We start from the raw sequence: 72,089 nt of genomic DNA, 5'->3' as shown, positions 1-72,089 counted from the left end.
ATGGTGACGTCTTGTAATGATAGTGGTGGTGACTTGTGCAATCCCTTTATTTCCATCTAATAGGCTTCTCTTTGTCAGTCAGAAATCTGTGAATATGAGGCTCATTGTGCTTCCATGCTGTATAGAAGACTGAATGTGTTTGCCTAGCACTGAAGACATGCTGGAAAATCACCAGTTTGCAATTCAATGGCATTGTGAAGACCAGAACCCAGAGTTATTTTTTCAAAGACCAAAAAACCCCAAAACAAAACAACAAACAAACAAACGAAAAACTCAACCAAAAACCCATAACCAAACCCAGGCTTAGACAGGTGGGGACAATGTTTAAGAAATACACTTTTTATAGTGAGTGGAGAGGAAAATAGGTCTAAAAGGAAAAAGTTTTCTAATGTCATTTTTAGCTTCCTCTAAGGATAGAGAGAATTGCTATTCCAAAATTACTATTTCTTTTGAAAAGATTTTGAACTATGCATGTGGAGTATTTTCAAATGGTGAAGAAACATAAAAAGCCAGCCAAAAATATGTACACTTTTTATCTTCTTTAGGTATTTTTATACAATCTAAAATAAAGCATGTTTGTTCTTTCATGAGATGTAGATTGTTCTGCTTATCTGAACTGGAAATCCCAGTCTCTGCAATGCATAAGCATGATGAGAAAAGCATTTGTGCTGTAAATATACCTTTGTTAAGTCACAAAAATAATTTCAAAATTGGGGATTTCTAATTCTCTATGAATGTGTGAGAATCTCTGGAAAACTATGTCTCTAGTAGTCTACCTCTTCATGTAATCTGCCTCTTCATCTGTTGAAATGAAGAGAATCCATAAAGAAAGCAGTTTGTTTCAATGTTTCCCGGCCATTGGAGAAGACAATCTCATGCTACTGTCCTCCCCCACTTCCTTTCCATTCTTGCTCATTTTGTCTGTGTGTTGCATCATTTTACAATCCTTAGTGGATCAATAGAGCTAACTGCATTGTTAATAAAGTGGGCTTTTTTATCTTTGTCTTCGTCTTTATATTTTCCTTTCCACTGTTTGCCTCTTCTTCCTTCCTTCCTTCCCTTCCTTCCTTCTTTCCTCACTTTCTCTCATTTTAATTTTTCTTAGGGCTAACAAGGGATTAGCTGCCATAGCTAATGCTGAGGATTATATAGGAATCTCTCTGATAAAGATTACCACTGCATCAAAGGACCAAAAAGCAGGATATTTGACTGACTGCTCAGTCTCAGCAGCACTTGCCCTGACCAATGCAGTTGTAGGGGCCACAGCTGTAGCCTGTGGACATCTAGAACGTGTTGGTCTTGAAATGACCCAGAGGAACACTTGTCATCCCTGTAGAAAACTTGTAAGATGAAAGCAAGCAGTGGGAAGTCACTGCTGGAAAGGGTATGTGAAACCTACTCTTAATCGCTTTTTCATCACTGGGGAATCTGTAGATTGTAGCTGAACAACTCTGTAGGGAGAAGAGGCATAGCACTTTAGGTCAAAAGTGAAATGCCAGCTGGATGGAGGAAATTAAGATGTTGTATACCAGCTACTTTGTCTGCCTATTTTTATCCAAGCTCCATCAATCTCTTCCAAGTGCCTCTAAAAATGGATAGCTAGAAACTTCCAGGCTTCAGGACTCTACTCTTAATTATAAGTAAATTTGGCTGATGAAGGAAGGTGGAGTTAAATAGTGTCTTGTGAGTAATTTCATCATAAACAGAGAATTAGAAAGCTGTTCCAAATAGCATTAAAACCAGCCAAGATATGAAAATTCCAATTTTTTTTTCAGCTGTCTTAGGTAAATTATCATGCATTTTATAAGCCAGCATTTTTTGGGAGAAAGGACTGCGCTTTCTTCACAAATTAATTATGAAAAGGGGCTTAGACAGAAGCACTTCAATTTCACTGACAGAATATTTGTTTTGTCTCCTCTAAGTATGAACAATAAAAATTACAGGGTCCATTCTCTAACAACAATTTGTACCATTGTTTTTCATATTTTTGACACTAACAAATTTAAATAATTTTCTCATTTCAGTTTTTTTAATAGCTTCTGCTTCAGTTTTGAAACCAAAATGGAAATTAAAGGAAATGAAAGGAAATATCATTGCAAAAGCTGATTACATCTTGTATAAGGGACTTCACCAAAAGAAAATTAATGTAAAAGAAGCTTTTAGGTTGTCAGACCTGATACAGACAAATAGCAGGGAGATATTTTGGACCTATATAGATCCTTTTCTACTCAAAAGAAGAAACTGCTGTAGTCTTGAATATCACTGAATGACATCTGTTGAAACTTATAACTAAGAGTACATGTTTTCTTTGCAATAGAAAGAGAAGGGCAGCAGTTTAAAAAGAATACTGGTAACTTTTACCACCAGCTATTTTCATACAGCATAACAACAATAATGAGTAGGACTATATAATACAAGAATACTAGTATATCCAATTTCAGGAAATTAACTTTGAGTGAATTAAAAAAGCCTATGAGCAAAGTATGATGCAATAAAACAAATTGGAAGAACTTTGGAAAATATTCAAAACCACGCCTTGAAGTCTGAAGAAAACACATTAAGAGGCAATACAAAACTAGAAGAGATTCCATTAATTATTAAGGATGGAAAAGAAAGTGAAGATGGAGGAAAAAACCTAAAAAAAGAAAAGAGGCATATTCAGGATTAATGAACATAGCTTGATAAGAAGAACTATGTTGATAAGGGCTTACAAATTTAAAAGCCAGTCATAATTATCCTTACTTAAAATCTGTTAAATTTCTGTAGCTATTGTTTGATCTGAAATTCAATGTGGCTAGCTTAATTTTTATAATATTTTGAGTAGGTTGATGACAGAGAGACAGAAATTTTTCTTTCTTGTTTATCGTCAAGGGTATTTAACACTTCAACAGCCCTTGTGAAACAGAGGTTAGAACAAAATATTCTTCTGACTGGTTTCAAGCCTATTCCTTCTCAAAAGTGACAATGAGATTCAAGTTTTCTCAAAATAAGTGAGCGTCTGTGCTTTTGTAGATGATAGAATCATACAAGTTATGTAAAATGATTTTAAAATAATTCCAAAAACTAGCCCCAAAACCAGAAAAAACATGTTAAAATTATTCTTGTAACATTCTGTGCTGGTCAAGTAAATTGTGGGCTGTAGAAACAAGATATAGTTGGAAGAATTGCAACTCTAGTAAGACCCTATATTATGGATTAAGGGATAGGTTTAAATTGAGTCTTTCAATGGTACAAATGTTTTTGATGGATAACAGTTTCTGGTGTACCATTAGGGATTGATTTTTTTTTTTTAAATAAAATCAGAGCTGTTTTAAATAAGACAACCCTGAGAAAGAGCTTTTCCAAGGGGTGAAGCTGACCATGACAAAGAATTGTCCCACAGGGAAGGCAAGAGAGACCAAGCCCTCTCCCAAGGGGATAATGGCAATGAAAATAAGCTTTTAAAAGGGGAAGATGAACACGACCAAGATCTATCCTAATGGTAAGGATACAACATCCAAGAGCTGGCCCAAGGGGGAGAGGAGACCTCAGCCACATCTGGGGCACTCCCTTGGGTATGGTGAATTATGAGGATCCCCAAATTGGCACCAAGGAGGCGCCCAGATGTCCTGAGCAGCTACAGAGGCAGCAGAAGAGGCAGTCAGTGACCTGCACAGCACATCTCCTGCCCCAGCAGGTGCCACAGACACCAAACCAGCAGCTGCTACCCTGGCTGGAGGTCCTGAGGAAGAGGAGCTACCAAGGGGGCAAAGACAGCAGCTTCTTCTGCCTTTAGCAAACAGACACAGCAGCAGGGGCAGAGAGCCATCTTGCTGCCCTGCCCACGCAGCCCATCATCTCCCCAGCTGGAAACCCAAGTCCTCAGCAAGCAGTGGGCTTTCTACAAGAAATGGCCCTTCCACTTCAGGAGGAAGCTCTGGGCTCTGCACGAGTCCCTTCAGTGGCTCTGCATGGTGGGATGGCTGGAGGATTAGTGCCCCTCTGTACACACCAGACAGGTCCCCAGGGATGGCTGCTGGCCCAGAGCCTTCATGGCACCCTGATGGAGCAACACTCAGTAGGTTTGCTGTGAGCATGTTAATAAAAGATGCTGATTTTCCAAATGTGCTCGTCTGTGCCTGGCTCATCTCAGGAGCAGGACAGGTGCAGGCCTAGCACCAGAGATTTGAAACTCAATAGCTATATGGTTGCTGTGGCCGAGATGGACGCCAGTTGCCATGTCAGCCATGACACCCAGTTGTGAGAGTCTGTCCGAAATATCCTTCACCTGCCTCATGATCGTCACTGAGGGACCACTGAAGAAAAGCCCCCCCCCACCCCATCCAAAGATCTCTGGCTCTGTAGGGGAAAGTTACACGCCAAGCGCCCGAAGACCTGAGAGCATTGCTAAGCTGCTGTTGTCACAGGTGCATTTGCTGCATGCTACACTGAGCTCAATGAGAAGAAAAAGGACATTCTCACCTTTCTGCAACAATAGCTCTGGGATTTTTCCCCCTTTCTTGGCCTGGCTGGACTTCTCCTGTTTTGGGGGTGGTCCCTCAAAGAAGACCCCTCTCGCTTGTTTGCAACCACCGTGGCAGACAAACTGAGATGTAAGAAGCCTCCTCACCAGAGAAAAAGCCAAGACATGAAATCCCCATGTGGGAAGGCCCTTCTCACACTTTCCAAGGACTGGGACTGAAACCCCCAGCTCTAGGGAGGTGTGTAGGGGGAGGAGAGCTGACCAAAGCAAGATGGGTGTTGCAGGTGCGGGCATTGAACCATGAAAGCAATGGCCCTCACCCGCTGAGAATATGGACTGTGTGTACCCTTTTACAAACACCATTCTTTCCCCCCTGAAGATACAATAGATTCGGTTTCAAGATTCATCCCCTTCCCCCATCGAAAAAGAGTATAATGCTGCATTCCTGACATCTCCCTGGACGTGAACTGGTGAACCTCCTTGGCTAGACACCGAAGGACCTTTGCCATTTCCACGTTTGGTAGCTATATACCCTTTTCTTTTCCCTCCCTCTTTTCCTTATCTTTCCCTTTTTCCCCAATTCCTCCCCAGTGCATTTCTGCTGTGGTTATTTCAATAAAAGTGCATTTGTTTTGATTATCACTGCAAACCCCTTGTACTGTGTTGGTTTTTTGCACCCTGGGATCCCCTACGAACCATCACGAAACCCGTTGGCAAGGACGGCTCGTGACACCAGTTTACACTGCGCAAGTGAATTCCACTGCAAGGACAAAGGTGGTTGATTTGGAAGTGTCCTTGGGTTCCATGTTCTTTGAAATAAAAAACAACTTTTTCTCTTATTTGGCTAGATCCATTTTTATAATGCCTTTGTAATTTTTAGGGTCACATAAATTTAACAGACAGTAAAATACTTACCTTTTTAAGAGAAAGAGTTAAAAAAAAGGAAATTAATTGATACCATTTTTTTGGCAGTGAAAAGTGCACTAAACAATAACATCAGCACCAGTGGGGAGGGGAATCCACCAGTTCTAAATATAAGCATTAAAAAAATAAAACTATATTTTTTATTACCAACTGACCACCATGAAGCATAAATTCCTTCTCAGCAACTTGGAGATTGGAATAGGGGAATTCTGCTCAGCTGCTCAGCTGTTGCCAACATCAAAGTTTTCCTTGAAAACTTGCCTCATGGCAGGGCTTTGCCTTGTGTCCGTGGGGCAGGGTTTGTCTCACCAGAGTGGGAGCTGCAGCTGCAGCTCACTGTGGGCGTCACCTGAGTGGAATGGATGCACGCAGTGTGGGGATTGCACTTCACTCTGGCATGACCTGTCAGATGACAGGTGTTGCCTGGTAACCCCAAAAGCAGCTCATCCTGGGGAGTGTGTGGGGAACAAACCTGGAGAGCCCTAAAGTCATGTTGAGATGAGGCAAGAGGGAGCAGGAGGGAGCATTGCCAGATCAGAGTGGGGTGAGTCTCTGGCACAGGTTGCCCAGAGAAGCTGTGGCAGTCTCATCCCTGGAACTATTCAAAGCTAGGTTGAACAGAAGTGATCTAGGGGAAGGTGCCCTGTCCATGGCATGGGGTAGGATGAAATGACCTTTAGGATCCCCTCCAACTCAAACCATCCTGTGAGACTATGAAGAGCAGGGAGCGCAAGTTGGCCAAGCCCTCAGACTTGCTCTTCTTCTCCTCTGTTATGCCACAAGACCCTTCCCATGGAGCAGCCCTCACAGCTGGGAGCTGTGTTAGCCCACTGAATGGATGTCATTGTTTTGTTCCACTGACTATCTTGATCCATTATTTATACATAGCTTAAAATATTTCTGAGGGTGGCTGAAACTTCTGACCACTTGAAAGGGAAAGAACAATGAGATTTGAAATTGTTTGTTCATACAAAGCATAGGAAAACTTGACCTTTTGGTAGCAGGGGCACTGCAGTGGTGGCCTCTATGAGAAGAGATTAGGGGCTGCCCCTCTGTTGGACAAAGCCAGTCTCAACCAGCTCTAAAAAAAGTGAAACTGGTGGTTGCCTCTGTGACAACATATTTATGAAGCTGTAAAAAAAAACCCCAAAAACATACAAAACCCCACACCTACACAGCAGCTGTGAGAAAGGAGTGAAAAAATGTCAGAAAAGCATTCTTGCAGACACCAAGGTTGGAGAAGGATGAGGTGACCCCCAACGTGTCAGAGCAGATTCTCCTGCAGCATGAAGGTAAGGCAAGTTGTCTCCCTGCAGCCCTGAGGATCACATCAGAGCAGATAAATCCTGCAGCCCATGCAGGATTCCATGCCAGAGGAGGTAGATACACCTTGTGTTATAATCCAGTTATTAAGGGATGCCTCTGCCTGATTTAAGGTACAAACAAGATCATAATTAAATGTATCTATTTTATTTAACAGTAAACATGAGGAAGAGAGAGAGAGAAATGGGAAAAAGGGTCAGGGAGGAAGAGAGAGTAAAAGAGAGAGACATTAAGCAAAAGACACCACCCGTACATGAACTCCAGCTGGTCCTGCTGGTCCTTCTTCACTCTGGTCTGATTACTGGTGGGGGTCCCAGAGTGTTCAACTGGAAGTGCTTCTTTTATACTGTCCAAGTCCCACGCATAGGTGCTGTTCCCATAAGTGAGGAGGGCATGTGTGTAAGCAGCGGCTTCCTTTCTCAGTTTGCCATGTCCACTTTATGTCCAGCGAGGTCACTCAGATCTGCCTCACCAAGCTTTGAATCTTCCTGGTCCTGCCAGCTGTCCTTATCAATCACAAGTTTTGAAGTCTGCACAGTGGAATTTTGTCTGGTGTGCTAATTCCAAACCTTTACCCCCATTTAGATTTAGTATTAACACCTTCCCATTTGCCATATGTGCTTAAACTCCTGTTGTGGTAGATTATCTTATGGCTATTTCCTTCTTTGACAGTGTTTGTGAGAGTTTGATGCACTCTTAAAGTCCTTACACTTTGACAGAAACTGCAGTCCATAAAGACCCAACGATGGAGCTTGCTTCTGGCAGGAGCTTCAGCCTTTGGAAAGGAATACTTACACAACCAGGCTTTTTGGCAGAAGCTGCGACCCTGTAGGAGACCCACACTGATCAGTCTGTTCCAGAAAGACTGTACCCAGTGGAAAGGGCCCACACTGGGACAGTTCATAGCAAGAGAGGGAGTGTGTGAGGAGGAAGAAGCAGCAGATGTGAACTGGCAGTTGCTCTTATTCCTTGATTCTCTGTGTTGCTCATGGGGATTAAGATAGAAGAGACGACAATGAAGGAGCAAAGTTGAGCCTTGGAATAAGGAGAGGTGGGGGAAAGCTGGCTTTAATTTTGGTTTCATTTCTCATATACTGCTCTATTTTTAATTGACAATTAATTAAATTTATTTTCCCAAATTTGAATCTCTCATGTCTGTGAGAAACTTCCCTGTCCTTTATGTCTTATTTTCTTCCCCGGTCCTAGTGAGAAGAACTGAGAGAACAGCTTGGTGGGCATTTGGCAGCCAGTCAAGGTTAACCCATCACAGTGTCCATGAGGTAAAGCAGCAAGGGCAATAGTCAGATGTCCAGAGAAGCAGCATGCAAGACGTGACTCCCCTGCCAGCAGCAAGCCTACCTAACAGTGGGTCGGGTCAGTAGATGGAGGCCTTTCCACAGCAGGGAGTCACCCACTGCCACACTGATGTTTCCTCCTAACATCATCTATCTCCCTGTCTCTGCTGCCACAGAGGTGTCCACTTGCAACCCAGGGAATACAGTCTTTGCCTGGCCTCCCTGGAGGTTTGAGCACTCCTGTTTGCATGGTCTCAGAGAAGATCCTGTACATTTTGTTTACATATCCCTCAGTGCTGTGCCATCTGCTCTTTGCACAGCTGCTTTCCCTGGTGGCAGACCCAGCTCCCAGAGTCAGGGACAGCACCTCAAGAGCCCCAGCTCTGTGAGATGCATCAAGCAGCCCTGCAGCCCCATGTCTGGGTAGCCCTGTCCTCTCTCTTACACAGCTATGCCGTGCCTGGTGTATTTGCAGCAGTCAGTGGGTATTGTGCACATTGACACATCAGCCCTGTTACTGCTCAGTCCTGTGCTGCCTTCACCAGGATCTCCAGCTCTTTTCAATGCCCATAGTGATATGTCTGTTAGCTGCCTCTGTTTGTTTTATCGCCTTTTTAATCTTAAAGGACTTTCCAAGGCAGACCCGTAAATCTCAAATCTTTGCTACAATCTGTGAAAGAAACTATCTTTTACTTTATTACTGAATTCAAGATTCCTTCTCCTACCTCTTTTTGCACATATAAGAACGTAAAATGCTTCACTTTGAATGATTGCACGGTATTGAATTTGGGTTCAGGTTTTCCTGGAACAATACATCCCCACTTATTAAAATCCATGAGACCCAGTTCATTCTGTATTTAATTCCAGTTTCTGTCTTCAAAATATAGTTCCCTACATTTTCAGAAATCACTGTTTTAGTCCATTATAATTTAGATGTGGATATATGGTTTTGTCCCTTGTCTGTACAAGTTCTGAAATAAATCAGGAGATATACAGCCAATATAAAAGAATTTTACTCTTTTGAAAAGAAATTAAAATTATTCTTGTAGCACCATGAATAGTATAACTAGCTTTTTATTGCTTGTATTATCATTACTTCATCATTATTTCTATTATTATTCCTTTTAGTTGCACAATGAATGAGAGGAAAATGATACAGAATCTCTTATAACCTTATGGCATAATAGTGATTCTTTTAACAACTAATAAACAGTCTCTTAGCTCTGTCAATCTCATAGATTTGATATCTATTAAATATGCTGACTGGTATTATTACATATACATTTCACTTTTTTTCTACATATATTTAGTAATTTTTCCTAACTGGTAAATTAAGCCGAATGAAATTTTTTCACACCTATAGAAGTATACTAATCCCACATTTAAAAAAATATTTAATGGAAATGTAGTCAAGATTTACTAAGGTAACATTTCCAAATAGTTTTTCCAATAAAATTTAAACAAATATATAATGTAAAGGTAAAGTAGGCAATTTGGAAGTATTTTGTTGGGGACTAACCCTTTTCTCCTCTGTGCATTATAAACCTTTCATCCTGGATTTTACCCAAGCAATATTTTAAAACGGTGATCCTCAGAAGGAAACATTATCTATTTCCATCAGTTTTATCTTTTTTAAAAACATGCAGCAGGTTAAAAAAAAAAGAAATAGGGAAGACTCCCAAAACTTGGGTATTTGTCTTCCTAATTTTACATACATTTTAAGATAAATTTAGGAGTGAGAAACCTGTTTACACACAATGAAGCACATAAAAGCAGTGTAATCTAAATGGAAGAAATTGATTTTAGGTATTGAATGAGCACATTGATTTTCACCCTGACAAAAGAAAATAGCCTCACTGGATACAGTCAACAGGAAATGAGGTGTCTTCTTTGAAGTATATAATACAATGATCTGATAAACACATAATCCCCTCAACAAGCAGATGCCAACACCTATACTACAAAAAGAAAGCCAATAATTTCAACATATACAATGTGCTTCATTATTCACTGCCACCATCATCACTGCACCTTTTTATTGAGAAGAGAGATAAAGATGATTGAAGTGAAGAGCACTTCGTATCACAGTGAGGAAATAGTATGGTTTTCGTTTATAATATAGTCAATGATTTATTGGTTGAAGCTTCTGTTGAGTTTTTTTAATTATTAATTTTAATTTTTTAGTTCTGCCAGGTGAGAAGACTTTCCAGAAGACTGTAACATAAGTTTTGAAGCAGCAAATGCATCTGACAAATTTAGGAGCAGTGTAAGGTAGCTAACACCATTAAAGACTAATTCTGTCACAAAAAAAACCCCATCAACTTTTAGAAGACCTATGAAAGGCAGGAAAATGTTATTGTTATGCTGCCCTATTGTTGTCTTAGTGTTTATATTTTTTTACCAATATGTAGATGCCAATTTTGTCCTTTATTGGAATTGGAGATGGTGGTCCTTCTTTTATTCTTTTGCTTTATAGCCCCCTTGTTACAGCACTTGTGTGTTGGTTTGATGATTACTGCACTGTGTTAAGAACCTCAGGAGAAAAAGAACTGCTAAACAGGTAAACTGGTAAATATCTTTGAGGATTATTTGAGGAAGTAGCATTGCTTTGTCTAAATATTCTGTTATTCTTTTAATGAAAAGCTCAAGGTGGCAGTCATACTCTGAAGCAGTCCTTGTCAACCCATTTCTATGCCATGGTAAAAAAAAAAATTTCCTTTTAACATTTCTTTCTTCTGAAATATATAAAAAAAGATCTAATGTCCCTGTTAGATTTCTGCTTGAAATCTAACCTTGTTAACAGCACTCTTCAGGAGTAAAAAGACACACTTCATAAGTAAAAAATAAGCTCTCTTTGGAGATGCCCTAGCTGTCATTAGGCTTAGTATGCAACAGCAGTAAAAAAAAATCAACTAACAAACCATAAAAAGAAAAGAAACATCACTCCTCAATAGAAAACACAGAACCAGAACATAGTGTGATCCATCTACCAAAATACATACTATTTCCATGGCTACCAACTGAGATGGAAACTTTGGGGGTTTTATCACGACTTGAGGTATTTTAACTGTACACATGGTAGATTTTTAGTTGTTTTTGTTTACTTTAGTATAGTCAGCAATATGCATCTTGTTAAATTTAAATACAGGTTAGAATCACAGGGGCTTTTTTCACATTGCATATTTTAGGAAGATTTGTTATCTTTTTTCTTTATGTAGACATATGATCTTTCACAAGCATGAAATTATACCTAATGATATTTTTACATATCAAAATCTCCATTTTCTCCCCCCGGTTGAGCAGAACACAGAAAAAAAGTCAAACAAGTTTCCAGATGTCTAATTAAAAATAAACTGAAGTCCAGTTCCTTAATAACTAAGTAGGGAAGATGCAGTACCAAAAAGGATATGCTGGGCTTTTTAATATATATGCATTCAAACACAGATTAAATAACTGTAAAATATTAAAGTTAGGGATGCAGAAAATGAGCACTAATTGAGCAAGACTAACACACGTTCTTTAAACAGAATGATTTTGTCAGCTTTTTGTTATCTGACCAGGAATCAGTGAAATGGTCTCAGACTGTGACCTACACATTTTATGGATATTTAGTGAAATAACTGTATTTTAAAGTTAAACAAGCAAACATATCCTGCCACTGCCCTCTCCCCTACTACCAACCCTGAATCGAGTGGATTTCTTTTCAAGTTGGAGTCATTCCCTCCAGAGTATTGAATGTCAGAGGTTTTTTCTAGAACTGACCTAAAAAGATAGCAAGGTTTCTAGTGTCTATTCCACTACTTTTAGTCCCTTCCACAAATAATCCTGGGTTCAATTTCATTTAAATTAGGTCACAGTTTCTCTAATAGTCTTGTCTTCTATTTTAATTTTAAATAATTTGAATATTAAGCTCATAATACCCTCAAATAGATAACGAGATACCATTAGAGAAATGGTCAAGGCCCAATGCATATTTTATGAATGAAGGATTACTTCTCCTAGTCTGTGATCATTAAAGGAATATGCATGCAGTTTTAGGTGTGACCCTTCAACACCCACATAAAAAGTAACAGAACTGTTACAGTAAAAATTTTGTACCAATTTCATTATAAATTTTAAATTATTATCAGATTACTGTTACCACTAATGGATTTACATTATCCACTTCCAAGTTTTAGCCCAAATACGAAGTAAGTGCTGCGCAAAATATCTAATTGCTACTAAGTACAAAAATAAACACATAAAATTAGAAATGCAATATATTGAAACAGATACTTTTTAGACATTTGGAGGGAAATTGTGTTGGTTTTGATGGCATGACATTCTCCATTGCACCAGGTAGGAAGGCAAGTCATTGCTGCTGCAGAATTGTCTCCACTTCAAGATCAGCTAAAATCAAAAAGACTGGCAACGTTTTCAGTATTCTTTATTTTCCATGGATGCTTAGGAAAACCCTTTCCTTATTTTGGGATTTTTTTTAAATCCCTATTTATAATTTCCTTTATATTATTGCCTGGGTTTGAAATGAATTAATTTCCAGTGGACTGTTTGACATCAGTGTTCTAAAGGGCTCTGGATCAAAAACTTTGATTCAAAATGCAGAATTGGCCTCCATTAAAATATGTTGTGTTTAGTTCTTTGCTTTCTTGTAAGGATAGGGATCAGATATTCAAGATTACTTTCATGTTCAGATTTTTCAGTATCAAATAGGAAATCAGAAAATATATACAGTAATAGATTTCAACATATAAGATTAAACATAGACTCTAACAGATTTATGTTAAATAGATATAAATTTCAGCTGAACAAAGGAACTAAGGAGACTAACAACTAACTCCTGTTGAGTGCAAGTTCATGCCAAGGGGGGAAGGGGAAGGGAAGACTTGAACTTAATTTGAATATAAACTAATGTCCTTGTTCAGCTTCATTTAAAATCCATTAGCATTTCCAGCTCCCAACTTTATTAGAATGTCAATAATTCATTAAAATTAAATTACAAGCACAATATTTTAATTTAGGTGAAGTAAGGGAATAAACACACAATCTGTTAATCAAAACTAATGTCACTCTCCTCTCCTTTGCAAAATGCTCCACATAACCAAAATTAAAAAAAAAATGTAATATGCATAAGAATTTTGGAAACTTTACAAATACTGGCAGTTCATGGTATATTTACCAGTTTCAGATATCACAAGTGGCAACAATATCTTACTAGACTTTTCAAATAATTATTCAACTATAAAATTGATCTGATTTCTATTAGGTTAATCTCCCATTTTACTCATAGTTATGTGGGTGTATCTGAAACCCACATAACAGAGGTTAAATATTCATTCTTCCTAATGAAATTCCAGTTGTTCTGTATAATATATTGTCTATACACTTTTTTTTTTCCAGTGAAGAAGTCTTAGAGGGTTTTGTTTGACTGCATGTTTGTTTATCTATTTTTTCAGATACTTTTTACAAAGAACCAAAGAGAGTAGTTGATCCACACTGCAGAATTCTGCAGATGCATAATACAGAGTTCTACATTAATGTGAATTTATCATTACACTGTATCATCCAATTAAATTATTATTATATGCTGTAAAATAAACCCCACAAATAAAACACAAAACTTAGAGGTAAAAAACATGTGATCCTGGAACTGTGCAACTTCTCATCTGAAGGCTCCAAATATCTATTGTGAAGTCACTGAGACTTCTCTGCAGTCACTAGAGTATGAAGGCATGTGCTATGTGGACTTTCTGTCCAAGCCAGCAATAAACCCACCATTCATAAATCATTCCAGGCAGCAGAATTTTTCCTGTTACTTAAAAAAGTTCCATTATTTCTTCAAAGGGTTTTCATTTTTGAAAGGAAGAGGTTTAAAAATAATATCAGTTGACAGCACAAAAGAACCCCTGCATTCCATTAAAAACAAACAAACTAACAGAAACAACAAACAAAAAGAAAGAAAAAACATTGAGCCTATCTTATGCACTGCTGTGGGAAACAGTCACAATTAAACTACAGGGCAATTGTTTTACGTATGAAACTATTAACCTGACTTATTTTTTATTGTGATTCAGTCTGTTAGAAAGGAAGTTCTTAAATGTAAAATATTCATTTAGGAGGAGAGGAGAGGAGAGGAGAGGAGAGGAGAGGGGAGGGGAGGGGAGGGGAGGGGAGGGGAGGGGAGGGGAGGGGAGGGGAGGGGAGGGGAGGGGAGGGGAGGGGAGGGGAGGGGAGGGGAGGGGAGGGGAGGGGAGGGGAGGGGAGGGGAGGGGAGGGGAGGGGAGGGGAGGGGAGGGGAGGGGAGGGGAGGAGAGGAGAGGAGAGGAGAGGAGAGGAGAGGAGAGGAGAGGAGAGGAGAGGAGAGGAGAGGAGAGGAGAGGAGAGGAGAGGAGAGGAGAGGAGAGGAGAGGAGAGGAGAGGAGAGGAGAGGAGAGGAGAGGAGAGGAGAGGAGAGGAGAGGAGAGGAGAGGAGAGGAGAGGAGAGGAGAGGAGAGGAGAGGAGAGGAGAGGAGAGGAGAGGAGAGGAGAGGAGAGGAGAGGAGAGGAGAGGAGAGGAGAGGAGAGGAGAGGAGAGGAGAGGAGAGGAGAGGAGAGGAGAGGAGAGGAGAGGAGAGGAGAGGAGAGGAGAGGAGAGGAGAGGAGAGGAGAGGAGAGGAGAGGAGAGGAGAGGAGAGGAGAGGAGAGGAGAGGAGAGGAGAGGAGAGGAGAGGAGAGGAGAGGAGAGAGGAGAGGAGAGGAGAGGAGAGGAGAGGAGAGGAGAGGAGAGGAGAGGAGAGGAGAGGAGAGGAGAGGAGAGGAGAGGAGAGGAGAGGAGAGGAGAGGAGAATGAGAAGTCTATCCATTTTGAAGAAAGGAGATATATTTCAGATGCTCCCGACTAAGTGAAATTCATTCACAAAAATATATTCTGTGGGGCTTAAATATGTGAACTGGTTTGATCTCTCCTGAAAGAATGATCATCAGACATGTAGAGATGGCCTTGATCTCATGAGACTGTGGACTCCTTTGAGGTTTCCATTGCTGCTAAAGATTAACAATTTGAGCCACCAGGGAACCAAAATATGTGAGTGCAGATCTGCTTACATGCACATACCTTCATTTGATTTCAGGGGCTTGAGCCTGTAAGTATAAATTCCAGAGAAAACTTTAATGGCTCGTGAGGCTGACCATAATTTTTCTCTGTTGAGGAGCTAACAGTGCTACTTGACTTCTGTCAAATAACTTGATTGCAGAATTGTTCTCAAAAATGATTAAATGTTTTAGGAAAGGCAAGGTCTATGAGCTAAAATAAAGTTGATTCTTCTTTTCTTCTGAGACACAGTTTAGAGAGGGATTATTGTGAAAAAAGATTGAGACATAGGTTAAGAGAAAAAGAAAGATTAGGCATTTTTTTTATATGGCATATATAATATAAATCTGCAGCACTAGGACAGTGCTAGCAGCTAATTTATTCCATAGTTGAGTACATTAAGATGTACCAATTTATCTGAAAAAAATCTCCCAAATTCTTTTTGCCTGGTTCTTAGTTTTTTTGTTGTATGGAATAAATTTGGATTTGAATTAAGAACAGACAAGACCAATGCAGAAATGTAGAAAATGTACCAAAGATATAAAGTATTTTATGACATACTTAAAAAGCTATCTAGTGCATTTGTGTATTATAAGTTAATAATTCAATTTATGGTCCTTATTGAAGCTAATAAGCTATTATTTGTCACCTTTGGGTAATGCACTTTAAGTTGGAACAGTCATAAAAGACTTCTCACTATTAACATGTGACTTTTACATTACTAATATAAGACAGGGGCTGCAGAGTGGGGGAAGGGACACAGTTATTTTATCTGGGGTTTCATGTTTTTTCAGTTTCTTTTGATTTGGGTTTTCTCTATTTTCCATGGAAATAGCAGATCTTAAATTATAACTTTTTTCTTGATGATATTATGATGACCCATAATTTGATATTATTTGACATTATTTTGCATATTGAATATCCTCCCCAATGCCCTTTAGAGAAAACCCATCACTTGGAAAAATCAAGATACCTAAATCTCAGGATAGGACAGTTTCATGCTGCTACGTCAAGTTATAACATAGAATCATAGAATCATATAATAGGGTGGCTTGGAAGGGACCCTGGAGTTTCAACCCCCCTGCCAGGGAAAAGGACACAATCACAACCTACATCTCAACCTAAATCACAACATTCTTGAGGGAAACCATGAAGGAATATATCTAACATATGCCATGCCATCTCAATAATTATAAAAGATAAGCACAAATTTTGCAATAATATCTTTTTAAAAAGCAGATCGAATTTAAAAATACTTTCTTTTTTCCCCACTTTAAAAGTATATTTAAGCAGTAGAATTGCACATGTCTGTGCCATTGATGGTTTAGTGCACTAGCTGCAATAATTTACGTAAATATGGTTAGATATGAAAGCAGCATGCTTGCACTCTTGCATCCACATCATGTATTCTGCTGGTGTCAGCCTCTTGGTTCTCATTGCCAAGAGCTATTCTTTTTCTTATTTCTTTCCTTTTTTTCCCTTTGGTTTAAGAACATGGGAAGTACAAACTACCAATTCTTCACAGATACTGAGCAAACTGCCTCTAAAATATTCTTTTAATAACTTCTTCAGGGAAAATAGCCTTTCAGTCAAGGATACCTCTAATTGTGTTGGATTTACTTGACATTTTCCTAGGATCTTAAGAAGTGATGAGAAAACTGAATTTGACAGTAAAGGGAAATTTTTGACATTCACTTGGTCTCTAGTGAAGTTAAAATACTGCTATTAAAGAACTACTACCTCTCAGGATCCTGCAATTATTTTTCTCAACATTTTTTTATTTGCTGAATAAGAGATGCAGACATCCTTTTTTTACAAAGCTTCTAGCAACAAATTGTTTCTTTTTATTATACAGAGGAATCATAAGTAATACAGACCAGACAATGGGAAGATGAGACATCGCTGAACTGCTGAAGCAGATGAATAGAATTAATCTTTAAATTATTCTCTGAAGAGAACAATCAAGTAACTTTTAAATAAGCATCTGTTTCACAGTATGCAGTTTCTAGTGAAATTGTGTAATTTATGCAGCATTCCAAATTGCTTTTTCCAGTCTACTTTAAAGTTCAAGGTTGCAGGACTAATATACAAGGAGAAATTCTTGTCACTGCTTGGCTTGAGACTCATTCTGTAGCACACAAGCACAGATTTAAGACAGCGTAAATTCAGGTCACTTTTATTCAAAGTTATCAAACCAGTTGCTATCACTATTTTCATTTTCAATAAAGTCTAATGAGCAATTCCTCATATATTTTATTTCTCCAATTATGACCATTCCTACTGATTTTCTTCCATTTCTCCTCATTGTCTCAGGGGTATGAGAAAATATTCATATAGATGTCTCATAGACCTAACATTGCCCAGACTATTTTTACCATGTAGCTGTGTAAGATGTTTCCTCAAAAGTATGTTTATGCACAAACCACATGTCAAAGGAGTTACATTTACAGGGCTTCTTCCCACTGTGCAGGTTCAGATGGTCCTGTAAGGCATGTTTCTGAGGGAATTTTTTCCCACAGATCTTATACTGGAATGGTTTGATGTCTGCATGCACTTTAATGCCAAATTACACTTCTTTTTTTGCATAAATGTCCCAGAGTTGACACATGAACTATTTTGTGTATCTTTCAGTGATTGGCATAGTTTCCTAGATGCTGAAATACTGTCATATGATCTACATTTCATAAGTGTACAGATGTTTACATCTAACATCACCATTTATATACATTAGCAATTAATGGAGAAACCTAAGGTTATAAATCAGCGCTTCCTAAAGTGAATACCCTGTAACATCAAATGTCCAGGCTCTGCTATCCTTATGCATGGAAGGTAGCTACATAGTGAGACCTGAATACTCAGTTATCATTCAGAATGTCCAAGGGTTTAAAGATTTACTTATATATTTATTTATTTATTAAAAATCTCTAGATTTTTTTCAATTTTTTTTTGTAACGAAGACTGAACAAAATGTTTCCTTTGCCAACATATTTGTTGGATAAACAGGAGTTCTATTTTCAACATGAAGGCACACTTTTAAAAGATTAAGAATGGTGGAAAAGACACATTTTCTTATTCAGAAGACAATAGGCCAAATTGCTATTTGCGATGAGCACGTCCAGCTCCAGAGACAGCAATGTGGCTATTTCCCCTTACTTCTGCTGAATATGGATCTCTTCTTGCCACTAATATCAGTGATACTGAACACATATGGAGGAGGAAAACTCATACCCATATTGCTTATTCATAATATTTTCTTTTATTTATATTTAAAATATGCATCTTCACTTTGGAAAATATGATTATATGCTTCATGAATGATAAAATGCCTGAAGGGAAAATCAGAGTAGTTCTTATTAGTACATTTCACCACCTGAAAGGGTTGTTTTTCTAAATGCATTGAAAATGTTCCCAGTGACAGTTCTAATAATTAAAGCAATAGGTATCAAAGATGGTAGGATAATGTTAAAGTAAGAAATATTTTTGAATATTGATATGTTCTGACAATGTGAAGAGAAAAACATTGAAAAAGTTGGCCAGGTTTTTGTGCAAGCTCCATCACAAAACATGTTTCTAATACATCAGGCAAACACCTGCTAAGAACGACACGGTGTTTTCTTTGGATAGAGAGATGAACTAGATACCATCTGAAGGTCTCAAGGTAACTGCAAATGTAAATTTAGAAGCAATTCTCTTGTCACATTTTAAATAATGTAAATTTAGAAGCAATTCTCTTGTCACATTTTAAATAATTTTATTAGTTATAGATCATTTCAACGTATTTTTAAAAAGTCATATGCCTTTAAAGATCAAACTGGAAAAAAATCTTATGTAACACTTTTGAAAATACTCTTAGATTTATCATGTAATCTTTGTTTAAAAATTAAACTCTTAAATGAAACAGTGTTTTGTGTTTATGAAGAATAGATTTTAATTTGAAAATAAATAGCAATCTCATGTAATTAAAAATAGTTGATCTACCTTTTTAAAAAGCAGGCAAAGATGAATATACAGTATGAATTTAATTTAGTTTTAAAACCAATCATTTGGTAATAAAGTTCCACAGCTTCCTGTCTGGTTCAGGTTTTTGGAATTGCGACAATGTGATGGTTGAGGTTTTTGAGATGGAAAAAACAACTGTATGGTTGCTGCTGCCACCGTTTCCTCAGACACCTGCACTGAGTGTCTAACCTAAGAGACTGCAATCTGCTGAAGAAAGGCTACTACCATGCATCAGTTCTTATTCTAAAGCATGGCACTTCATACAGAGTTGTATCCATCACTACCTCTGAAACTTAAAAGTATCAGAAACAAGATGAAAAACATTAACTGCGTCTCCATAGTTTCCAAATGGAGTAGATATCCCAAAAATACTTTCCATTTATATATTGCAAACCTGACACCCTCTACCATTCAACTTTTTTCCTATCAGACTGGAGGGGACCATTCCTAAATATCGCAGTCAAAGGAGAAACATATGTTCTACGTCACTTAAAAAAAAAAAGCGCAATTTGCCCTTGGTGGTGTATTATTCTTGTTGCCAACATTTCACACCTGTTTTCTTCATTTCTATGGTTTTGTGCTTTGCTGAGATATATGCTTTACTCTTTCTTATTTTTTTTTATTACCCTATCCATCTTCAATATGAAGTACCATAATTTACTACTAGATATGCAAAGACAGAATGTCATTTGCTCCTGACAGAACTCTAGTTGCTGGGCATGAATAAACCACTGGTGTGGGATTCTATCAAACAATAAAATTTAATAGGAAGAACATTATGGCACTGTAGTGGCTCCCTGCAGCTTCAACCAATTCATGTCCACTTGGAAAAAAACCATTCAAGAATAATTGTACATTGCAATTTTTTTGCAATGTACAGAACTGCATGTGCACAGAATTCTTCATGACTACCAGAGGACTACATCTTATACCTAGAGGCGGACTACATCTTATACCTAGAGGCATCTGGTATCAGCAACCAGTATGAAACAGTTGGAAGAAACCAACATAACAGTGTCTTTCTCATGACAATGCCTTAGTGCAAAGCAAACTGTGCATGTCGTACCTATAGAGTAAAAAAGGGCTTAATTGCACAGATATTTACTTCCCTTATTTCTTTTATGAAAATATGTCTCAGCAGATGCAAAATCTGCTGTAAAAAAATAAACAGTGGTTAGCCTGGTGGGCTGCTTTTGCATAATTGTATGGAATTTTCAAGCGTCCATAATTTTATATTTTTTTCTAATAAGTAAAATTGTTACTTTTTTTTTCAGGAGGCAGAAATACACAAGGTACTGAAGACACTCTTATCTAGCAGCTGTTGGTATTGCTCTTGTAAGTAAGAAAGATACGGCAGGTTTTCTGTTTCTTTTTTCCTAATTCTCCTGATTTAGAGACTTCAGGTTGAATTTTCATGTCAGAACTGTGAAGGAGAAAAGGCTTCAAGCTTAAGGAGAGGATTATAGTTTTCTCCAAAATCTCTCATGGTAAAAGTCTTCAGTCAGATTTTCTTCTGTGCAAAATATGGCCTCATTGCCATTGTAAACTTTGGTCAATCTAAGCCTCTTGTCTTATGCAACTTTAAAAGAGAGTCTGTATATGAAAAATTGAGAAGAAAGAAGAAAAAAAGCCAAACCAAAGAATAAGGAATCTTAGCAGTATCAATGTATTAAATAAATTCTTTTTAAGCATTTATCGATAAGATTTTATTATACTTTCATTATAAACGTTATTTTCAAATCTTAATACAAATTTTCACCCCAGAATTCCAGTTTTTCATCTACTTAATTATTTTCAAGGAAAAAAATAACTGATTATTTGGAGATTTATTTGCTGTGCAGAATCATTTATTCTAATTTATACCAGTACATGGTTTGATCACAAAGTGCTCACTGTGTGAGCACTTTTGCCATGAGATTCATGTTTAACCATTTGAGCCTGTAATTTGCCACCTGGATCACATGCTTTGCAATCGTTGCTTGGATGACCCCAACTTCTGTGGGGGAATTTCACTTAACCATCTGGAAAAAGTAATAGTGTGATTAAATTATTAACACCTATAGGCCTGAGTTTCATCTCCTGAAAACACAGAAAAAAAGCCCTTTCCTTTTGTGGTATAAAAGGAATATTGATATGGAATTTCATTTCATTAAATCAGTCTATTTGCATCAGAAAGATTTTGCTTATTTTAAAACTATACTTTTAATATAACCTCTGACAAAACATTTTTCTATGACTATTTTAAAAATAAGAGTCAGTTTGATAAAGAAAATATAGTTTCTGACCTTCCAATAAAACTGCAATTAGCACATAACCTTAAGAGCATATATTCTATGTTTCTATGAAACTTTGAGATATGAGCTTAAAATTTGCCCTTATAGACTACCTTAACACAGATATGTATATGTACTTTAAAAATATATATTCCATATTTGCATCTTAACAAACTGATTTCCAATTTTAATCAGACCTATGTTTTTTTTCAATCAGGCTGAAGTGACTATTAAATTAGAACTAACAGTCATATCATACTGCTTTTTGTTTTCTTTGTACTAATGTATAGGCTAAAGCTCATTAAAAAAAAAAAAATCACTGCTTGGTTGCACACCAACAGCAGAATTTCAGAGAGTGCCTAAAGTGTCTGTCTTCCACACTTAACAAAATATAATTTGTTCTGCATTAAAGATCACTTGTTTGCTTGTCTTAGTATTCTATTCTAACCTAATTTTCCTACTTCACTGACCAGAGAGGATTTTCCTACTATATTTCCCAGTAGCAAGTACTAACTTCAGCTGTTAAAAGTCCTTATTTTAGATCCTTTCACAAAAAGTTACAGACTTATCGAGGATTCAATAGTTTGGTCTGTAGACATCCTTATAATCTTTTACTGTAAGAGAATATATAGATATTGAAATCAAAGTTTTAATACCGTAAAATAGAAGGATGTCAGTACAAAAATTGCAATAGTTACATAGAGACAATTGCAGATGACCAAATACAGATTTCCCAAACAAAATATGTCTGGTTTGCTGCATTTTCTTATAGTTCTGAGATATAACATTTTCATTTATGATAGTGTTTGGTAGAGCCTTCTGGCCATTGCTGCCTACCCGAACACAGGAGGAATACAGCTAATAGAAACTGCTGGCAAGTGTGTAAAAATAATGAAGAGGCTTCAGACATTGCATTTTCCATAAATTAATTCCCTGTAATCCATATGTGTTTTCTACAGTTCAACAAATCCTTTAAAGATGAAAGCTTTAATTTAAAATCAAATAATATAACAATTGCACATTTTCTTGTTGCCCAGAAATCTCTATTGATTTTTTTCCCTTCAGCAGTTATTTTCTTCAAAATAAAATAATAACTTATATTTGTTGAATTTAAATTAGATCCAAGAAAGAGAATTTACTAGGGGAGATATCTGAGAAACCCCATGCATCTTTGTGATACAGACTTGTTTGAATACTTCTGTTTGTATTGTCTGCCTACATTAAATCTGCCCTCTGGGTAAGATGAAAATAAGTAAGAAATGCAAATATGCATTAAGTTTTGTATCACTGCCTTACTTTTTTATTATTTCAATAGACATTTTATGCAATTTTACCCAATGGAAAAAGACGTCTTACAGTCAGGTGTTAGAAATTCCATGTTTCAAAGGAATGCATGGACTATACAGGGATTTGTGTTCAGTTTGAGAAATTTTTTCTTCTGATAAGACTTATAAACACTGCATGTCTTCTTACATAAGCCTGTTTTTTGCCAAAATTCAAAGCATTCAAACCTTTGCTCTTTCTCTTTTGCATTTATGATCATGAGGAGGTTTTGGTAAGACCTTCTGCGGATTTTAAGCAACAGTTAGCAGTGGTACAAATGAATTCAAGCCCAGGCTTTCCCATTTTCATCTTCACTCTACCTTGATCTTGCACCAGCCAAGTATGCTGACATGTATATTAACTCCAATACAGAAAAATTGACTTGGTGTCCCACAATTTCTATTCACAAACATCTACACACATAATTAATCTCTTGGGGTTTTATGATACCTTTGCATACTACTGAAGGAAAAAAATATGTGCTGTCTGATTTGATTACAAAACTTGAACATTTGAGGCCCCCAAAGAAATTAAGTTTTGCTGATAAATAATATCATTGCAGACACCTTGCTATTTCTTCTAAATTTTTATGCAACTTATTTGAACTGGAAGTAGTGGAGCATTTTCCCTCTAAACAAGCCTATACCAAAAATAGCTTGTTTAGGCCCCACATTCAGCACCAAAGAGAAGACTCCAGCTCTCGTATGAGCATCTGAAGGAGGACAGGTGTTGTCGTTTAGGCATGGTATTCCCTGGCTTAGTGTTCCCTCCGAAACACCCCAGTGCTACACTGCATGCTTACTTCTCCTCATCCTCCCTCCCAACAGCAGGATAGAGAGGAGAGGCCCTTACTATGGTTCCTATTGGTGCTTTACTCCCAAATTCCTCTGCTGTTGATTTTGATTTTCACAAAATTTGACAAGCATGCAAACTTACTGCATTATAGAGACAGTGAGAGGAAGGACCCTGTAGGATTGGAGCCCCATTGGATAAGGTCGTTCTATAGTCTATTAATAGTGTTAGCAAAAAAAAAAGGTAAAACCCAAGTAACTCAATTTCACTCTTCTTGTGGATTCACTGAAAGCTCTGTGATTGATCAGAAGGATTTGTATAACTCCGATGTAAATGGAAAGGGAAACACTACAGGTCATATCTTGTGGATCAAAAGCTTACTTGCCTGGAGGAAACCTTCACACCATTTGAAAGAGATGCTTAGCCCTGGTGTTAGCCAGGGGACATTGGGAGTGTGTGACTAGAAAACACTTGGGGCTGTGAAACCCCATGTTCATCAGCAATGCAAATGAAAAAGTCAGAACAGAGAAATACCAAGCCTGCAAGGTCACTGGACCATGTCCTTGGATCAGGGAATGACATTAGAAAAAAAATAAAGGTTTTAATGCACTAAGTGTTCACACAGGAGAGTCTTTTATAGTAAGCAAGATATTTCAGATATGTTCACTACAAAGTTTAAGGTAACCAACAGAAATGGATCATCAGGCAAGCTGAGTATAACCAGTGGAACAGCTGAAGGACATGGCAGTGCAGGACATTGGTTTAGATCAAATTGCTGTTTATAGCTCCACTAATCAAAGATTTATCTGAAATTTTAGGTGTTAAAACAAATCCCATACCATTGGTCAAGCACTGAGCTCCAGTTAAGCAGGGAGATTTGATAATATAGTACATCAAGCTTAAAGAAAGATGGTCAGCAACCCAGGAAAAGACTGAGATAAAGAATTCTTATTCATCATTGTGTCTTAATGCCTGTTCTTGCAACACGTGCATTTTGTTCTCATATGGCAAAAACCTGCTTATACACAAAACTTTCATCATAGTAGAGTTGTAGAAAAGTATCAGATAAATAGCAAACTGTCTTAAAGTAGTTATACAGGGTGGAGACTCCAAAATCGTTTACCTCCTTTTTAGCTTTAACCACCCCTCTTTCACCAATAAGGAGAGACAGCTGCAAGAAGATATAAATGAAAAAAAATACCAGTTTACTAAAAAGAAAATAGCAAGAACCAAGATAACAGGAAAAACTACTAAATACAATGGTGAACAATGAAAAGAAGATGGCATGGAAGCCCCTCCCTACTCCCAAGGTGGTGGCCAACATGGCAGCCTGGGGGGCCCAGAAAACAAAGACCAGATGGCAGGGAAGGCCCATACTCTGGACCGTGTGGCCAACAGAGAGAACAAAGGCAAACAGAACAGCAACTGAGCCTCTGAGATTCCAGAACTCCCTCCTCAACCAAACAACAATACAGAACAGGGACGAAACAAAACCATGGAAGAACAAATTTTTGTCCAAAATGAGTCAATGCTGCTAGGTCTCTGACAGAAACTTCCCAGATATGGTAGCACTGACCCCCTCTCAGCAGCTGGAACTTACAGAGAGAGGGTCCAGGTTTCCAGCGTGGTGCAGAGGCTGCAGGCAGCAGCTGGAACTGGTGAGGTGGGTTCCTCCTCACACGCCCAAAAAATGGCAGGTGGCAGCAACAGTGAAGGCATTGCAAAATTCTTCAAAACCTGAGGAGAACAGAAGAGCTTCTGCCTTGTGCTACCTCAGCTTCTCAGGTTGTGACTTGGAGAGCTGCCCAAAGCAACCCCCTCGGGAGCCTGGAGTGAACAAAAGAACTTGCTGCATGTGTGTTCCCTATTTTTAAAGGGATACCACACCTCCTCCTTCCCATGAACCAAGGTAAAACACCCCAGTTCTGCTTCAGCCCTGAGTCTTTAAGGGAAGTAAAAAAGACTGCATGATGTAGAAAAAATACAGAATTCATATTTTTGGTTACCTAGGCTACCTGGGACACAGATGTAAATAGATATGTGCATCTAGTTAACCCCTAGCTAGATTCAAACAAACAAATAAACAAAAAGAAAAAAAGACATAAAAAGGAGGTCTGGGAGATAGGTAAACCATAACATATTGGATTTCGAGGTATATACAAACATTACAGTGAGATTTTCCATGGGCTTCCTGGGAAATCGTAAGGCACCATTACATCTCTGGATAAAAGCCAGCTCTACAGTATGTCAGACAGAATTAGAAAACCAGGAACCAACCAGCCCTGAAGACACTATTTCATATAAGATCTGGAAAAATGCATAGGGATTTTGACAGGGCTTTCAGGGTCTCACAATGAATCCTTATAAGCAGCAGGGCATTTGCAGCTTCAGCTAGGGGGGTTGGAGCACATGGCATATCAGGAAATCTGAGAGAACTGGGTTTAGTCAGACTGAAGAAGCATGAGCTAAGGGAACTTGTTTCCTTTTACTACATAATGAATGCTCATAGAAAACACAGATTTTTTTTTTTTTTTCAGAAGTGCACAGCAAAAGACAAAGGAGGCAAAGAAAAATTGCAGTAAGGGAAATTCCATTTGAAAATAAAGAAATTAGTCTTCATGATGATGCCAGCCAAATACTGGAATGAGCTGTCCAGATGGAATATGGAATCTTCACCCTTGGAAGTACTGAAAACTCAGCAGTATGAGGCACTGAACAACCTCATCTGTCTCTGTACTTGGAACCAAATTTGAAGCTGTCACTGCGTTGGCTTCCAAAAGTCCCCCCGCCCCCCAAATTTAATCTGTATTTCTCAGAAACACAAGGGTAAAAAGGTGAAGATGCAAAGAAAGTATGAAGAGTCGGGAATCATAAATGTTGAAATAAGTAAGAGTAAGAAATAAACAAAGTGAAGAAATTCCTAGATGTTAAAAAAAATAAAAAATTTAACCCTGAGATTAGGTCAATAGTTAGATCATGATGGCAATAACACCAAGGTTGGGGCTCAATCCCCATGTGGGCTATTCATTTAAGAGCTGGGCTTGATGATCCTAGTGGGTCTCTTCCATCTGGGAATATGCTGTGATTCCATATCTACACATTTCAGAGAACCTTTTAAGGGAATTGTTTAACTCACAGGATAGATTTTTATGTCAAGATAGACCTTTAAATTTTATTTTAGTAGAGCTCAAGTAACATCAGTATTCTTTATCTACAATTCCTAATCTTTAAGGCAAGATTGCTGAGGACTAAAGAGTACTTTGGAAATATTAATGACTACATCTGTAAGACATCTCTGTAAAGAAGGTGGCATTAACCTTTGTAAAGCAAGGGTTCCTCTCCTTCTGTGTGCAGCTCCATAGCCCACCACTTGTAATACTGCAGCATGCCTTTCACTTCTCTTTTGTAAACCCACACTTCTTTATCTCCTGTTGCAGTGTTGTACATCAGTACCTAAGTGCTCATGCCCTCATACCCCCGGACTCACACAGAGCTTGGTAGATAACAGTAGCAATTGCCAACAATTTAAACAACCAATAAGATTAAATAACCAATAAGAATTATTAATATAAAATTTACACACAGAGCTTAGTATCCAGTGAGAATATGCAACATCTGCACCCTCTCAAAGTATTTTTCAATCAATGCCATCAACATAATGAGCAAGAGCAGCCAGAAGGGAGACTAATAAAATTCACAAAATATGAAGAGAATCCTCAGAAAAAAACACTCTTCTGTGGGGACCAGAATGTTTCCAGCAGGGCATTGCAGAACATTTTCTATGTCTTTTGTTTGAGTTGTTGGAGGTTTTGCTGTTGGCTTGGGTTTACTTTTAGATTTTAGGGTTTTTTGTTTGGTTGGTTTATTTTGAGAGGGTTTTTTTGTTTTGATTGGGGCTTTTTTGTTGTTTGGGGTTTTTTTTTCCTTTTTTTTTTCATTGTTTTTTTATTTGTTTGTTTGGCTTTGAGTTTTGGTTTGGTTTGGTTTTCTATGGGGGTGGGGGAACCGGCCAGGGAGGCAGTCCCCAAAACTAACCTAGGCCGTTAGGTTCAGTGCCTGTCATCAGGTATAGATACTTTTGGTCCTTTCCAGATGACCTTCTTTTCTATAAAAGTAAGAAATAAACAGATGAGTTTTGTGTCCTTTGCACAGTTGTTAGTCTATCTGGAGTATCTATAAACTTTCTAGAAGCTTTTTCCATACCCGTATTTTCCTTATATGTATAAGGAAAGCTGTATATTTATTATTTAACATGCAATAAATAAATCCTGGATTTTTTTCTTTTTTTTTGTAGCCTTTAGCCTGACATATTTCTGAAATACAGTTCAGTAATTAGTGACAAAAATTTTAATTTAAAAATCTTATGCTCCTAATGAGTGCTTTAGAGTTTAAGAGAGCACAAATCTTCATTGCCACCTTTACAGCTAAAAAAGGAGATTCACCTAGTCAGCATGGCTGTAATAAAAAATACCAGTGATTATTGTGAGCATAAGACACACTGTATGAATTGTACATTAAAAATATATGCTCAATAGGGTTATCTTCTTGTATGGAAATAAATAACAATTAAAACTGAAAGAATATATTTGGGAGGTTTTTTAGCAAAGAGACTTTTTATAAATGGCCTGTTAAGCTGCAGGAAAATAATGCCACCATTTCAGGAAATATAGTGTAGAGACTAATTAATCTTATTTACCATCCATAAGGTTTGATCTTGCATATTTTTTTATAGATTGAATATTTGCCTTGTGTTTTTTATAAGAGGTATTGCTTTCGAATTCACTTTCATTAAGTTGGATTATTCTCTTTTGACATCCTCAATGTTTATTGCTATTGAACCCTTATATTAATAACCTAATGATTTTTGCCTGCTTGAAGGTTTTTTTAGACTATAAGGTACATCAAGAGTGTCTCATACTCGTAACTGAAGCATTTGTGATTCTTCTTGTAGTGAAAAGGATACCTGGAACACCTGTTAACTAGGGTGGTCTGCTTAGCCATGGATGTTTTCAGACTCCTGAACTAAACATATTTCCATCAAAATGATCTTACAAATTTTGATGTAAAAAAAAATTCCCCTAGACTTTGAAAAGCAGAATTTATGGGGCCCTTGCAGGCCTTCCTTTTATGGGGCCCTTGCAGGCCTTCCTATTACACAGCTTTATATACAGCTTGGTAGCTTAGAGAAATTGTGGTGCCCAAGACCTTCAGGCATTCTACTTACCTGGAAGAACTTTAAGAAAACTCAGGAATCCTGCACTAGTCTGAAAAGATCACATTTCTCGGGAGCTGGACTTATAATTGAGAGGAAAAAAAAAAAGCATGATTTCCACAGAACTATTCTTTACCATGACCTTATTTCAAAAAAATTCACATATGTCGTTCATCCTATACATACTTACATACATACATACATACATACATACATACATACACACACACACACAAACATACATACATACATACATATATACATACATATATATATTTTTTAAAATATTGATTTATATTTAATAAGGATGATTATTTTGTGTCCATCTATGGGCAGTTTGTTTCCATCAAATTATATCTTTTGCACGTAGATAAATCAGAGTAGTAAAGCATATTTTTAAATTTGCACACTTGCTCAAATCTGAGAGACCCCACTCTGATGCTGATAACTTAGATTAACTCATAAAACATGTCTATTCTTGAAAGGTGCTGTGAGTTTTCCTCCCCTGTATGTTACAATTTGCAAGAACTGCTGTATGACTTTCATAGTATATCTTTTAGTGATTATATCTCTGCCAAAAATGCCATTCAAGCCTCAGGCAAGGTTGTATCTGCTCTTAACTTTATCTTTCCTAATATTGGCATAACTCTGCTCAAACTCTCTTCCATTCTGTGGTGCCAGATCACTGCTAAGTGTCCCCTTTCCCTTTATTTGTCCCTACTGATTCTTGTGCATTAGACTGCTCTCCAGATGAGCCTGGACTCTCTTCAAGCTCTGTGATTCATTAAAATCTAAGACATCAGCATGAGCCACACAGAACACGAGGCACATCTGCTGAATAATCATGTTTTGAGCTCAAGTACGTGAACTTGCCTTGGGCTATTAAGAAGCATGCACCTTATTATCAATAATGGGAATAGAAAGAGTTGTCTAGATGATACTAGTGTGTGACATCGTGTGTTTTTAGAATTGGTTATTCTTTTTATAAGTTAATAATAGGGTTTGATCCTTGGTTCCCCCCATGTACTTCCCTCACATTAGTTTCTCCCTAAGTTGTTTATCCCTTGTTTTCCCACCAGCGGCTCGTCCCTCAGAACATCCCTTTATGCCTTTATAAGTTCATTCCTCCCTCTTGGTGCTGCCTACCCACCCTGTCTGTCATTGTAACCACCCCCCTTTATTTCGAGAATTTCCCTTATTCAATGTATGATTTGCCCCTAGGGCTTCTTCCCTCCCCTGTGCGATCCTCAGCGGCTCAGCTGTAACCCACACTCCTCCCTTGATCCTCATTTATTGGTTGTTTTGTGTCTCCTCCTATCGCACCCACTCCCTTTATCTGTGCCTCCCCAAGCCCTCCTTCTTCTACACCCATCCCTCGCCCCCCCTGGGAAATAAAGCAAGGCTACACTAGTGTAGCTGAGATACACAAGCACGCTCACAGATTTATTTGTGTAATCAGTCAGAGTCAACAGAGAAAATAATGCCAGCTACAGAACAGTCTTACAGGCTGGAATTTCAACCCACATCATTTTGTTCTAATGTTTCTCATTTCTCCATTCCAGAAAACCTGCTTCCAAATTGAGTTCATTAACGCACATCAAAATTTCAGGCAGTATGAAACAAACTACTATGTAGACAAGACACTTGGCATACAATAAGCCAAGTTAACCTGTAACAACTTATACCACTCCTTTTGGCTTCTCCTACTCTGGCAGCTGAGTCCATCCCTGAACAACAGTTTAAGTGGATTTTCCCCCAAAAGTACAATCCTAAATTGTATAATCTATGAATTCAGGGCACTTTAGAAGCTGGTGCTCTGGCTGTTAAATCAGTTATCACACAGATGTTGAAATAATAGGGTGAACGTTTGAAAAGAAACAGTACTGCTAGAAGCTGGAAAAATCAATAGAAAGGTTACAAAATGCAATGTCTGTTGTGGTTTTTTTTTCCCAAATCTGAATGTCTTCATATTAAAAAAAAAAAAACCAAAAAACAAAAAAACCCAAAACAATTTAGCATTCAAATTATTTTACCATTTTATATGTAAACAAATGCTAATGAATTTGGTAGCATTTTCTTTTTGAACTATGTTGTGGTATCTTCTGGACTCTGCACACATTTCTAAGGCATCATTTGTATTCTTGTTCTATTGAGAAGAGTTAACAAATCTAATTTCGCTTGGAGCAATTGTTTCACTGTTCCAATTCAGTGAGAAGTTTTAGATTTGGAAACTAAATTAGATTTTGGGAAATATAAAGTCCAAATACTGAACATAACAAATGATTATTCTGTGGTACACAGCTATCTGGTAAGAAAAGCTCTGAAAAGGACTTTCTAAAAGTTTCTCTGTATTTCAAACAAAAAAATAAAAAAAAAGCCCAAGCCTGATCAGTATCACCAACTCTGTCCATAACAAACCATCAGCAAAATAATTCTTGGATAATTTACTGGAGTTCTTGGTTAATCATGGAAACATAATAAATTGAAACTGTATTTATGCTGTTTGCATAGGTTGGTTGTTTTATTCATTGGTTCAATTTATCAGAGATCTCAAAATCATTTGGTATAACAGTACTTTCTTGAAAGGTTTACTAGGAAACATCTTTATGGAAATTGCACAGTCAATCTAAAATGCATTACCGAGTATCAACCTCTCTTCATCAGAAATTAAACCAACTTCTTTCGCCTGTCTGTTCACATATGAAATATCCCAGTGAAGTTCTCCAGTGAGATAGAGGGTTTTTTATCACTGGCTCATAAAATTTCCCAAGACATTCAACCAGAAGCTTTCAGGAACTTTCTGAAAAACTTTGAAAAAATAAAAGCAACAAGTGAAGAATGAAAATTGACTGCTTCCTACTATACTTCCCAGAAGGTGTTTTATGGTCTTAGATGAAAAGAAAAGACATAAAATTTTTTGGTACCAAAAGTTTAATATTGACCTACGAATGACTTACTGGAAATTGTGCTGAAATTTATATTCTGCAATCTAAATAAAAATGTTTAAGTGCATAACTGAGGAAAAATTAAAGGTTTGATATGGTGGAGATTTTCAATCTTATAGGAATGATGGAATGCTCTGTCTCATATGCCACAAATATATAGTTAAAATATCAGTCAAGAATGTGGTAAGTCCCCTTTCTGAGTTCCTCATCTAGCCACTGTAGGCCTGAGCAAAAGCATGCTCTGTAATGCAACTGTGTATCTGAAGAGGAAAAAAATCTTTTATACAGTATTAAAATTGTTAAATACTAAAACATAGTTGTTTCAGCTGAGAGACTTAAACTATCATAGACTGTGTAATTTTAAAATAATACAAGGATTCATGGATTTTATTTTTTTGGTTAGGTTTTTATTGTTTATTTTCATTTATTTTCCCAGAGAGTGTTCTCCTAAATTAAATACATGGTACTTGCAAGACCTAAGGAAAAGGCCATTTATGTTCATGTGCAGAAGAATATATCTGCTGAAAAAGCTTATGATGAATACCAGTTATAAGATGAAGAAGAAATCTTTTCCACAGGAAAATTCCTTGGCATGCATACCTCCAGATTAAAATATAATAAAAAGATAATTAATCATGACTGCAATTCCAAATAAGCCTTGACTTGAAATAGTGGGGGGTTTAAGGTTGATTCAAATGTTCCATTGATGATGAATGAAACAATTTGTTCATTTGTTCTTTGTACTAAAGATCCCTGAAACTTAATCCTACAGTTTCAGTCATTTCAGAATTATTAAATCCAGAGAAGTGCGGTCATCCTGAAAGTGGAGTTCTAGAAATTAATAACTTATAAGTGGTTTTAAGATTAAGAATTATATTTGCATAAATCAGTAATTACATGAGATAGTAAAACATTACAAAAAATTTTAAGGGATTACTGGTTTTTTGCTGTGGAATTGCCAAGTGTGTGCATTAGTTTTGAAATACAGCCTAAGCATTGACAGTCTCACTAAAACTTCTGATTCTTGACTCCAAAAACTTCAACATCTTTTAGAAAGAAGCAGGATACTCTAGGTATAGCCTACAGTCATTTCATTGGGCTGTCATGTTTGAAAAATCATGTCAAACATACAAAGTCCCCAGTGACTGGTGAAAAGGAGTGTCACACTCATTTTTGAAAAGGATAATAAGGAGGGCCCTCTGTAATACTGACCAGCCAGCTTCACCTCTGTGTCCTCTAAGAAGATGGAATAGATCCTGCTGGAAGATGTGCTAGAACATTTGGAAGACAGGGAAGTGGGCAGACACAGTCAGCATGGTTTCACCAAGGGCAAATCATGGGCACTCTCTGAGCATTTAATATTTGAAGTATTTTCCAGGTTTTGAATGCAAATACTTATCCTAAGTGGCTGCTACCTGAGCTTCAGGATGGATCTTCACATCATTGACTTGTACGACCTTTTTTCCAATAGGAAGATGACATGTGAATGAAAAAGGCAAGATGATACATTCAGTAGGTCACTTGAACTACATGACAGGGAACCAAATCTTGGGATACAAAATTATGTGCACATGACTCGCAGTTAGGGAAGGTCCTTAAGAGTTACTGGCAAGCTTATGACAGTAATTACCATCATGCCTTCAAAATATTTAAACTTTTAAGATCCATTTTTCAGAGGAAGGAAAATGTGTTTAAGTAAAAGTTTTAAAGAAAATATTGGATTTCTTCTATTTGAAGTCAGCAGACATTATTGTCATTCCACTGGTAATGAACTTGGCCCGTTATGCTTTTCCCTGGCTTAAAAGCTAGACTACTAAAAGCCAATAGGTCTACTTTTGATCAGAATCAGACCTTGAATCTCATACATTTTCTGTTAACTTCAATGGATTTACTGTATTTTTGTATAATGGAGATTAGAATTTGTCTTGTGGTCTGAATGTAATTTAAAAGAATTATGCAGAAAGACAAGACAAGTAAAGCTCCTGTCAAAAGGTTAGAAAAATCAATACGCAGAGCAGAAAATAAAGTAGTAAAAAGGGTATTAAAACCCCCAGAAGTTAAAATGTCATTTTGATATGGAGAGAGGAATTTTTCTGAGAAACTGTGTTATGTAGCACAAGCTATCTGTATGAATAGGCAATCAGCCTCATGACTGTCGGAGGAGTGTGGCACACAGTTGTGTAGTGTAGACCTTTTTTGCACCCTTGGAGTAATTCTGGCCCGTCTGAGTTAATTACTCTCTTTTGATATGTAAAAGTATTCAAAAAAGACTCCAAGGTTCCCTTTCCACTAAAACAGAAACCTTTAGTTTTCATTACTGACCATGTATTTGACAGTTATGTCCTTTTTCTTAGATGAAATCAGCAATATTCCTAATTTATTTTCCTATCTGTAATTGCAATTCATTTTTTCAGTTAAAGACATTTATGTAATTTGTGAAAAGTTCTGTTATGAAATTATTTTCTTAGAATATGTTTCATTATAAATAATCTAATGATTACCCAAAACAAATACTACCACCTTAAGCTTTCAAAATATTTTCCTAAATAGTTATGAAAGTGCATCCTTATTTCAAATAAGCTTTTTTCCCCCAGTATTTTCAAATGGATTTAAATTAGGTATCAGAACTTAAATGCAATCAATGCCTTAAAAACATTAGTAAAAAAATGCATGTGACATTAATTTTTAATTACAACACTTATCCTGACGGGACTGATTATACAGTTTTTCTTTTATTTCTATTAGCTTAATGTAAGTATTATATCAATTACTTATTGCATAAAGCTCAGGTTTCAGAAAAAACTTAAATCTTATTCTCACTTTTATATGAGACGGTCTCTTTTTAAACCTAACTTCTGGCAGGAGATTCTGGTACTTGAAGCACTGTCTTAATGTAAATATTATTGCTCTTTTTTATTTGAAAAAGAACAGAACCTTCTCTACCCTCTGATAGCTCTAGAACTCAACAGCATTAATTGTAGCTGTTTTAAGTCCTAAATGATCTTCACTTTAGGCAAATTATATCAGCTAGAGGAAAGCCTCTGTATTCAAGGACACCACATCATTAGAATAGGTCATGAGTTCCCATCATGGAACCTTCAGAAACTCTTCAAATTAAGAAATGTACATAAAATTCATTTCCAGTGGAAAGGATTGTCCTCTCAAATACATAAAATCTAGTTTTCAAGATAACTATTTAAATAACACAGAACTGTGCCAAGAAGACTTTAGGGCTGGCAATCCGAGAATTTGTCTGGAACCACTTGATTTAATTAAAAGTGTTTTTATGGAACACATTGCATGGCTGCCATGTATCATCACATTTTTTTGTGGCTTTTATTGAACTAACTTTCATCAATTCTGGTTAGGTTCACCTCATTGTTGATCACCCTTATTATCAGTATGTTCAAAGATGGCTCCATTGTTACTTCTAAATGCATTTCGAACAATGAACAGAAGGTCAAATATCAACTTATCTGAAGTACTTGCCAGAAATGACACTTGCAGTCTTGTGAAGACGTTGAAAATTTCATAATGAAAAGGTCATAACATGTTATCAGACACCTTGCAGAGGGAACCAAAACCAATTACATTTTATTTTAAAAAAGAGAAGACTTGAATGGTAATATTACCATATCCAAGGATATGCAGATTTGCAATACCAACATTAGGTACAATTTTAAATCAAAATTAATACATAGACTGCTATGGTTTTTCTTCCAATCATAAAGTTCTTATTTATGTCAAATAAGAAAGGCACTAAAGAATATAATTCCTGGAAGATTAAATTGGAAGGGACCTCAAGGATCATCTGCTACATCCTTTGTTGTGAAAAGTAGTCTAGACAAGATGGCCCTGCGCCCCACCTGGGTATTGTCTGTTCAGTGCTGGGGAAGTGTCCAGTGTTGGGGAAGATGAAATAATGTCTTAATCTAAATATACTTTACCTGACCTTGAGCAAAGAGGAGTCATAGATTCTGTGGTTGTAATCTCATACACAACGTGCAAAATCAGTCTTGCAGCTGACTTTAAAGATATTCACTCATTGGATCAAATTAAGGAACTAATCTCATTGCAAAGAATTGCATTTTTGCATATAATACTTCCCCATCGTATAAACACAATCCACTTTTATCAGGAAATTCCCCCCCACCCCACCTACCAACAAACTGAAATATATGTTCTATTGTTTTGCTTATCTTCTAACAGATTCTTTCCAACAAGATTCTGAGGTAGAAGCTTTAAAGTAAACATTTTTTTATAATTATAGCTTGACACCATTGCGAAGAGTGAAAATATCTACAAAGGAAAAGCTTATTTGTGGAGCCACAAATTCCCTAATCGCTAATTAAAATCTACTATGTCAGTGGAGCATACATTATGTTAATCCACCAGTTTTGACTGATATCTAACAAGCAGGTGTATAACTGCTGTGTAATTATTGTATACCAGTTCATACCTTTTTTTTTTTTAATGCCTTTGGAAAAAAACATCTCATACCGTGGACATCAGTAATAGATAGATAATAAACTCATATAAATCTACGTTTAAACCTGCACTTGTCAGCCAAAGTTTTTACTTTAATCTGCGTTGTCACTAAAGTCAATAAACAGTCTTATTGACAGGCAAACCAACATGTAGTTGATGAATATAAAGTATTGGTCTGTATTTTTTTCCTTATCACATGATGTGTTAGTTTAATAACACTATGTATTCATAAATAGAGTAGATATAGTATTGAACACCAGAGAGGCTTCACATACCTCCTGCCCTGACTGCTACAGGACAGTGACACATCTGCAGTTAAAACAACATAGATCCACTCTCTTATTCCTCTTTGCTTTGCCAATTAAAGAATTTTCTGTAACTTCTCTATATTTTATTAAACAGATTGCTTTTCTAACACATTTTAAAACATACATATATTCAGAAGATATATAAAAAATTATTTCCAGAATTGAAAATCTGAGCAGATTTTTCCATTTAGGTGCAGAAAAGTAACTCTGATACCAGTGAAGAGAAAGTTTAGAATTTACTCTTGGCCATCTCCCTTCTTCCTTCCTCTGTATCAACATATAAATTTCTAAGTGTGTGTAGATGTGTGTAGAAAATGCATCAAATATGTTTGTTTGAGGAAGGGGTGAGCATCTTGAGGAGTGTGCCTGGAAATTCAGAAGAAAAAAGTCTAGCTCTGCAGATTCACAATTTCTGATTTACCATCATGAGGAATTACAGAGGAACAGAAGCCATTTCAAAAGAGAACAGTCAGCAATGCTTATTTTTAGAGAACTGCTACACTTTTCTACTCAACTGCCATCAAGCAAATAACATAAAAATGAAATAACCAATAACATAGCAAAAAGTTCATATAGCAAACCAAAGCTGTGAACAACAGAAAATATTCAACATTCAGATTTTTTTAAAGCATATAAAAATCTAAATTTTATTCCATTCTCAACGTTTACTTTTACAGTTACATTGCTTATGTGTTGTTTAATCTTATAACCTTTACATTAAATATTTTTCCATAAACTCAGCGCCTATTCAAACATGCACAAAATTACTTTCATAGCATTCTATGTCAGTAGAACATAATGATAAAAAGGTCAGTACTATTGTTTCATTGAAATAACTCCTTGATAAGATGATCAATGTCCTCAGTTTATTTGAGTTATAGAATTATATAGTGTAAAAGAGACTGTGATTTTTCAGATGTCATTGGTATTTTGGGGTCTTGTCAGTGCTGCTTTGAATCCTGCTTCTGTCTCCAGTATGGACTGTCTTTTAAAAGTTACCTGATTTATCTTTTAGCTTACAAGCAAAAGGACAAAACTAATCTCATCACTTCTTACTTAATTTTATTTACCACTATTTCTCTAGTGAGAACTAAGACCACACTTCCCTGCAAAATGTAATTCCATTTTAGAGAGTATGAAATTTGTTTCTTCTAATAACAGAAATTTCCTGGCCAGAAATGGTTGAGTATATTTGGTGGTTTAATCTTTCTGATGTATTTAAATTTAAATTTCTAAAATTACTGCCATTAAGATTGAGTTTCCTTAAATGTAAATTGCAAACATGGCCATTTTCATGTGAACTGGAACTGTAGCAAGACTCAGCATTTTCTGTGGACTTTGTTATGGAGCTACATCTGGAGAATGGACAAATTTAGTGAACATTGTAGAGAGCTGTACTTTGAGAGGCAGAAATTCCTGATATGCAACTTTGTTTCTCTCTTTGGAGCCATTAAAAGCACATGCATTTTCTATGCTCCCAGTTTTCAAAAGCATAAAGTACACAGCTATGTCTTCTGTTTGCTTCTTGTGGTTTGCAAAGACACTTTGTTCTGTACTGGGCACGGGGGGTGAGGTGAAACTGAGCTGGTGCAAGGCTCTTTTATGCATCTCAGTAAGAAAAACGGGGCAAAAATGGCTTAATACGGTAAGTTCTTTAAAAAGACAGAATAAGAGAAGGAATATAGTTAGTGAGTAAACCTTCTCTCCCTATGGGCACCTGTTGGTGTAGAGTTGAACAGGGCCCATTTGGATTTTCTCCTGCTGCACACTGAAGATGAGAGCAGATCCTAACCATGGGGAGAAGCTTTCCCTTTTGGTCCTTTGAGCTGCTATCCAATTCCCTAACTATTCTAAAGAAAGCTGTCACAAGGATTTGTTGCCACACCGTCGGACCAAGGCAAGGCCACACAGGTGACACATTTGCATGAATGAGTAGGAGCTGCCCAAGGGGCTGTGCTGTGCTGGACTGGCTGCACTCACCCTGCAGCACAGCACAGGCATGTGCCCTCTCAGGTCAATTGCCACATACTGCCTACCTTTCCCACATCTCAGTTACAGACTACCTTATTTGCACCCTAGCTTCTCAAGCCCTAAATGTGAGTCCAAATAGAGTAATGATCACTGGCACCTTGTATACTGTATCTTCCACAGTGCTCCCCATCCACACTGCCAATTCTTTTTTTCTTCAGTAGAAGAGGAATAGTGGAATTATTAATTAATGAATTTTCACAAACCATAGTACATGGTAATTACTGATTTTATAAATTAACCATGCAGTTCTACTTTATAATTAGAAAATTAAGGCTATAAAAAACCTCTACTCAGTAAAAGAAGTATCCACAAGAAATTGCGTTCTTTTCTTTTGGAGTCTCTCACTCAACAGCTCTCTAAAGCAGTGGTTTGAAACCATTGCACTGGGGAAATTCTCTGGTTCAAGTATATAAATAGATAAAGATTAGCTGGAAAGGAAGATTAGGGCATATATTATGCTGTCCAGTGTAAGGTTCATTCTTATATACTGCCCTGCTTGTCTTTTCACCTCCAAAAAAGTAGAGCTCTGCTGGTGAGGAATCATGAAAGTTTCCCAAGTCTGTCTACAAGGACAAAGAAATAATTTTGTAAATTTGCAAATTACACTCTGCAAAAACAGTGTTCCTGTTTCCATTCATTTAAAGTGATCCTCACATTCCACCTTGAAGTACTGCTAAATTTTTTCCTGCTTTGCTACAATGGAATGGAAAAAGTGAAAACTCAAAATGTCTGTCATCTAAAAAAGAAAAGGCCACATGGAAAAGGAAGTTCATTACAGTAAACTGTACCTATCTGTATTGAAATTTATGAGAACATGAAAAAATATAATTTTGTTCAAAATACAATAAATATTTTCTTATAATATGCATGTGTGTCTCTCACATATTTTAAATCCAAATCTGTGCACACATGCTCACAAACACAGATCACCTCCAAAACTGTGATAGGATTATAAGTGTTGGAATGGTGAGTGGCTGACCTTGTAACAAAGTTAATTATCTGGACCATCTATAAAAGAGCATATAAACTTCATTAGGAAATTTCTCAAAGTTCCTCAGAATTAAGAAGGATTTGAAATCAGGATTGACAGTGCAAAATGAAGGTAATGAACCCCTTGAGTTAATAAAAATATTAGTTTTTATTATCATTCAGGAAAACTTGCACTAATTTAATCAATAAACAGCAAAAGGACCCAAGAAGCAGAATCCCAAATATAGAAATATAGAAATATAGAAAATCTGATAAAATCTCAGCTGTTTATAACTTTGATTATTTGTAACAGAACAGAATTAACTTCATGTATCCTGCAGTTTCTGGATAGAAGCAGACCTCAAATGACATAATATGTTCAACTTGTTTTGGCTTTGAAGGTGTGGTGAGGGCCAAAATGCCAATTTATCTTCAGTGTAGGAATTCTTGCCTACTTCCTTTATGAATCAATGGGTAAATAGATCAAAAAAGTTTTTTTCAGTTTGCTGGCCAGTTGAGCTAACCGTGATACCCACTCAATGTGCTGAGGACCATGTGCTGGAGAAAACTGAACCCTCTGCAAATCTTTGTATAATTATTCCCCAGATTATACTGGGTTAAGGTGCACTCATCAGTTAGCCACTTAAAGCTGTGGAAAATTGTGGCCAGTTGTCATATATCCACAAAACTCCCACCAGACAGAAACACAGTTTTGATATAAACAAGCAAATCTACAACTGCAAATATGTCCATGTTTAAGAAAAACCTAACGAGTCTTTTTTGAAGTACCGAAATTTGATGCTTTTATTTTCTCAAAATCTTGGGCTTATAAAACTTCACAATCCTATATATACAGCAAGGAGAATTCAACTGAAGGAAATACAAGATCTGAGAATTAAAGCTGTGAAGAATCAGTACAGATGATGCATATTCATGCACATCTACAAGATTTTTTTTGTAGAAAAAGAATACCTAATAAAATTGCAGTGTAGTTTTCTGCAAGTTGTTTTAAAGAATGATGTAATAAGAAAAATGTTATTTACACAGTCTTAATGAATACAGGACTCAACCACATACTAAGATTATTTCGTATTGCTTTACCTTGAATAAAATGTAAAAAATAAAATTGTTGTTGTAAAGGCAGATTAAGCTTTATGCACTTATTTCAAAACACGTAGCAGAATTAAAAAAAAAAAAAGGCAAAATCTGAGACTTGCATATAAAAATACAATATAAGTTATTCCTTCATCTGAATATATCTTCAGGAGCAATACACACAATTATCCATTCCTTCTTTATTATGCAGTTCTCTGCCATTATTCAATATTGTCCCTAATGCTTCTACTATTTCTATTATTACTAAGATTGGATTCTATTTTTAGTTCTCATCTTGAATTGCTTTTGAGTCTGGATAAGGTGCCTGTCTTTATTTCTTCTTTTAAGAGAAAAAAATATTATGAATAATGGCTTCCTTTGAATAATGCTCAGCAGGTGAAACAGCTTCATGGCTTGAACTAAAGTCTAGTGAGTTTGTAAGAAGCTTTTTGTTGACTTCAGTGAGTTTTGGGTCACTACCTATGAAAAAATGAATCATATTGAGCAACCAACTTTTATTTCAGAAATGTCACCAAAATTATCCTTGAAATTTACTTCATAATATTCTTTTATTACTCCCTTTGAATGATAACATTTCAAGTCTTATTTTCTGAATTGAATGCTGTATGTAACTGGCCCCAGCAGAAGAAAAAAGAAAAGTGGATATGTCCTAAAAGGTTATTGAAATATCACCTACATTTGAATGGACCAAGTTGGTACTGTCACTAACACATAACCAAAAAAAAAACCAAGAAAAAAAACTACAAAAATTTGGGTTTTTTTGTAGGATGATACAGCATAGGTAAATGAAGGTGGTATAGAAGGTAATCTTACCCCCGCCAATGAGTTGCAGCTGGACCAATTACTAAAGATTAGAAGCAGGTCTGATCTTAACAGGCCACACCTGTAGCCAATAAGAACAAGTGGTATAAAAGAGTGGATGGTGGGATCTGGAAGAAGAGGAATTAGATAACTGCTGCTAGGATCAGACAGTGCATAGAGTAGCTGTATTGCCAGAAACTTTGAGGAGGCATGAAGCTCTGGTGATATGAATTCCCTTGCACTATAATGATGTTAGAACTAGTGCTGTCTAAGATGACAGTTTTTACTGGTGCAAAATAAATTCTAAATGGAACATAGGATTGTGTTTCAGCACATTTTGTCATGATAGTTTTCTAAAGTGTTGGACAGATTGGTTTCAAGTGAGAAATTCTCTGCTAGATGGTCTTACTTTGCTGTTTTTCTTATATCACAGAGATCAGAATTACCCCAATAGACTTATCAGGATTATAATAGTGGTGGATATTGGTTCCACTGTGGACCTCTACAGGCTGTGGAAGACAGCCTGCTTTACCAGGGTCTTCCCACAGGCTGCAGGAGAATCTCCAGTGCCTGAAGCACCTCTGCCTGCTCCTTCTTCAATGACCTTGGTGTCTGCAGGGTAGTCTCTCCCACACATTCTCAAACCTCCCTTCAGCTGTAGTTGCTCAGATTTTCCCATCTTCTTAACTGTGTTCTCCCAGAGGTGCTATCACGGCCACTGATGGGCTCAGCCTTAGCCAGAGACAAATCCATACTGGATCCAGCTGGCATTGGCTCTGTCAGGTAAGGGGGAAGCTTCAGGCAGCTTCTCATCCCTGCAGCTCTGCCACTACAGAAAAAAAAAAACAAACCACAAACTCACAAAAGCTGACACCTGTGCTATTTGATCCTTTAATTGAACATCTTTAGTTACTGTGAGTTTGAAACAGAGAGTACATATAAGTAAAATGCTAAAATGGGACCAAGATGGTTATGAAAGAAACAAGTAAAAAGAAATGAAATTGGCTGCATTTAAATTGTGTAAATTTACCGGGAATTTGAAAACTCCTGATCAACCAAAAATGATCCCAAAATCTAACAAAAAGCAGATGTGTCATGTCGAAAAATTCAGCTATTTTTCTATTTACCTTGTGGATAACATCTTTTAAAGAATAATATGGGCAATGGAATTTGATTCCTAATTTTAAGAAATGTTTTAAATGAACAATTTTTATACTTTTTGAAGCAGTTTTCTTGAATGAGCATGGTATAAAACAGTAATGTGAAGTATATTTACTTCCTGAAAAATATCAACTGAATTTGTTTCTCTTGTTTCACTTGAACAACATTAATTCTAGCAAAGTAGATCAAATGAAGGTATGATGAATTTATGCTTTCCATCCTCAAAACACTTGTGTGCTAATTGTGTACTTAACTATTTTAGTTATGTAACCAGTTATTTTTTCTTATTTGTATGAATTTTCAGTTGACAGCAGCAACTGATATAAAAACAATCACAGTTGTAGAATCTGTAAAAGAAACTGGGTGAGACACTGCATAAAGTATCTGAACTATCTAAATGAAGCATTCCATTCTGTAAGGGAGAACTTTTATTTAAAATCTATACCTATTAGAGTATATAAAATTAAAAAAAAAAATTGGTCACTGAATCTGGAAATTAACATTTGATGGCAAATGCTTTGAATCACTTTGAATAAAAGCAGCAGAAAAAAACTAGGGAAGGATGTGTGATGTTTCTGACTGAGCCCCGCATTGATTCCAAATTGCAGTTTCCAGACAACTTCCAAAAACATTCCTGTGTGGCCAAGAGGTTAGAGGCATCACTGGCATGTGTGAAAAACTTATCTCTCTGACTGAACAGAATTAATGCATAGGGGCTTACTGGGTGTAATGTCATATTCAAGAGAGCTAAGTAAAAAAGATAGGAAAATTTTCACCTTTTTGAGGTAGTTTTATATTAAAAAAAGGTACTAAGGCACTAGATACTAAGGCAGAGGAATGACAGTGAATTTAAATTCACAAAACAAAATTAAAGAAAATCTACTGGAATAAGTTTAATATCAACTATGACACAATCTAGTGCTGGAGATATCTCAGACCCATAAGAGATTAGAATTAGAAATCCCAAGGGAGTGTAAACTTAAATTTTCATGCTGGTTCAGTTATTAATGGAATCTTCTCTTCAGAGCTGACATAATTTATAAAGCACATTAGGTTTTCCCACAATATTTATATAACAACAAAACCAGTGAAAATAACAAACAAACATGTTTTATTAGGGTAAGGAGGAAGCTAAAAAAAGAAATAACTCCTTAGTATGTCTGGATCGTTTCCACAGCACTGCCATATGGCAGATTCAGCTAGTGTGCAGTAAAGCTGCAATAATTTGTGATTGTTTTAGGCAGATCTGGCAACTGTTTACTAAGGATAACAGAAACTAACCTTTCAGTGAATATGGTGCTATACTCTCAGAATGCACAATCTTCTACTGGTCCTGAGTGTCTCAAGGGTGGAAAGCAGTTCAAGTGGCTTAAAATGACCACAATTACTTTTTCTTAATGCCCATGGCCAAAGAATGACTGAAGCTTCCTTTCTGCCTTCTTTGATATGAAGAAAGGATGTCTAAGTGTAATCCTACATACACTACTGGGGAAAGAAGAGGTGACTAAGTTACCAAATGCAATGAAATCACAAAAAATGGCTGCTCGATCTATAAGTGTACAGTGTACCTGAAAAAGGCTAATATAAGAATAAATAAATTTCAAAAAACCTATAAATCACTATTGATTTTGCATAACAAAACTGCTCTTAAGTACATATGACTGCTTATATAAAAAGATTCACCCTGACTCATGCTATTAATTGCTTTATAAGGTTCTGGTTCTGTCACAGTTCAAACCAGAAATCTGTACTGTCCTGGTCTTGTATTCTTCCTGGTGGTAGAACTAACACTCTTCTGACCAAAAAAATGAGGCAATTTTTAGAAGGAACTTCCCAGAAAAACTGAACCAGGGTAACAAAATACTTTCTGAAAATGGTGATTGTGTTGGTGCAAGAAAAGTAAGCAAAATCATGGCATTAATCTTTAACTCAGAATTGTTTTCCAGAATATACAGGGTAAAGATGCACTTATCAGTTATCCACTTAAAACTGTGGAAAATTGTGGTCAGTTCTTATATATCCACTCCAGAATTCAAAATAATTCAGGTAATAATTCATAATTACTACCTATTTTGTGGGCATTATAAAATAAAAAAAATCCTTGCACTGCATTTCTTTGCCAGTCTTCCAGAAATGTTATAAGGCAACCAAGGTTCCCTGTTTTAGGGGATAGCAGAGGTGACTTTAAAAAAAATAGTGTCTTGTTTGTTTGATATTTTTGTTTCTATATTTAAGCTTTCATGAGACTTCCATGTAGAACATAGAAAAAACAATAATTTAGACTGCATTTATGCTTTGTTTATGTCACAGTCTCCAGGTGAATAAAGACTACTAATTTCTATTTATAGTAGAAGTATTGATATCTCAGCATGTAAGACTGATAATTATTCCTATTATTAGTTTAGAGCCTATCAGCACAGTATTAAGGGACAGATTTAAGATGTCAAGAAAGTGGACTTCCAGTTTGAAAATGTCATAGCATTTCTCTGCTATGGCCCAGTGTAGTTGAGCATCCAGTGTATAAGAAGTCTGGTGCATATGGTATAAAGATGTTTTGCACAAAGTCTGCTCACATATTCCTTCCCAGTTTTGCAGACTATGAATCAATTATCAAATAGAATACTATTTTGCTAGACCAGTGATTTTCAATCTTTTTTTCTTTCTTTTTCAAATTTGCAGATAGATAAAATATTTCCACTGGAGAAGCAAACCTTTGAATAGCAAATTTTAAGTCAGTCAAAAACAAGCTTATTTTTCAGTCACCTTTCACATTTCTCTCAGTGTTACCTGATTAATGTTCAATTCTGGAACTAAACACCCACTGTGGCTGATGTTGCAGAGAAGCTGCAGAAAAAACTACCCTTTACAAAGGTATTGTGAATTCTGCATTAATTTGAGCAAGGTGATAAGGACATATGAGTTCAGAGAGTCAGAAAGTCATAAGGCAATAACAGGGGTCTGTTTGTGGGTCACTGCATTCGCCTTCAGGACAGTGCTATTCTGAAGATTCTGTTTTCTGGTGAAAGAATGGATTTCAAGCAGATCAATGGTGTTTCTTTGTGGGTATTTGTGGGAAATCATCCCAACCAGAGTAAAATAACAGGAATATATTAGAAATTGTTTACTTTATGTTTACAATATGCACTGTATTACAATTTAATTGCTTCAGCAGTGTTTCTTCTAGTAGCAATAAGGGTTCTATTATTTTTTATTGAGTGTTTGTCATTTAAACACTAATTCAATTGCCTTTGCAAATGTTTGCTTTCTAGCTGTTACCAGGAAGCTCAGCACAGTGCACCTTTTGAATCAACTCAGGCAATCCCTATCATTTCACTCAGTGCCTTTCACAGGATTACTTGGAGAAGTAAGCTTTAGGTGAGAAATTTAACAACCTAGGGACTCTGTTTTATTTAAAAATCCTTGGTTTGCTTTTGTCTAAAAAAACCTCAGTGTCTGAGCTTCAGATTTAACTAAATAAAGTCACTATTTTTTTTTTTTTCCTTAGGATGTTGAGCAAATACTTTGATAGCATGTTTCAACCTCTGCCTTGTTTTTAATTTCACAGTTTCTACTACCAGGCATTTGTGGGAGGTTAATAATCATCAGGGAACATGATTATAAGAGATTCTGCTAGTGTGCGTATTGGCAAATGTCAAGCCTGTATACAGCTCCTTTGAAGATGTTCTGCAGTTTCCTTAAGTACAAGAACACCTCTTAGAGCAACCCCAGACTCTGCAATCACCTGCCCTGCTAATCCTAATTATCTTTAATGGGACTCGGGAGCTCATGATAGCAACACCTTGATGTTCAACATCTTAATTCAATGTATGACATCTTGCCTCTATACTCATCAGTCTTACAGTTTAGAACTAAAAGGAAGGAATAGCTTCTGTCTTTCTAAAACACAACCTTCTTGGCTACAATGAAATCAGGAAAAATCCTCCATTTTTGTCAGTAATTTTTTTCTCCGGTTAGGATATCTAACAATGAAAATTAATTTCACATTTGACTTCTCTTTTTACTGCTCAAACACTGCATTTTATTTAGATTTTCCCTCCTAGACTGAAGGCCACATCTGATTCTACATTTTCTCCTCATTGAGAAGTGTATATAAATTATAACTTTATGGTAAAGTGCACCAGAAATATGTAACGCTCTTGACATTACAGAGTACCATAAAACATCAGCATTCATAGGCTGGCTGACTTACTCCTTAAACCTAAGTACAGGGTCTTTCCAAGAATCATGGAATAATTCTGTTGGCAAAGATTTCCAAGATGAGTGAGTGCAGCCTTTGATGGGTCACTGCCTTGACAACAAGACTGTGGCGCTAAATGCTGTACCTAGGTGTTCCTTAAAGACCTCCAAAGATGGTGACAGCCTGGGGGCAGCCTGTTCCCTTTTTCCTTAATTCTTTCATTAAAACCTCTTTCACTTCATAAAACCTCTTTCATTAATTCTTTCTGGTGTCCAACCTAAACCTCCCCTAGCGCAATTTAACGCTCTGTTCTCTTGTCCTGTCACTGGCTCTCTGGGAGAAGAGGCTGACGCCCACCTGGCTACAGGGTCCTTAAAGGTATCTTTAGAGAGCCATAAGGTCTCCCCTGACCCTCCTTTTCTCCAGGCTAAATAATCCCAGCTCCCACAGCTGCTCCTAATATGGTAGTCTCTAGGCCCTTCACTAGCTCCCTTGCCCTTCTCTGGATGTGCTCACATACCTCAATGTCTTTGTTGAAGTGAGGGGCCAAAACCAAGCACAAAATTTGAGGTGTGGCTTCACCAGGGCTGAGTACAAAGGTTCTTAATTGAACAGATCTGTCACATAAAAAATGTCATAAATCTGTAGAAACACACTGCAAAACAGTGTAATCCTGTGCAGAAATAATCTATTCAGTAACGTGTTACTTTGTTCTTTGATATGATATTTAATGTTGAGCTTATTACTTTGCAATCACCTGAATAGATATCTGTGCACTTCCATAGGGTTTTACATTAATGTTTTCTCTTAGTGCTTCCATTACAGACATGTTTAAAAAATGGAACAAACAAAAATCAGATTTTAATTAAATTGTGATTGGAATTTATATAGTCCGCATACATTTTAGCAGTTTTAATAAATAGAATCCATTCAAATTTTTATATTTTGCTCTGGGATTTTCAAACTGTTTAAGAAACTAAGAAATATCTTATGTCCTATATATGAAGATAGGCATAATCCTCAGTATTTCCCTGTCATCACAGGGAGAAAAACCTTGGATATCTTTGTTTCCTTATGAGTTTGCTTGCAAACTAACAACTCTAGGCAAGCCCATTAATACCTTTACAAGAGTTAACTGGCACAGTGGAGCAAATCACCTAGTTTAAATCAGAATTCAATGCTAATTCATGATGCCTTCATTGCTCTGTGTTTGGGACAACTAATTAATCAAACTCAGCTTAGCTTGTTGAAATGATCTGCCTAAATAGGATTTAAACTGATTATAATTTTTAAAATAGAATCTCATTACCTAGGTAGATTTGACAGAACATTTATGTCTATGTTTGAATTGCTAATATACAATTAGAAAAGTAATCATGTAAAATATTAGAACACTATGTGCTCTGAGAATTATTTATTACTCCTTGAGTAGTCTCTCTGATATAAAAATAATTTTCCATTAATAAATGAAAAAAGCAGAATTTCAGTATCACATTTACAATACCTCTTTATTAATGAACACACAGCCCATATTGAGCTACTTTGAAGAAAACTCAAAATGAATTGCTAAAATTTAAAAGAAATGGAAAAAATAAAAACTGCAAAAGAATTTAATCCATCATGCTACAAGGTCGACTTTTTTGATGATGTGTTTGGAAGCAATAATTGCTCAAGCATATCTAATGAGCATCTCTCTGAATATATGACCATGTTTTGAACCTCATATACATACCCACCACCACGCACACACAGACAGAGAGGTCATGAGGGATGGGATGAGAACTCCACCATCTTGTGTTTTGTGATGGTGCATCCTTGCTCTCCCCACTCCTCTTCCATCCTGCTCTGTTATCTCAGGAGCTCCTGATAAACTCTGACCGAAATGCGGAACCAAGAAGAGAAGCACTCCTTGATGGCACCAGTTTGTCACTGAAGTGTCCCTTGACTGTGTTCTTGCATGATAAAGGTGGAATGATTCAGACCATAACAGGAACATCAAGTGCCTGACCCAGGTGAGGAACAAAGAATAAGCAGTTTTCCTTCTTAGCCCAGGTAAATCACTCACCTAAATTATGTAGCCCAAGTAAAATGCTGCTGTTTCTAAAAGACATTTTGAAAAAAAATAATTTTAGCCTGAGTGGAACAATACACTATTGATAAAATCTTCTAGTAGTTACCCCCTTGTGTTATGGCCAGGATGAAAACTGACTGATGACTAGAAACAATCATCTTGTGACCCTATAAACAGTGGTCTTAAGGGAAGCCCTTTGAGTTGTCTGGGACAACTACAGGCTACACCAGCATCCCCCCTAAGTGGGACACCTCTTGGAGCTCATGAACTCTCAGGTTTGTGATATTGAAAATAACATCACTGATGATGAGGCCTAGGTTGATATTCCCCACCTCACCATTCCTCAAGGTGCAACCCGTGTCTCTTGAGAAATGCTAAGGGATTTGATGCATTTTACTGAATCTGAGTGGAATTTTACCAGGTAACTTTACAGCCATAGATACAGATATATATACACCTCTTTGTCTGCATCTGTGCATTGATTAAGGTATGAATCATATTATTGTGAATCTATAATTAAGTAATTTTGTAAATTCATAAACCCTACTGAATAACCTCATAAATATTAAATTAGTCAATGATTATGTGCTGATAAACCCTTTTGTGCCCTTATATTTTGTAATCATGTCCTTTACACCTTTACCTTTTTGCATTCCTTGTCTTGTAAATCATTCTATATTGATTCTAAACCAATTTTCTTATGTATGCTTCCACTATGTAGTAAGTAGGAGTGAACTTTGCCGTTAAACTCTGTTAAAGTAATATTTTCAAAAATACATATAAAACCAGCTTTTTGCCAATACCTTTGATGACAATTCTTTAAGTGACCTAAGCACTCATTCAGAACATGTATGAAGCAGTGGATATAATAAAATCTGGTTTGATTTGTGATGTGCTGTGATGTGCATCGAGAATGCAGCACAATCCTGAGCTAAAAATAGTTTCAGATGAAGATAACCTGGCAGATGGATTCTAGGGATTCTAGTGGCACAATTAGCTGCAAAACTGAGTCAATGGTACAAGACCAGTCCACAGAGTGAATTCAACACAAAGACCTTACTGAATCACTTGGATGTTAAGCCCTCAGCACCTGCCATTACCTGTTTTGCTTTACAGATGGACAGTTCTTGCCAATACAGACAAAACCATTCTTGTTCTGCAGTCAGTCAACAGACTGCACACACACACACACACACACACCAATGTAGAGCTTCCCCTTGGGTCAGCAGCCATGACTGGCAGTGCAGCGAGAAAGCATTCCATGGGGACACCTGCATTGGTAAGGACCATTTTCTATATTATTAAGTTGTAAGAAGAATCCCTGGAATAGTTTTCCTGCAGGCCAAAGAGCATCTCCCAAGGCTTTGAGAATGTGTTTCAGGGTTTAGCTCAAAACTCTTGATGTTTGGTTTGAGGTGCAAGGCTGGTTTGAGGGCAAAGATAAAGAGACAAATACATTCAATAAGATGCATACAGACATTCCCATTTCAAGTGGCCTCAGTGTCTGTTACAGGGACAGCTTTTCCTTAGGCCCCCAGTGGGGGTCTGTGACTGCATTTGACATGAATTTTTTTAATAAGTTTTTGATCCAGATATATAAAGTACAAAAAAAATCATTATGATTTCTCCTCTCTTTCCATGTTTATATGGTTTCCTTCAGAACTTCTGGCAACTTCACAGAAAAAATCTTTTTCTATGCATGGGTGATGTGGTTTCCAAATTTTTTATTGTATTTGCTGGAAACAATTTTCTAGTAGATGCTACAATCTTTTTCTTACAACCTGATTTAAGGGAAAAAAATTAGTAAAAGGATTCTTCTTTCCACGTCTTCCCATTTCTTCTTTGAAATCAACATGTAATTTATAAATTCCCAGGTCCTTCATGTGAGTTTTCGGTGCAAATCATTTCCTCACCTGCCTTGGCCAGAAGTGTGACATTGGCATAATTAGGGAGACAAAAATTATTGTTCACAGTTTGCAAATAATATGACACGTTTACATTTAAAAACCAGCCAACCAACCTGCACTTCCTTCAAGGTTATGTAAAGACCATGTGCTAGAACTAGCATTCTGTCTCACATTTTAGATGCACTAATATTTTACAGTTAAATGATGGACTCCATGAACCAGTTTTAGCTAGAATTTTCCTTATGGAGAACATTCACAGTTTTATTGCTATTGGATATTTTACTAAAAAAAAAAAGTCTGCAAGATTATCTTGGGGAACCTGACTGATAAATTTAACATGAGCTTCTAAAAAGAAACACAATGACATCAATATCTGACACAGCTGACCAGTCCCACACCACAAAACCAATATCATATAGATACATTAAACTAATCTCCACTTGGAACATATTTAGCTAACATAACTCTCCTGCATCCCAAGATTTTAATATTAAAATCACTTAAGGTTCATCCACTAAAAGGATTAAGATATTTAACTATTGGTTACTACTTCTCCATATTTACATATTCCCATATTTTTGCTTTTGTTTTTCAGCTTCTCCACCACTTAAATCAGAGAAAGAGTTAATAAAATTCTCTCTGCAGAACTTAAATGTGTGAACTAGTGTTCTACACATTTCAGTTCTGCAGAGGAGGATTTGATATGGATAGATATAGTCTTCTGTCTTTGGCAAACAGCAGGGATAAGATATAAATCTGTATATTCCAAATGTACTTGGTCTATGCATACAAAAGAGTGTCAAAAAGATTTCATTTTGTGAAATCTTTTAGCATTTCTTTTAATTCAAATCTAAACTCTATTATATATTTAACCTTGTTGATCATTGTGATTATAGTTTGGAAACTTATTTCCAATAAATTATTAGGAAGCAATCTGTAAGTGCTAATTCTAAGGAATGCATTTCCAGCAGTTAACATGCAAACAATAGAAATTAAAAGATAGTGGTTTTAAAAATGTTTAAACCTTTAAAAAGGTTCACCTTTAAAAAAAATATTGTAAGGTCTTTTGTTTCTACTTTAATGATAACAATAATAATAGATATTATTATTATAAATCTCTGATCATTTATTCAAAGTTTACAGTGTTTCAGGAATTCTAAATTTGGCCTGAGATATAAAGCCAAAGTGATTTGATTATGAAACAAGAATTTTAGGTCTGTGTACTTCTGGTTTTCTCTTTCAAGTAAACCTTTACTTCCTAATGCCTTTTTTACCCCCTAATACTTCTTCTCATTGATTTACATCGTATCGAAAGAAAATTTCCTGCTGTTACATTTAAAATAAATAATATATTTAGGCATCATTATTTTTATCAACACTACAATAAAACATGAATGACATAATAATGAAATCAAGTAATGACCAGAAAAAGAAATCTTAGTTTCAATTACACAGTGTTAGATATTGTTCTTCTAGTAGATAATGAGAACTGTCATTGACCTTATTCAAGTCACTTCTCACATTTAAGGTACTTTTTCATTTAACAGGTTGGGTCAATTCACAAGATTTAATATTGACTAAGATGTCTGTTCTTATTGGCAAATGAATAAGATCTTCACTGCTAAAGCTGACAATAGAACTGCTTGGATTCCTCCAATTTCAGATTTAGAACCCTTCAATTACCACTTCTTACTACATTCACTAGACTTAATTGTGGTATTTGTTTAAAAACTCAATTTCATTTGTAAATGTATCTGTTCTTTACTGCTATTCTTAAACTCCCATATATATTTACGTCAGTATTTAGTGCAAAATAAGAAAACTGGTAATGCACATATATGGCCTTCACATGACCTTTTTTCCTAGTATGCAGAAATCCTCTAAGTGAACAAAACACCAAATCCAGTTGCACTGAAATACCTTTTGCTGTCTTAGATTTTGGAAAGGTGAATCAAAAAACCTCGTGAAAAAGTACAAATTTGTAAATCATTCCTAAATTTTAAGTCACCTGCCACAACCATTGGTCAAAGAGGGACAAATATATTTGTAGACAAAGGCTTTCTGTTGTCCCAGAATCTTTCAGTACACTGTTTTTAAAATTTGCATAATGGTATCCAAGATAAATAATCTACCAAATGAGTAATACAGGACCAGGTGTATTTTCAGTTTAAAAAAGCAAAGATTGTGCAAAAGATAGAATAAGGAATCCTATAAGTGCAGCAGAGTATTTCCCAGACAGCATAACTGAACAATTTTTCTGTTTTTTAAGAACAGCCATACTTGTGAATCCTTCCTACCATGGACAGCAATGCAATAGTAAGAAGGAGCAAAAGAGTCAAATTGTGTGACTGTGTATAGAAGCAAAGGTTAAGTGCAGGTTTGCAGAATTCAGTGCATGAGTTGTTCACCTACTGGCTGCTTTTAGCACCTAACTTAAAAGCAGTTCTGAGAACCTAAAGTTAGAAGTTAATGTTCCTCATTAAGTGAATAGGAAGAAAAAAACAAAATGAAGAGATGGTGCGTCCAGAAAATGAACCTAGTAATAAAGGCAGGTGCTTAAATTTGACAGTAAAATCTCTCTGCCATTTTATAACATTTTATTATTGAGTTTAAATTAGGTTTTTTGTCTAGTCATCTACTTAGCTACAAGAACAAACTGTTTGCAGCTGAACAAAGCATAGGCAATCTGAAACAGTCAAAAGAATTTATTCTTAAAAGAAAGGATTTACTTCAGAAGCATATAGCTTAATTCTTCTGTCACCTATTCTTCTTAATCTGTTCCACAAATAATTTAATTTTATTTGTTCTAGTACTTCAGAACCTACATCCTTAGTGTTACATTTACACAGTGTCTTGGTTTAGCACAATTTACACTCACAAATGTGAAAAATATGAAGTATCTTCAATAAGCAGCAACAAAAATATCTCTGAAAGTTTTTAATATTTATATCTTTTAAGGTAATCAAGAAAATTAACTAAAAAGGAAATTTGTGTGCTATTCTGCTAGGTTTTTTTCTGCTGTTAAGGAAAAAAATGATAAAATAGTGCTGTTATCACACAATGTTTCAAAATATGATTAAGACATTTTTTATGTAAACAAACATAACTTCTGCTTCCCTACTATTTGTTATTTCTGTGGATATGAGTATTTTATATAAATAGCTTCTAAAGACCCATTTGATTGTCAGTATAGAGATAAATAAAGCAAAGTTAGTGCTGCACTCAGATGATAGCTTTCTACAAGCATTTTATTCAGCTGAGATACCCTTTAACCGCACATGTGGAGTGAAGCACCTCACAGTCCTGCTCAGCCTCCTGGCAGACTTCAGTATTCACCATCCCACCGTGTAATTTTGTGGGCGGTTGTGATTCAAACCACAGGTGCACAATCAGGGTAGGAAACAATGCCTCATCTCTCTTGCTATAGCTGCATGGCAGAAAATGAGTGGGAAGGTAACCTAGCTCACATTATGCACATATTCAAGAAAAAGTTCTTCTAAACCAGATCCCTTTTAAGATTGTTCTGGGCAGCATTAAACAAATGACGGTCCACATTCATGTAGGATGAGGACAGAGGTTTTGTTGGGCCTGGAGGTTGGTTCTCTGCTCTCCTTGCAATCTAGTTAGGAGGATATTTCACTAAGGCCACAGGCTTTATGTCAATCTAATAAAGTAGGACTTAGTTCAGCCCTTGACTTTAAAGTCTTGGCCTGAATTGATTTTAGATTTTTTAGAGATAAACCTACTGTAAACCCAGCTTTTCCTAAGCAGCGTGGACATGAACCAAGCAGCGCAACATCTCTGTGTCCAGGGATTGATATTTGTCCCCACTTGGTTACTGTCTCTGCCATCAGAGACTTGTGACACTTAGTCTATGTCTGTTCTTTTACATGCAGATAATTTCACATTGTTACTAGCATACCCCCTAAGACATAACTCATATTCACTGTTTAGCTTATCAAAATGTCAATATCTCAAATAAACTCAATGACCACATGAAGGACCTCATAGCCAACATCTGTTTTGGGCTATAGAAAACAACTACCTTTCAATACTATTGTTACCTAAGCAAAAATTGTTATTTCAAATTAAACGTGCTGGGTATTTTCAGGGTTTTGTGTTTAAACAGGTCAAAACTGAATATTTAATTGGAATTTTGTCTCTGTGTGGATAAAATTTGAGCTTTTTTTTAAAAGAAAAACATATGTTTCACTGGTGTTGATACGATCCTCTTGGATCAATCGGCTCACTGACAAGAACAGTTTAAAATAAAACTTCAGAGAAGAAGACTGGGAGATGCTTATATAATGCCCAATTGCTAAAGAAATGCCAAAATAATTTTTTAAATATTAGAAAATGAGGATGGAAAGAACAGATGGTTGTCCTCAAATCTGTACCCCTTTCACAAGTGGCATGGAGCTGCCCTTAAAAAAAAAAGTTACATCATTAAAAATAAATATAGAAAATGAAATATCAAAGTGCCAAAATAACTCAGATTTTGAAATCAAAACCTCTGAAATTTGACTCCAGAACTTTACTTTTTTCACATTTTCTAATGTCACAAACTGCACTTCAAAATTTATTAAGTCAATAATAATATGTAAAACTTCTGGTTCCTAGAGCAATGAAAAAAGGAAAAAAAAGCTATTTTAATGACTATTAGGTAAACATTAATGGACTTAGATAATCAGTGAAATATTTTATTGCAACACATTGAGGCAAAGATATTACTGATATAATGACATGTTATCTTTATCATCAGTGAAGGCAGACGGGCACAATTGAAGCATTTGAATTGTAACTTCATGTGATGCAAGAGCATTTACAGTACCTAATGCATCAATGCTCAAGAGCAGATAAGGCAATAAAGTTCACACATCCAGCCAATGGTAAATGTGATTAAAAGTCAGTTTTAACAAGGTTTCCATTCTTTTTGCTGCGCCTTAAGGAGTGGCATTCCATTTTAAATTAACATTATATTATGTTTTGTGGTTTTTACAGTGTTATTAGATTTATTAGCTGGTCTTGTTTACTTAGGTTGAACTTTTATTTGATTTAGGATTCAATATTGAGTTGTGTGGATAGAAATTCCAATTGTGATTTCAAAGTGAATATGCCTCTTCTTTTTAGAAGTAGTTCTTTACAAAATATTTAATCTATACCAATTGTATTTCTTAGTGAAGTCAGACATTTTTCTAATGAGTTATTTATCATGGTCTACAGCTGTGGTTACCAAAGCAGTTGCCTCCCTAGTCAAGTGGAAAAGAAAATTAAAATTTTATAGTCCACATATATGAGATTCAGTCTTTTAACATAGTTCCTTTTAGCAATTCAGAAATTTTATTTTCTTCCCACCATTAAACATTGTGCCATTGCTCAGCTGCTTTAGAGGCAATTAAGTACAAAAATATTAAAGCTACATCACTAGCACACTATTTGTACTTCCACTGCTAATTCATTAAAATAGACATCCTATTCCATGATAGTTGTAATCTTAATTTTCTCTTAAAACTTACATGCAATATGAGTATAATTGCATTTTTTTCATACATTAGAGGTAGACAGCCAATGACATAGTAATAAAGAGGAGGTAAGATGTGGTCTTGTGGAAGGTATTCCACTCACTTGTCAAGTAACAGGAGATGTGGGGACATAATTTTGATCCCATTGAATTATATCTCTCATACTTCTCCAAAAAGACTGATACCTTTGCCTTTCCTGTGGACATTTGAAAACTAAGTCTGTTTAGTCTATTTGTTTTCACCATTTTGATAAAACTGAGAGAAGGATTTAAGTTATAGCTGGCACCAGTAGGCAAATTAGAATTTTATTAACATATAAACTAGTGGACATAAAATCCCAACCAAATAAATCTACAGTGTATTTTGCTCATTGTGATTGCTGCAGGTTTTGTGGGTTTTGCTTCCTGAGAAAACTATTGGCTGCAAAAATCTCCAAATTGAAATCTTTTCAATTGCTATAGCAAATTCTGGAGATGACCATTTGGTAACAATCTTGTGCAGTCAAATTTTAAATCAAATACCTTATTTGGAAGTCTGATCTTTGTGGAATAAATTAGAAAATTAAGTAATTTTTTTTCAGTAAAAATAAAAGGTATATTGGAGTTGTCTTTTGTTCCACCTTTCATTGTATGGACCTAATAATATAGAAGATATTCTGCCTAATAGCTGTCACAAAAAAATGGTTTGCAGTTTGCCAACAGCCCTATACTGCACTGAAGATCACAGAAATCAAAATTACTGAAAAGTTCTAAAGCAACAAGAAAAAATGTAGTCTTTTCTCCCTCTCTTTTCAAAAAGACAATTCTGAATACAAGAGGAAGAAGAAGTAGACAATGTAAAATAGAAAAAAAAAGGCACAAATAAGCAGTCTTCCCTTTTCCCCATGGGTTCACAAGAAAAGCAAAAATAAGTGCTGTTCCTGCAGCTCACCAACTGTTCATGTCAGAATAGCTAAAATATGATAAACAAAGAGAGAAAAAAAAGACGCAAAAGTACAAAGAAGATGAGAAGATGAAAGAGACATCAACATAACTGCTTTGATGCTCTTTGGCTGTGTAGAGATCACATAGTATAACCCATTCCCATAACTTGCTGAGAACATGCTATGGCTGAGATTGTCATTACCCTGCAGCATATCACCAGATTAACAAGAAAGAAAATCCATCACTTATCTAGACATGGGATCAATATCTGTGAAATCTGACAGAAAAACATAGTATGGAACTCAGTTAATTTAATACAGAATGATTTGGTCTCAGATTACAGTAACAGAGAAGACAATATCTGTCTTAAAATTTTGCTTTGCAAAATAATTTTAAAATAACTTTGAATGGCACAATCAGCTGCCGGTTTTTGCTATTATCAGGTCAGCAGTAAGATTTTGAATTTACCTCTTAGGTTCTAACAGCGAGTTCATACTTTTGGTGAACAATTGCAACAGCCAAAAATTCTTCTTGACCTCATGTGGACATTCCAAAACCATTCCAAAATCCTCTGCATCATAAAATATTGCACAGCCTTGCCAAAGAGTTGCATATTAATAGTAGTTTATAGAATCACTGAATTGTTTAGGTTGGAAAAGTCCTTCAAGATCAAGTCCAGCCATTGACCCAACTCTGCCAAGTCCACCACTGAACCATGTCCACAAACACCACATCTACATGTTTTTAATATGCTTTCAGGTATGGTGACTCAAACACTCCTCCGGGCAGCCTATTACAATGCTTGACAATCCTTTGGGTTAAAAAATTTTTACCACTGTCTAATTTAAACCTCTCTTGGTGTAAGTTGGGGCTACTTCTTTTTGTCCTACACTGTGCTCAGGCTACAGATCCCTTCATTTTTGGAGAAGCAGCCCTAGTTCCAGTGTGACCATTCTCAGGTGCTTTGTGGTTTTTAACACATCAATCACTCTTGTGTCTTTGTTGCCACCTGGATCTCCACCCCTGACTTTTACTGAGAGAGCAGGCTGAACCACCTTGCTCGCACAAATTGGATGAATTACAAGACGTGAGAGATCCCCATGTAGTAACCACTTGAACAGCACTTGTTGGTTTTGGATTTTTCATTTGGTATTTTTAGTTGGTTGGTTAGCAACCAATGGGCTGTTAGAGAGACAGAGGTATGGAAATCATGTTTATTATTTAATCATGCCTGAATTTCATTAAAGATTTCTTTTAAGTTCTGCTCTTACTAATTTGCCTACTATTTGGTACTTCTGTAGAGTTTTATGTATAAGTGAAGAGGATAGGGTTTACCCCACGACACTTCCTACTTATTTCACCAGAAATTTAGAACAGTGGAAAATACCTTTACAGAAGTTCAGTTAAATATACTTTGTCATGAAAAGTGCACTATTTTCATAAGCACCTGCTGAACCCTGTAAGGACAAAAGCTAATTTTTTTAAAATTTATTTTACTTCAGAGAGTGCTTTTAGGTATTTTTTGTTTGTTTGTTTTCTGAAAGAACAACTAAAAAGTTTTGAACAAGCAGAGTAACAGTTTGCCCTTTCATGGAATACCTCATATCTGTTAGATTTGTTATCAGATCTTTTTTGTCCTTTTTACCTTAGAACTCAAACAAGACAGAAAATTAAGTAAAGGAAGGGCCATGTACAAATTCCATAATCCACAGTCTTTAAGTTACTAATATGTGTAGCTTCTTTAAGTAGTAGCACAAGCCTCTCAAAAAACCCAGCAAACTGAAATACTTACAAAATCAATTTATTTTTTGGTATGCTAATCCTTGGGGAAAAAAACTTAAAAATATATTTCTTAATTTTAAAAATAAGAAGAGGAAAATTAATATAAAATCTTAATTAGTAGTAATAGTAATAATAATCCAGTAGAATAGTTTTCTGCTATGTAATAAACACATCTGTTTCTTGTTGTCCATGCATTAAGTCAGTGTGTATTTGGGGGAGTATTTATTCATAAATCAGCTTCTCATTTAGTTTTCAATGCAAAAATCCCTTTTAACAGCTAATTAAGTATTTCAAACAACATACACATGCTAGCACATTGTTATGATTGGTCTAGTGGTTTGATTTATAACTGAACTTCATTTGATACACTCAGTGGTTTGAGTCAGTGATATCTACATACAGCAGTGACTTTTTTCAGTGTATTCTGTAATTACATGCAAGCACCAATTTAATTTACTTCACTTCTTTTATTTCTTTAAACTTTGTTGCTAAAGAAACAAACTTTGTCCTTTGCATGAAGGACTTGATTTTACTTATATCCCTTGTAGTTAAAATAGACCAAATTACCAATGAGTCAGAACACTTGAACTTAGTGTTTGTACAAAGTTTTTAGGAAGCTGAATATAAACTTTTCTGAAACAATATTATTTATCCATTTGTAAAATCCACTTCTGTCTTTTGGTACCTGCTAGTCTGGCTGTGGTGCAATACACAGATAGATGTTAAAATATTGTTTTAAAGAGACATGTCCAGTAGACACTATTTACATATCCAGGTGTGAGAGAATTAATTGCTGCAGATTCTTTTCCACAGCAACTAAAAATTAAAGCATTGATATTACTTGCCTTTACTTTATTAAAATTCTTATCACTCAATGTTTCTTCTTCCTGGCTTGCCTTTTTTTACCTCATATACTTCCAATTCAGACTGAATGGTGAGTAATTTGGAAGCAATGAGAACTGGACAAAGTAAGCATGATGTGATGTGGGAATGAATAGACATTTAATGTGACTGGATGTACTGCAGCATACCCAGCTTCTTCTGTAATTCCCTCCCCCTCCAGCCATGAAACTTCTTTTATAGCACTTGAGTACTTATGAAAGAAAAGAATAAAATGGCATTAAATTTCTGGTCTCGCAAGGTGAACTTGCAAGATAAAAACAGTTCAGTAGCCTGCCATCCAATTTATTTGTCTTCCAAAATTATTTCAGTGATCTTGCTCTTAAATTTTGCATATAATCATTCTATAAGCATAGTGATACTGAAGGAATTCCAGCTGTTGTTTAATATTAATATTCTGTTCACCACTGACTGAATCTTTATGCATGTTCTTAAAATGCAGAGATATCCAGACCTTCAGCTGTATTATCCTCCCATTACAACAATTATCAGGAAATTCTAAACTATTGGTTAATGATTTTTTTCTCTTTGACTATTAGTATAAAACTTTTACCATTTTTTTTCCTTTTATATGTCATGAGGAGATGAGTGAACTGACTTTCCCTGTTAATGAAAAGGAAAAGTGATTTTTAAAAAAAGAAGAAAAAAAGCTGCTTTTATCTTCCTTTAGGGGGTACCGCAACCTTATTTTTACTGTCATTTCCCGAAGGCCTTCAACAATTTTCCACAAAGGCATTTTAGAAAAGTAGCAAAAGGTAGTCTTGTCTGGTTTTGTCACATTTATGACTTCACTTGTTATTTGATTTCTTTTTTAACCTTTTGCATTATGGCTTTTGTTTTAGCTTGTGACAAGGCAGAGAGGGGAAGAAGAGATAAGAGGTTGAGTTGCAAGTCTTCTGAGCATTGTGAGACTTAAACTCAATGCATGAGGGTGTTATTAAGACTACATTTGGATTGACTAATGCTTTTTTATCTGTAGTATGCCAAAAGAATTCAGCAGGAAATTAAGTAAAACTGGTGATTTTTAACTCAGTGTTTTCAGGTGGGAAATAAACACAAGACAAAATTGGAATTGTTAAATTACTTGACCCTAATAGAAACATAGAAACCAAAATATGGATTATGAACAGAACACAGAATGTTTTACTACTTTTAGGTTTTTTTATTTTTAGATGATAAAATGAGAGAATGGTAGAAATATTATTTCTATCATTATTCTCTTTTTGATAGGACTGTGATAGCAAAATTACTACTATTTTTCATAGAAATATCCATTCAGCAAATAATTTATGTACATTAAATTTCCCTTCTTAAGGAGAATAAGACTTAAATTTGAACTTCTTCTCACCTCCCTTTTCATTCAGGGACACGAAGATAAAGTTAATTTCTAATGAAAATATTGGCGGATGTTTTTTCTTTAGGTAATAAAAAGTTATAATAGAAATTATTCCATCACACTGCTCCTGAATGCTTATTTAGCATGCCAAGATTTCTCATCACAAAGATAATTGCCCCAAAATTTAGCCACTTAAAAATAAACTTTGAATCATTCACCTCTAGTCACTGCCAAAGGGCTCTCCTATCCTAAAGCATGAGCTTGTCTCAGGTGCCCTCATGCAGACACTTAGAGCCAGCCCAGGTGCTGCTGAGTGTGTGTTGTCAGTGAGTCTCTGGCTGTGACACAACCTCTGGGCACCTCCTTGCACTGTATCTAGAGCTACTCTGTCCAGGTATTTAAAAGCATCTCAGTGAACCAGTGCCTATTTGTGGGCAGCTGGACAACAGGCTGCCTCCATCTCACAGACACTGAATTAATTGCTCTCAGGGAGTCTGTATATTTTTGCATTGTCTATAGAAGAATAACACATAATTCAACTACCTTGAATATTGTACCATATTATTAAAGTTGTAACATCCTTGTGAATTCTAAATCTAATTATTGAATTGGACTTTCAAGCACTGCTTACATCTGAGTAATCAAATAGGAGTCAACAAGGTAGAGTAAAACTCAGTTCTCTTTCTGACTAGATTTAAATTTAGAGACTAAACAGAATACCTTAAATCAGAGATTTGAACCTTATACATAGTCTTCTATTACCAGTTTCAGCACATTTTAATAACACTTCCTTAATCAATTACAGATAGTGAAAAAGTTGCTTTGTCTGGTCTCCAAATTCAACTAAATTCACATGTAAAATTATTTATTACCTCCTTCAGTGTAGCAAACATTAGACTCCAGTGATATCCTAAGGTGAATGGATTTCTCCTATTTGTAGTAGATCTCTTATTTCTTTCCAAAATAAATTAATTCTATCATTTTATATGGTAAAACTTTTAAACCTTTCTTTCTTCACTATGTTCCATAGGTTTTTTGATCATTTTTTTTGTCTCAGGTATGTATAAAATATGAAACAATTAAAACAGACAGCTTAAGAATACAATTTAATGAGCAAATTTATCAGGAAGAAATATATTCACACATATATGAAGCAGAGCTTCATCCAGCCTGCCCTTGAAGACCTCCAGAGATGGGGCATCCACAGCTTCTCTGGGAAACCTGTTCCAGGGCCTTGCCACCCTCACAGTAATGAATTTTTTCTTAATATCTGGTTTAAAACTACTCTCTTAAATTTCAACCCATTCCACCTTACCCTGTAACTTCATGCTCTTGCAAATAGTCATTTTGCTCCATCTTTCCTCTAGGTCCCCTTCAGGTACTGGAAAGCTGCAATTAATTCACCACTAAAGGAGGGCTTATCTATTCTATTTGCTGGTTCAACAGCTCAGGGTATCTTCCCCCTCCCATGAGTTTGCTAACTGGTGAAATATCTTCAGCTGGAAACCTGTCTACTAGTGAGTTATTTCTGGTACCATGGAGGTGGCATTCCCACCTGACAATAAATATCTTGCCTTGAGGGCAAGATTGAAGGAAGATGAGCTTCAATTTCTGACTGACAAACCCTTCACTTTACAAACTATAAAAGATACCCAAAATTTTCACAATTCTTCTTCACAGTTAAGTGAAGAAGATTTTCACAAGTCTTCTTCATATTCCCTGGAAATGTGTGGGGGCTTTTCCTCAAAGTCAGGACTCTGCGTTGTGATTACTCTCTTGGAAGTTGAATGAAAGGAATCTGCCTACCCCATCATCAGTTTGGTGCTAAGTTACATTGAGTAATCTATACTATCTATTTCTAGAATATTCTTTCTAAAATATTCTAGAAAAATTTTATAGAAACTTTCCTTTTTCCAGGCTGAACAATCTCAATTCTGTCAGGCTTTCCTCATAGGAGAGATTCTTCATCCCTCTGATCAACTTTGTGGCTCCAGCCTTTCATGAGTTTTGTTGCCCTTCTCTGGACACACTCCAGAACCCCAATGTCTTTCTTGTGAGGAGCTCAAAACTGAACACAGGACTTGGGCTGCAGCCTCACAAATGTCAAGAATAATGGGATGATCACTGCCTTGGTCCTGCTGGCTATGCTAAGCTGATACAAGATGAGTTGCTGTTTGCCTCACTGTCCACCTTGGCATATATTTGCTTCCTGTGAGTTGCACTTCTGGTCTGTTTCAGGAGGACTGAATCTCTTAACCAAGTGCAGAAATTGTTCAGAGTCTGTCTTAGTAGATTATGACAATATATGCTAGCAATAAGTAATTTCTGTGAGAATTTCAAGACAGATAGACACTGAAGAAAAAATGAAGGAAGAATGTTAATAAAAAAGTCTAGTAATTTATGCTTTCAGTTAGCCATAGTGTGTACCATAACTAGTCCCTTTTTTCTAAGACTGATAATAGTATTTTATGCACTTTTCAGTATGTAAAACAAAAAAATTATAACCAAAGCAAGACCAAGGGGAAAAAAAAAAAAAACAAAGCCCAAGGGGAAATAATAAACAACCAAAAAGGAGGCATCTTAAGAAGCAGGGATTACAATTCAGATGATCTTGTTTGTAGATGAATACATTAACCAAAAAATAAAAACATACATACTCTTTCTGGATCTATGATGTTTCTACTGCAGAGCAATGCACAAGATGCTTTAATTTGTATCTATACAAATTAGGTCATGACCCATTCTGATTCCCTAATGATAGAAAGAGCACAAAACAGCTTTTACTTTCTGTCAGATCTGCAAGCGCTTTATTATCCTATGAAAAGTAAAAGCATAATTAATGTGCAGTAATTGCAAGGCTTTGAGACTGTCTACAATTCTCGATAATTTCTTTCTGCTGGAAATACTTTTTATTGTATTTTTATTGTGGCTTTTTGCTAACCCTATACCACAGGTCTCTTCTGCATAACAGGCAGAAATTATGGTTTGTTGTTGTGTGCTGTTAAAACTTTAGCAACCTGTTCACCTGAGACTACTCTGGGGGATCAGTAGCTACAATGAATTAGAACAATGTAGTTTATTTATCTGAGTTTGTTCTGAAATATTGATATCATAAACAAAAGGAATAATAACATGCATATTGAAACTTTGGGGTTTGAATTTTATAAATATTTAGAAGCTTTCCACAGAATCAAATTCCTTATTTTTACACATTGCAAATTATGGCCATGTTGTATGCCATCAAGAACAGATAAAAAGGGATAAAACTCCTCTTTTGTCAGTGATCAGGACAACAGCTACAATATGATTTGATTTTTGTTGTTGTTTTGTTCAGCATTATTTTAAACTTCATGGTAGTAGGTATTAAACAGAGCAAAAACTGAATTATAGAGGTGAGTTAATTAGGAGCTGTTAGGCAGTAGGTTTGAACAGATGCTGTTTTTACAATTCACTCTGGCAGATACAGGTGTGGAAAGGGTAGATGCAGATTACAGGTATTCATTTTATGTAACTACATGAGATATATGCTATGTTCTACTTCTGCCCTATCCTGTCATCTTACTACATTAATTTGCATTCCTGACTACATTTTGTGCTAAAAATAGCAAGTCCCAGGACAGATGAAGCCTGTAGAGAGACTTGACAATTGGTTAGATCTGATTATAATATTAAAATGCTAAAATTCACCTCATTACACAGAGTACTTGCCTCAATTATTTATCCCATTAACCTGAGGCTAAAGATGCTGCATATGATACCAGCTTTTCTAGAGGCTAATCTCAATGGATCTTTGTCAAGGTTAAAGGCTTGTCACAGTATAGACTGCAGAAATGCCACTATTATCAAAGCCTAGCATATTTTTTCCCTTTTCCTAAAATTAAATTTAAGCTTCAGCATATACTGTTTAGAGGTAATGTCTCTACAATATGTTCTGTTACAATTTTAAGTATTTTTAAATGCTCATATATGAAGTCACCACAGAGGACAATTTATACAGTGGAGCTGGAAAAGTAGTGACAATGTTCCAAGGGTTTGTTGTGAGGTGCTGATGTTACCCTGCTTTTTTTGTCAAAATTCTGTTTTCCTGCTCCTATGAGAACTTTGGCTCAGGAATCTCATAACTCATTATGGCTTTTTTCCATTTTTCAACCCTACTTTCACCATCTTAGAACCTTTGTTTCCTTGCAACTGTCTCCTACCAGATAAATGTCCTACTCCAAAGGCTTTTTTTTTTCATTGGTCCCAACTTTGCTCTTTCTGTTACCTGGGGAATTTCAGTCTTATATTTTATTACGATCAAGTTTGCCAAGCAATGCTGGCATTGTATGGCTCTGCTTCCTGAAGCTCCTCTCCAGTTTTCTATGAATTTGGAGCCTTTCTCCCTTAAAAGCTCCCCTCTTCCTGCCTTGGCAATATATTCCTAATAGAGCTGTCTTTAATTTTAGTCAGTTTATCATACCATGTTTGTCACTGCCAGTAGTTTGCCATGCCTTGTATGTACCCCAAGTCAGGTCCTAGTCACTGAGTAAGTCATTTCCCTGCAGTGCTGCTAACTCTAAATTAAAATTCCTCTGAATAGAAGAAATGTACTGAGCCACTTTTGTAATCAAAAGTCACTTAACATTAGAAAACAATATTAAAGCAATAAACACCTTTTGCCTGTTGGTTTAAATGGCATGAGACACTGGGAAAAAATCCACACACATTTAAAATAGTATGCATCAGCTCCTTTCAAAATAGCAGATAAGCAGACAGAAGCAGAAGAGAAAAGAAAAGAAGTGGAAGAAAGCAGAAAGACAACTAGAAGATTAAGAAATCTAAGAAGACATAGGAAAAATAAGAATAAGAATGTTTCTGCTCAGAATTTAGGAAAGACACTTCCTAGTTTGGCACTAGTTATAAAATAAATCATATTAGTCCACTTTTTTGCCTGCAAGTAACAAATCAAGGTTCTTCTGTGCAATTAAGAATTTCTTCCATGGCTCCCTTGTCCTATTAAATAATTCAAGTTCCTTTATTTAACAAGGCTTGTCTTGTAGCAAAGTACAGAAATCATTCCAAAAGGTGGTGCCCTGATTAAATTATCCTCTGCTAATTTTTTTATAACAAGGACAGAAAAATTTTCTGTCAGGCAATGGTGGCCAAAGCCTGATCCCCATGCACAGGGCTGGGGGAGCCCTGGCAGCCACACAAGGACCAGCCCTTCCCACTGCCACGGGAGCCCCAGGGAAGAAAGGAAGGATGTTAATAAAAGGCTGGGCCAGACCCATGAGGAGTAGGAGAAGTTCCTTGGTGTGAGAATCAGGGACAGAAGGGGCTGTTTTTGTAACCTGGAGCCAGCCAGTCCTTGTGCAGAGCTGTGCCTGTGCTGCACTGGTCCTGTCTCCCTTAATTAAATTCTCTTTGTGATACCTTTCCTGGGCGAGGGGCAGGATATCAAATAGATATAAGGAAAGGGGAACTATTTTACTTCCAAGTTGAAAATAATCAATCTGTTCAGATATTCCAAAATAATTGATTTAATTTCTTTCCAAAGATGCAAGCATTTGCTTTAAACAAAAATACAGAATATTACCTTTGTATCATAATAACCATAACACTGTCTTATATGCTGCATTCTTTAGTCATATTGTAATAGCTTAGAAACACAATAAAATGGATTTTGAATGTATTTGTGAAGTAAAAATCACTATTAAAGGATTACAAATAAACAATGCAAATCCTTTTAAAGAATGCTGAAATTTTATCTGAGAGCAAATGCTAAATCATTTTAAGAACTTAAAATATTTTCTTGCCTAATTCTGTTTTAATTATTGAAAAATTTAATCCATTGATCTTGCCTTTTCCAACCTGCATGAAGCAGTTTATAAATAATGAAATGGAGTCTAGAGAGTCCATTTTGAAAGCAAAAGATAATTTCTTAATTTTAAATATAAAATTAGAGGATTTACAATATTTATTAAAAGGCCAGAAGAGACTGAAAAACTGTTGAAGGCATATCGCTGTATCAGTCGATTTCAGTTGATATCACTGTATCAGCAGGTTTTCAATCAAGTCTTCAACAACAAGAAATTATTATAGTGTCTGACTGGAATATGAGTCAGGTACCCCTCAAAGATTTATTACAAAGTCAGAATAAGACTTTAAAAACTTAAAATCATTTCAGTAGAGGCTTATTCCATAAAAAACTAATTTGGTACTGAATTCAAAAGCATTGCAAAATGTCAGAATCAAAGCAGTAATTGCTAAATCTAAGAAACAGGCTATCTACAAGATAAATGTTAGAAATATCAGGGTGAGGTTCAGTTCTGTATTCAGACACATAAACATGAACTTGTGTCTGTGTAGGATGGGTGGCCCTGTTATAGTGAGCAGAGAAATTGTCACTGATCTTAGTAAGGTGGAAGCCACTTTCCTAAATGTAATCATATTTCTGGCCTCCTTCTGCTCCCACAAAAGAGCTTGGATGTCCTATGGGTCATGTATTGCATCTCTTAATGATCACTTCATCTGTCACTCTTCTGTCTCGTCCCCCATGTTTATGCAGCAACATCACTCTTATTAGAGCTTACAGGTCTTACAAAATACCCAATGCAGGCATTAACTAGAAGAGAAGTTGAATAAGTCTCTAGACTCCAGAGACAGATTTGACTATGTTGTCATTTGAGACCTTCATGGTACTTTCAAAGAGATTTTCCATGCTATGTCCCATCTTGAAAGAAATTTAATACTGCTGAGTTCTGTGTTAATGTGATTATTTAGCTGTTTCATTAATGAGTGCCCCAATGTAGAGGGACGTTCCTGTATGTTTCCTTTTGAAAAGAGGGATCTGGCATTCCTGTCTGTGCAACAGCTAAGAATTAGCTGGGGGGAATGCACATAATGCTTATGATAAGCTAAAGGCAACACATTTCTACATTGCAAGAGTTTCACTTGGGTTAATGTTGTAATGAGTAAAAATTCTGTTTGTCAATCAAGGCTTGACTAAAGCAATCATTAAATGGCAAAAAGCGATTGTTCCTTATAAGTGCATATGGTTCATTGCACCAAAGATAAATAGCGCAATGAAAAAATATGATAGTCAAGATACTTCTAAAGACAATTGTGCATAAAGTAGATGTGAAAGTGTTTAATTAATGTGAAAGGTTTCCTGACAAACACACTCAGGAAGCAATGTATTATGTTCCTGAAAAGGAAAATAAGACACATGGGGAAATTTCCATGTACTAAAACTCAAGTACAGAGGTTTTTTTTTCAGATCAGTATTTATTATTCCAGATAGACACTCTACTAAAACTGGAGAGATGCTGAAGCTGGAAGTTCCTTAATATGTGATCTGAATACAAACTGCCTTTCTTAAATAAGGGATTGAGTCTGTCTGCATATGGTAGTCTCTGGGAGCAGATACAGCTGATGAACTTATCTTGCAATGTAGGGTGATTGTGCCATTGCATTTAATGAAGCTGTCTGAAAAAGTACTATTTTTCATACTGGAAAACCTAATACTTACAAAATAAAGAGGTTCAGGCTCCAGGAGTTTCTGTAGAATGGTGCACTTTAGCTAAAAATCTGGCAAACAAAAGAGGGTGCCTCTAAAATTTGGAGAATGCATAATTTGTAAGTTGTAATTTACATAGATCATATAACTGTGAAGTGATAAAAATTCAAAAATGATTTCTTTTATACTTGTAAGAATTATGAGTTAGATACTGTATTTTAAAAATTAAAAACTTCAGAGATTTACCGAAAAATCTGGGCTGATTATTTTATTTTAGTTGCTGGCAGATAGTATATTCTAGTAAGAGATTATAGCAAAATGTTATTAATTTTAAGTTTGGCTATCAAAATCGTTAATCTTCCTCTATCCCTTGGTTTGATAACAAGAAAAATTCCAAACACATTTACAGGTAATTTTTTTTGTATATTTGAACCAAATTCATCTGCTTGCATATTAAAGACAGGAATAAAGCTGAATTGCTTTAGTCTGTCACTTCTGAATTTTCCAAGGTTTCCTTCATTCATCTATTTTTTGAATGATTTTTTCAAAGATATTTTGATTAAGATCTTTCTGTTCTTCCAGTCTCTGTCCCACTAGTGTTAATTTGACACGATTCTTTAAAGTCTCTCCCTTGGTCCTAATATAAAATACCTTTCATGCTGTGGCACCAATAAACACACCTCCACAGCACAAAATGAACGAGAAAGCTCTCTTAAATCCTATTCCTTTTTTTGACCAAAACAGCTATTTTCAGTCTTGCCTTTAACTTGAAGTGGTGTTGATAGTGTTTGAAAATAACCCAAACCAATCCAAATCATAAATAACATGGGAACAGGAGTTAGAGGAAGAAAAAAAAATTATTGAGTGCTCTTCTAATGTTAACATCAGAGCTAAGGAAGAGAGGAATATGAGGGATAAAAATATCTGTGACTCCAGCCAAGCTCTTCTGTAGCTTACATCCTGTGTAACAAAATTCAGCTTAGGTCCTTGGGCCAGTTTGTATAGCTGGGATTCACGTGATACAAAAAACATAAACACAGGCTGGACAGAGAATGGAATGAGAGCAACCCTGAGGAGATCTTGGGTGTGTTGATTGATGAGAAGCTCAACGTGACTCAGCAATGCACACTTTACAGTCCAGAAAGCCAACTGTGTCCTGGGCTGCACAAAAAGCAGCGTGGGCAGCTGATCAAGGGAAATGATTCTGCCCCTTTATTCCACTCTGGTGAGACCTCACTGCCAGAGACTGAAATATTACGGTTCATGACTTACACATTTTCATGAAAGACTTTTGTCTGTTATAGCGGAACTGTATTACAAAATCTGCACAGGAGACCACCATGCCCTGACTGGGGCCTCACACTGCTCACCCATGAAGGTAAAATAAAGTAGGACTGTGGACATTCACAAAGCCCAGCTTAGCACCTTCAGGGTGCAGACCACAGCCCCAGGGCTGTCAGCTGCCGGGCTGGCACAGACCCTCACCCCACAGGGTGGGGGAGAGAAGCTTTGGCTGTGTGTTGGAAGGCCTCTGGTGAGAGGCAGTGACTGCCCATCCTCTCCTGTGCAGAGAAGCCCAGCTGAGGAGCTCTTCACCCAGGAAAAGCTTATCCACAGCAGAGGGGGGTCATGGCCCATCAGAGGGCCCCCAAAGGGGTCCCCAACCCTGCACCAGCCGTGATGCAACAGATCCACAGTGCTGCAAGGGACAGTGCCCAACAGGACCCTGCAAGGGAGGCCCATGTCTGTTCCCACTCGACCCAAAACATGTGTTAATCCATGAATTCCCTATTCTTTGGTGTGGCACAGGGGGGTGGTTGTGATGGGGGACACTGACCACCAGAAGACAAGATGGAGGGAGCAACGGCGTGTTGTTGTGACCCCAGGAATAGTGATTTGTTTCCACCCATCCCCTGTCACTGTCTTCCTGTCCCCCCCACCCCCCATGCACACTTCTTTTTCTATTTCTTCCTTTATTTTCTTCCTCTTTGCCTCTTTTACTATTAAATAAAATATATCAAAATATTTTGGCACCAACATCTAACCTTATTTGATTTCAATCACCTTTTTATTTGGTTATATTTTGAACTTTCAAAGTTCTTTCCACTTTATATGCAGAGACTTGGTTTTCTTTGCTCTTCTGGGTTTAAACCAGATTCTAACACCCACCCAGAGTGCTGCATCCAGCTGTAGGGTCCTCAGCACGAGAAATACACGTACCTGCTAGAATGAGGAGGAGGTCATGAAGAGGATCAGAGGGCCAGAGAACCTCTCCTATGAAGACAGGCTGAGACAGATGAGGTTGTTCAGCCTAGAAAAGAGAAGAATTCAGAGACCCCCCTTTTGTGGTCTTTCAGTACCTGAAGGGAGCCTGCTAGAAAGATGGGGAGGGACTTCTTACTGGGTTATGTAGTGACAGGACAAGAGGGAATGCCTATAAGCTGAAAGAGGGCAGGTTAAATTAGGTATGAGGAAAAAATTCTTTATTGTGAGGTTGGTGAGACACCATAAGAACTATGGATGCCACATCCCTGGAAGTGTTCAAGACCAGGCTGGATGGGACCTGAAGCAGCCTGGTCGGGTAGAAGGTGTTCCTGCTCACGGCTGGGGGTAGGAATAAGATGATCATAAGGGTGCCCCCAAGCCGTCATTCTATGATTTATGCAACAATAAAAGTGTGGGCATTGCTGCTGGTCTGTCAATATTCACTGTTACTCTTTTTTTTTTTTTTTTTACCTCTTTGAAGTTATCTAATAAAATTAAGTCTATGAACAAAGATTTGTTTTATTTGTGTGATTATTTGCTTTCACAAAACTTTTAAATTGCTTTCAAAATTTTTCTTTTATTTCTTGTCTTTCGAGTAATTGCTTTAACATACATTATTTGAGTAATTAGTTTAACATACCTGTAATTTTTGATGTTTTAATTACCACTAACCCGACCATGCTGCTTAATGTTTTTCTTAACAATGAGGGTATAGTAGATTTATATTAAAAAATAAAAGTTTTATACAGCACCTATTTAGACATATTTGTCTGGTTTGCATCAGAAAAGCAGGAAAACAGTGGTAACAATTTGGCTGGATACCATCTATCATAAGAAACTCAATAAAAAGCTAACAATTTTGACCATGAATTCTAACATACAGACAGAATATGGTCAAACACAGAAAAAAATTATCCATCAAAAGAGCTGTTATGTTGATGTCATCCTCACACAGAAAAGAATTTGTAAGTACTCTTACTTACAAGTATTTTCACTTACAAGTACTATTCAAGCTGAATAGCTTTTGAAATTTTAAAATTTGAGACTGCTGTGTTTTAAGCTCATCCATTTTCTCCTCCAACATAGATAGATTCATCAGTAACTTTGACTAATTTACATCATTTTCCCTGCATTTTTTTGTTTAAAAATTGTATTAATAAGATATCTTATTTCCATATTACTTGCATGAAGCTGTGCTG

This window comes from Fringilla coelebs (assembly GCF_963513975.1).
Source record: "Fringilla coelebs genome assembly, chromosome: 2".
Classification (NCBI taxonomy): domain Eukaryota; kingdom Metazoa; phylum Chordata; class Aves; order Passeriformes; family Fringillidae; genus Fringilla; species Fringilla coelebs.
The sequence above is the reverse complement of the archived record's forward strand: the minus strand, read 5'-3'. Positions refer to the sequence as shown.